General features: G+C 35.3%; 5 protein-coding genes and 1 pseudogene across 6 annotated transcripts; 1 reads left to right on the plus strand and 5 right to left on the minus strand.

Annotated features, from left to right (window-relative positions):
• Positions 1–13,609: 13,609 nt before the first annotated feature.
• LOC143581965 (pumilio homolog 9-like) lies at positions 13,610–15,059 on the minus strand. The gene is made up of 2 exons (XM_077064639.1): positions 13,911–15,059; positions 13,610–13,840 (listed from the first exon to the last, which is right to left on the minus strand). Exons 1-2 carry the CDS (start codon positions 14,747–14,749, stop codon positions 13,663–13,665), a joined length of 1,017 nt encoding a protein of 338 aa, XP_076920754.1. The 5' UTR covers positions 14,750–15,059; the 3' UTR covers positions 13,610–13,662.
• A 3,448-nt stretch (positions 15,060–18,507) lies between these two features.
• LOC143581952 (uncharacterized) lies at positions 18,508–31,731 on the minus strand. The gene is made up of 4 exons (XM_077064628.1): positions 31,728–31,731; positions 20,928–21,105; positions 19,372–19,528; positions 18,508–18,802 (listed from the first exon to the last, which is right to left on the minus strand). Exons 2-4 carry the CDS (start codon positions 21,093–21,095, stop codon positions 18,684–18,686), a joined length of 444 nt encoding a protein of 147 aa, XP_076920743.1. The 5' UTR covers positions 21,096–21,105; positions 31,728–31,731; the 3' UTR covers positions 18,508–18,683.
• Positions 25,621–26,862, plus strand: LOC143581951 (putative E3 ubiquitin-protein ligase RHC1A). The gene has a single exon (XM_077064627.1). It carries the CDS (start codon positions 25,834–25,836, stop codon positions 26,662–26,664), a length of 831 nt encoding a protein of 276 aa, XP_076920742.1. The 5' UTR covers positions 25,621–25,833; the 3' UTR covers positions 26,665–26,862.
• LOC143581949 (ubiquitin carboxyl-terminal hydrolase 4-like) lies at positions 27,114–30,626 on the minus strand (annotated as a pseudogene). Its single transcript, XR_013143907.1, has 6 exons — positions 30,473–30,626; positions 29,621–29,737; positions 29,413–29,511; positions 29,145–29,333; positions 28,876–29,057; positions 27,114–27,803 (listed from the first exon to the last, which is right to left on the minus strand). The product of XR_013143907.1 is annotated as a ubiquitin carboxyl-terminal hydrolase 4-like (transcript).
• Positions 31,732–32,276: 545 nt separating the features above from the next.
• LOC143581950 (tobamovirus multiplication protein 1-like) lies at positions 32,277–38,734 on the minus strand. The gene is made up of 11 exons (XM_077064626.1): positions 38,483–38,734; positions 36,806–36,896; positions 36,677–36,729; positions 36,492–36,584; positions 36,346–36,417; positions 36,142–36,214; positions 36,017–36,062; positions 33,102–33,165; positions 32,960–33,013; positions 32,787–32,864; positions 32,277–32,688 (listed from the first exon to the last, which is right to left on the minus strand). The coding sequence occupies exons 1-11, from the start codon at positions 38,654–38,656 to the stop codon at positions 32,596–32,598; spliced, it is 891 nt and encodes a 296-aa protein (XP_076920741.1). The 5' UTR covers positions 38,657–38,734; the 3' UTR covers positions 32,277–32,595.
• Positions 38,735–46,429: 7,695 nt separating this feature from the next.
• LOC143581966 (putative protein phosphatase 2C 10) lies at positions 46,430–48,775 on the minus strand. Its single transcript, XM_077064640.1, has 5 exons — positions 48,704–48,775; positions 47,389–47,628; positions 46,952–47,228; positions 46,720–46,874; positions 46,430–46,640 (listed from the first exon to the last, which is right to left on the minus strand). Exons 1-5 carry the CDS (start codon positions 48,734–48,736, stop codon positions 46,506–46,508), a joined length of 840 nt encoding a protein of 279 aa, XP_076920755.1. The 5' UTR covers positions 48,737–48,775; the 3' UTR covers positions 46,430–46,505.
• Between the last annotated feature and the right edge of the window lie 22,561 nt (positions 48,776–71,336).

Here is a 71,336-nt window from a genome sequence, read left to right on the forward strand (position 1 = left end):
AAGATGATTCGCATACCTCGAGAAAATGGTGATCTTCACATCTACGGCGAAAAACCCTCCAGTGGTCTTAAGCTTATGTCTTGCGCTGAAGCCCGAAGGCTCATGCGGAAAAGGTGTATTGCATTCTTAGCCCATGTGGTTAAACCTGCTGAAGAAAAGAAGCTTCGCGATATCCCTGTTGTGCGTGATTTCCTTGAAGTTTTTCCTGATGATCTTCCTGGTATCCCTCCCGCTCGTGAAGTCGAGTTCCGTATTGATCTTGTCCCTGGTGCTTCCCCCGTAGCTAAATCTCCTTACCGTCTTGCGCCCGCTGAGATGCAAGAATTGGCAAGCCAACTTCAAGAGTTGACTGCTAAAGGATTCATCCGCCCTAGCTCTTCGCCCTGGGGTGCTCCGGTGTTGTTCGTTAAAAAGAAAGATGGATCGTTTCGCATGTGTATTGATTACCGCGAGTTGAACAAACTCACCATTAAAAACCGGTATCCCTTACCACGTATTGACGACCTCTTTGATCAACTCCAAGGTGCCTCTTGTTTTTCCAAGATTGATCTCCGCTCTGGCTATCACCAGTTGCGCATCCGCGATGAAGATGTTCCGAAGACTGCTTTTCGAACTCGTTATGGCCATTTTGAATTCTTGGTCATGTCCTTCGGTTTAACCAACGCACCCGCCGTTTTCATGGATCTAATGAATCGGGTGTGTAGGCCTTTCTTGGATAAATTCGTGATTGTGTTTATCGATGATGTTCTGGTGTATTCTAAGACCAAGGCCGAGCATGAGCAACATCTTCGGTTGGTGTTGCAAAAGCTTCGAACCGAGCAGCTCTATGCTAAGCTTTCCAAGTGTGAATTCTGGTCTGATGAAGTACAGTTTCTTGGCCATGTTGTGAACAAGATGGGTATTCATGTCGACCCATCCAAAATTGAAGCAATCAAGAACTGGATTACGCCATCCTCTCCTTCCGAGATCCGTTCCTTTCTGGGCTTAGCTGGTTATTACCGGCGTTTCATTTCGAACTTCTCAAAGATCGCTTTGCCTTTAACAGCTCTAACGCACAAAGGTAAACCGTATATTTGGGGCTCGAAGCAAGAAGAAGCCTTTCTGACGCTCAAGCGTTTGTTGTGTGAAGCTCCTGTTCTTGCGCTACCTGAGGGTAATGATGATTTTGTCGTGTATTGCGATGCATCCAACCAAGGTCTCGGTTGTGTTCTTATGCAACGAGGCAAGGTTATCGCTTACGCATCAAGGCAACTCAAGATTCATGAAAAGAATTATACAACTCACGACCTCGAACTTGGTGCAGTTGTTTTTGCCTTGAAGATCTGGAGACACTACCTTTATGGTACTAAGTGTATCCTCTACACTGACCATAAAAGCCTTCAGCATATCTTTGATCAAAAGGAACTCAACATGAGGCAACGCCGATGGAACGAACTCATCAGCGATTACGATTGTGAGATCCGGTATCATCCTGGAAAGGCTAATGTGGTAGCCGATGCGCTCAGCCGAAAACTCTGCCAGCTTAACTGTATCTTGCCGCGCACCCAGCTTCACTTCGCGCCGATTCAAAGCAACCTTGAATCGCGTATTCGTGGCGCGCAGCGCGCATCCATCAGTAATGGTAACCTTCGCGCCGAGTTAGCGTGTGGCGCGGAAGCGCATTTTGTCCCTAATCTGAGTGGAATTCTTTGCTATCTCAATCGCATCTGGATTCCCTTTGATGAGAATCTTCGCGCTGATATCCTGAGTGAAGCGCACAAATCTCGGTATTCTATTCATCCTGGCGCTGATAAGATGTACAAGGATTTGCGCATTACTTATTGGTGGCCCGGTATGAAAAAGGATATTGCTGTGTTCGTAGCTAAATGTCTGACTTGTTCTAAAGTGAAAGCTGAACACCAACGCCCATCTGGTTTGCTCGAACAACCAGAAATTCCTACGTGGAAATGGGAATGTGTAGCGATGGACTTTATTACCAAGTTACCTTTGACAGCAAGCAAACATGATAGCATTTGGGTAATAGTGGATCGTTTGACTAAGTCTGCTCACTTTCTGCCCATTCGTGAAAACTACCGTGTTGAGCAGCTCACGCAGCTTTATGTCAAGGAAATTGTCTGCCGCCATGGTACTCCTTTGAGCATCATATCCGATCGCGATGGCCGTTTTATATCCCGCTTTTGGAAATCTCTCCAATCTGCGCTAGGAACTCGCTTGGACATGAGTACGGCATATCATCCTCAGACTGACGGTCAGTCTGAGCGAACTATTCAAACTCTTGAGGATATGCTCCGATCTTGTGTTCTTGATTTTGGAGGTAATTGGGATTCACACCTGCCTTTGATTGAGTTCTCTTATAATAACAGCTATCATTCCAGTATCGGTATGGCCCCATTTGAAGCACTTTACGGTCGTAAGTGCCGCTCCCCGATTTGTTGGAACGAAGTGGGAGAAGCTCAAATCACAGGACCCGAACTGGTTCAAGAGACAACCGATAAAATCGCCAAGATCCGTGATCATCTGCTGACTGCCCGAAGCCGACAGAAGAGTTACGCAGATCGTAGGCGGAAGCCTCTCGAATTTCAAGTTGGTGATCTTGTTCTCCTCAAAGTGTCGCCCTGGAAAGGTGTTGTCCGCTTTGGGAAGAAAGGTAAGCTTGCTTCTCGTTATGTTGGTCCATTCAAGATTCTCGCGCGTGTAGGAAAAGTTGCCTACAGACTTGACCTGCCGCCCGCGCTCAGTAATGTGCATCCAACGTTCCATGTATCCAATCTCAAGAAGTGTTTAGCTGACGAGAACCTTCACATTCCACTTGATGAAGTTCAAGTTGATGAAACTATGCATTTCGTTGAGAAGCCTGTTGAGATTATGGATCGCGAGGTAAAGCAAACCAAGCGCAGTCGTATCCCTATCGTGAAAGTTCGTTGGGAGTCCAAGCGCGGAGCCGAGTTTACATGGGAAAGGGAAGATCAAATGAAGATCAAGTACCCGCACCTGTTCTCTGCGCAACCTACTTCGAGATAAATTTCGGGGCGAAATTTCTTAAAGTAGGGGAGACTGTGACATCTGCCCCGATCCGACCCGACCCAGGTACCCGTTTCTCCGATCCGATCTCTTTCTTTTATGATTTAATATTTATACTTATATTTTACTTTTAATAATAATATATATATTTTCCTTCCCGCCTCTTTCTCTCTCTTTCTTTCCGCCGTCCCGTCCCTCTCCTTCTCTCTTTCCGCCTTCTTTTCCCTCTTGTCGCCGTCCCGCCCTTAAGCCTTGTTTCCCTCTTTTTCTTCTAACTCTTTGCTTGTCCTTTGTTCCTTCCCGCCTAAGGTTGTCTGCGCAGCTCCACGCGCCAGACCCCTTACAAGGAATCCTGCGTGAAGACCACCTGTTTCAGCGATACGCGAGACGAACTCTTCTCGCAGCGCGCTAAGAATTGTAATTCTTCTCGCAGCGCGCTAAGAACGGTAGTTCTTCCCGCGACGCGCTAAGGATTTGTAGTTCTTCTCGCAGCGCGCTAAGAATCGTAGTTCATCCCTCGACGCGCGAAGAATTATAGTTCTTCCCGCGGCGCTCTAGGAATTTTAGTTCCTCCCGCGGCGCGCTAAGAAATGCGATTCTTCCCGCGGCGCGCTTAGAAATGTATTTCTTTCCGCGACGCGTTAAGGTTGGTTCTGTCTGCCTTCGCGCTCGCGCTCTCTTGACCTTTTGTGTCTGCCTTCGCGCTCGAGCTTTCTCGCGCTGAACCCTTTGAGTTTTCTTCTGTTTAATCTAGCCGTTTACTTTTGTGTTGTCTTATCTTTTGTGCTGTTGACCTAATCTGCTTTATGTCTGAAGAGTTACTTTCGGCGCAGCATGCGCACCAACCCCATTGGTTGGCAGAAAAAGTGACTGACATTATCTTTTGAGATCTGCTTTTTCCTTGCTTGACCAGTACCTTTTTCTGAACTGCCCATGCCTTTTTACTGTTCCCTGTCAGCTTTTTCTCTTTTTCCCTGCTGCCATATCTTTTGATATCTTTTGCTTTTGGAATCTTTTGCTTTTTGAGATCTTTTCCCCTTTTTCTAGGGAATGTGTTCCCTAGGGTTTCTCTATAAATAATAGTATTATTTTTCCTAACACTACACACACAAAACACTTAATCTCTCATGTTCTCCTTGCTCTCTCTGCCGCCTCCCTCTCTGCCTCCGTCTTCCTCCCTGTTCTGTCCTGCTTTTCCGGTAATATATATATATATATAATAATTTACTTATGCTAACTTATATCAAGACTTAAAACCGATCATTAAAACAATAATCTTATTTATAGGTTAACTTGTGCTTGTTTAAAGTTGGTTCTTGCTTTATCTTACACCGCATCGTTTATCAAGTGAGTAATCTCGTACCTAATCCCTTTTTGCTTTTAATGTTTTGGGATGTTCATGTGTTCATACAAACTTAGAGTCTTAAACTTGTTTATGAACTTTAGTCGCGCAGTATCCCATGTGTTGAGGACGTAGACTTGGCTGTTTATTTGTATGTGTGGATCATTAACCGTCTTGGCGGTCTATTCCGCAGTTCTCATGGTACCATTAGATGAACACGGGAGAACTATCGTTTATGATTTTCTCTTTTGTTTGCACATGCACAGTTTGTCTTGTTTGTGAGCTCAATTGTGAGCACTGGCAGTCTATGAATCTTAGAGTTGGTCCCGATCAGATTACACCCTTGTTGAAAACCAGACATACACATGTTGCGCGCAGATTTATTGTTATCTATGTATTGTATTAAACTTGATTTCTCACCAACACGCAAGTGTTTGACGTTTATTTTAACACATGTTCAGGTTTGCAGTAGCTGTTTTGGAGCTTGTGGACACATAGGAAGTTTTCTTTATTTTGGACCTAGATTAAAATGTATCAAGACAAGTTTTTGCTGTTCGAATATTATGATTTATAATATATTGATTTATGATGATTTATGTTATCTTATGTCTACTTTGCGCGTGCGCGAATGAATGTATTTATTTAAATTTTGACACCCAATAGTGTCACGAGTAATGAAACAATATGTGGCGCCCCGATGTATAATCCGCCTTTGGTCGGGGTGTTACAATTTGGTCTTGGCTAGTTTGGGTGGAGGTTTGGTTTATACATGTATTTTGTAAAGAGCGTTTAGGTTGCTATTTGATATCAAATTCCATGTTGGATGGGAACAGTGTGGCGATATGGTTTGTGAATCGACGTAGCGTGGGTCGAAGGGTTTTGAGTCATAGTTGGGTAAACTTTGGTTTGTATATGTTCAAGGCATTTGTGAGTGTGTTTGTCGGTGTCTTTAAAGTATTAGAACAGTGAGTTTGATAGGTTTTCGTGGCGTGGGAGTGTCGGTATTTAAGGCCTTTTGTTGGGTTAATGTTGTACATCTTGGATTTTGCATGGGGCTTGGGTAGGTGAGGATATAACGTTGATGTGTTAGGTTTCGTTCATATTGAGGAAATGTTTGAGTGCTCGGGAAATTTTTGAAGTGGGATGGTGGTTTTAGGCGGTAGTTTGAGGTGAGATACGGGTGTTTGAGAACTTGTGGTTGTGTATAGGGAGATTTTTGACTAGTAATAAATATTAATTTGAAAATATCATAATTTATAACTAATGTTTGAAACATCCATGAAAATTTTGATAATTAAAGTTACAAGTTAATATATGTATAAATATATATTATATAAATAGAATTTTTGAGATACGCTCGTGTGAATCACAATTTTTTTTATAAAGATTAAAATAAATTATTATTTTTTTATTTATTATTTTTTTTTGCTTATGAGGAAATTTAAAATACGTAAATTAAATGTTAAAATTTGTTATAAGGTCTCAATATTAAATGATGAATGTCGTTTTTGGGAATACAAAGTTGTCAATTTTTTTTAATTTTTTTTTACCAAGTTCATTATTTAATATCGTGTAACGAATATATCTTGGTAAGTTAGAATGACCGGCATTGTAAATCGAGAAATCACAAGTAAACGATTTTTGTTTTTTTTAGTAGAATTTCTATGAAGTTTTGCATTAGGGTTTCAAGAAGATTACAAGCTATAAGTTTGTGACATCCTTGAAACATCATGGCAAAACTATCATAAGAATTTTAGAACGCGTAAAATCGTATGATGTAAATTTTTATTTGCGAAAATTTATAATGAATCAAAGATTGCAAGATGAAAGTTGTTATGAAAATAAATTTGGGTAGCGAAAATTTTTACCACGTGTATTATATAATGTAGTATAATTAAAAATGTCGTGAGAAGTTTAAATAATTAAAATTTTGAAGTGATCGTCCAAAATGAACGGAATAGTTATAAAAATAAAATATTTAATTTTTTTTGTATAAGGACTTTAAAGACAATTTAAAGTTTGTATAATAGAAAATTTACTTGAAAAGTTGATGTGAAATTTATCGTAGAACCTTCTAAATATAATGAAATTTATATAATAATGTTTTTTGTTTGTAAATAGTCTTAATGAAAATAAATGGCATATTTTTAAATCATTATGAATAGATCAAACTCTATATACACATATATTTATTTATATATTTTTTTAACTTATATCGAAGAGGTTATAATGAACGAAACTTGTAATAAAATCATTGTGAAATCAAAATGAGTAAATTGGTGTAAAACTTTACCATATAAAATCGAGATATAAAAGAATTATTAACAATAAGAAAAATATAACATTTATAAATAAAGACTTGTGATAAAGATTTATAACAAAATGAAGGAAAAATGGTTTAAATTCTTGAAATGTAATAATAATGTTTTAAGATTTTAAGGCGGAAAAATCGTGCATGAACCACCATGACTTGATATTCCGACACTAAAAACATTTATAAAAAAAATTACCATATTGGGGTCTAAACATGTGCACGTACCACTGCGTCTTTCTCATGTCTTCAACTCAAATAACGAATGTAACAAAAACAATAAATCAGAATACAACGTCATGTCAAAACACTAGTCCACGAAATCACCGTGGTTCTATTGTTTTAACACCGAAAGTTAGGATGGCGGGCGGAACGCTCGCATTCGACAACTTAAAGTGGTCATCTCATATGAGACAATCTTTAAGGAGATTTGAAACAACGGGATCCAAGTTAAGCTCGTGATCCATAAAACACAATAAAAACTAAAGTTTTTGCTTTTTAGGGTAAAGATACATTGGAGTACTATGAAAGTGTGTGTATGTGTATATATAAAATTAAACAAAAGTAAGGTAAGGATACCGTAGTATGTTTCGAGTATTTGTGTATATATGCGATTTGATGAAACAAATAAGTATATAAATAAACAAGTGTATTGAACAATCAAGTAGGGTAAACACGTATAGGCAACACGTATAAGGACCCTAAAGTAAAGACTATAGTAGGTCATTACGTCTAACCACCTATCCTATAGTCTTGTGGCTCTGATACCAATCTGTCACACCCCGACCAAAGGCGGCGGAAAATGCCGGGGTGCAACGTGATTGGACAAATACACAAGACATTATTTAAAGTGACAATATTTAAACAACTCATTTATTTCATAAATCAATAAACAAACACATCTCGTTCATATAAACAAATTTGGAAACAAGTAGTAATCATATTGTTCGTTTTACTAATACCCTAATAGTCTTGGTAACGTTTTTCATCAAGTCCTCGAGTCAACAAAAGTCAAACCTGTAACATGCATAAAATAATATTTTGTCAACACGTATGTTGGTGAGCAATTTCACAGTTTGAGTATATATATAATATGAGCGAAACCACAAACGTATATGAGACTATAAATAAAAGCATCAATCGTGGCATATAAAACATATGTAAATGAGGATCCTTTCTACTCGGTAACAACCGACATACTCGGATAATGAGACCCTATTCTACTAGCACAAGGCTAAGTAGTTAGGGGAGCGCATGATCATACTTAATGAGACTCAACAACAACATAAAAATAAACACTCGCGCACGTAAAGCATATGAGGCATATAACACACAAAAGAGCAAGTATTCCAAGTATTATATACCCTAAAGTTTGTGGTTTGAGAAAAGTGTATAATAAATCATTCTTGTTTTGAATAAGTATGCATGTTACCCCCAAAACATAAAAGGAAAAACGGGGGATGAAATGTACTCACCTCGATTGACGAATCGAGAAATAAATAGATAAATAAATGAAGCTCGAACGGTAAACGAACAGATCCGACTTGAAACGATAAACACCTTAGCTAAAATAAATAATGTAATATATATTAATGAACTTGAAACCATAATGAAACTATATTGGAAACATTGTATGAGAAGGTTCGGTTGTTAGTCGGGTTACCGGTTAATTTGTTAACGACTAGAGACTCGTACTTAATTGATAATTTAAAATAAAATAATATTATTTTATTTGGGCTTTAAATAACTAGACCAATATTAAATAGAAACAAGACGGGTTTTAAATCAAGGGTTCGGTTTTTATAAAAATGAATTGATAATCATCATCATCATCATCATCGTACTCAGTATATCCCACCAATGGCAATGCTATGGTAGGGTCTGAGGAGGGTAAGATAATAAAGTTTATAATAATATTATTAATAATAAAGATAGAAATGATAATAATGACTTTAAATATATATATATATATATATATATATATATATATATATATATAAAAGATAATAATAATAACAATAACTATTTCTAGTAATACTAATATAGTATAATAATTATAACAATGATTATTAGTAATAATACTAATAATAATAGTTAAAGATAGAAATGATATTAATGATTTTAAAATATGTTTTATATATATATAAATAGATATATAAGATAATGTCGATGGATATATAAACATACTACAACTCAAGGATTGTTGTTAAAACTAATAATAGTAATAATAATAACAAATACCCTAGTAATTACTTTTGTTGTTGATTACATTATTAATATATTTGAATTTTACTAATAATAATAATAATTATTATTATTGTAATTATATATGCCATATTAATGATAATAACTTACTTATAACCTTTAATAATAATAGTATTAGTGATAAGAATATAACTCGAGTAACGACGACGTTAAATGGTAACTAGGCCCGACATGGGTTTCGGTTTAACAAAAACAAGTAGATAATGTTAACAACACTAGATTTTAATAATAGTCTTTAATAATCGTAATAATAAAAATAATAATATTCATAATAATAAATATTATCTTGTTAATAATAATAAATGTTATCTTGTTAACAATAATAATAATAATCTTTATGTATTTATGTTAATTCAAATAGTTATAATAAATTTATTAAGTATAAAAAAAGAAACAATACCAAAAACGATATAGGATATAGGATGAGACCCGAACCCGAGACCTCTAGTTTAATAACTAATGTTCCAACCAACCGAACCAAGATAACAATTTGTTAAACAAGCTCAAAACTAGACCCACAATTGTTAATTTACCTATTAGTCGTTCACGGGTCGTTGGAGAAAGGTTGCCGGAGACGTGCCGGAAAGACGAACCGGAAAGAAAGAGAGTGAGAGAGAGAGATACGAAGAGAGAGAGAGAGCCGAGAGGGAGAGAGAGATTTTGGGACTGTGTAGGCGGACACCGGCGGTCGGCTCTCCGGTCGCCGGAAAATCGACCCGGAGAGGAAAAGGATTGCCGGAGCAGGGAGGGAAGGAGGAGAGTGCGGCTGGAGGTGGGTGGTGGTCGGAGGAAAGGGAAAGGGTAGCCGGAATCGTCTCGCCGGAATCCGCCGTCGCCGGAAAACGGCCAAAGGGTGGTGTCGGGTGTGTTGTGTGTATGTGTGTTGGAGGTGGTGGCCGGAACTGGTGGTCGGAGGTGGTGGCGGCGGCGGCCGGAATTCGAGAGGAAGAAGATGGAGGTTTGGTGAGATAATATGAAGATAGGGTTAGGGTTTGGTGATATATGTGTGTATTACATATTTACAAAACAGCCCCCTCAAGTTACAATGAATTTTTAAAACGAGTTAAATGTTTCTAATGCTTATAACAACTTTACAAAACTCAGTTTGAACTCTTTATTTTTTCTTAACGACACTAAAATATGACAAACATCGATATTTATGGTCGAGGTATATAATAATATTATATAAATAAATAAAGAAATAAAAAGATGTTGAGTCAGGTTTATATAATACAGGTTTACAACACGAATATAAATCGGGATCCGAATTTTGACGAATGTCACATTTACAAATTGAAAGTATAAAATAATAATTGGTTAAAAGGACAACTACATTGTTCAAAAACTAAGCTGAAGTTCGGGGTATCGTTACGTTCGATTCATATATATTCTTTGTCTCCAATCACAACTTCAATTTTTTTGTTGGAGTTGTATGATTATATGTCTTTTAGATCATCTCCAATATTTTAGAGATTCTTAAAAGAAGGAGCATATGAGTTGGAAGAGATGATGATTTGAAAGGAAAAGGATGAATTAAATTTTTAGTGAAAAATCTACTAAAACATACGTATATTATGTGAGAAGAATGGTGGGCCATGTGAGAAGAGGTGAGAGACAAGAGAGAGAGGGAAATTGTGGGCCATGTGTCATACTGGACACATTCTTTACCTTAAAAATCATCTCTATTGATGATGATGGTTTTATAAATCATATAAAAATACAGGTTATCATATTCCCACATGATACGATCCCAAATGAAAACTTATTCTTTTTCACAAAAAAAAAAAAAAAATATCTTGATTTTAAACTACGCTTTATGCCCTAAAAACTGTTAAGTTGGCCATGTTCATAAGAAGATGGTTTCCAACATGCTTTAGAGTTTTGAAAAATAAACACACACCTTGATATAACACGTTAGCATTGGGTTTTAGCACAAGTTCTCACCTACAAAATATTTTCCAAAAAGGTTGTCTGTCAACTTTAGATAGTTTTGCTGTGTAAATCCGTGGTCAAATGGCTGGTAAAGGTATAACACATATAGACCGACCATATTATGTATAATCATTTGTTACATAATGATACTACAAAATAGTTCCAAATACTATCTTGGCAATAATGGGTCATATCTTCTGTTGTGCCCGTAGTCAAAACCGGAGGTTCTTGGATGTTAAGACTGGCTCAAATATCTTCAAAAAGTATACGCGGGAGTCCTTGGTAAAGATTTGATAGCATCGTGGAACATGAAGAACTCAGAGTGACCACGAGCTACCTTCTCCCCAAAGAAGTGTACACCCATCTCAATATGTTTAGTGCGTTGATGTTGCACCGGGTTACCAACCAAAAAGATATAACTAACGTTGTCACGGAAAATAATAGATTCACTATTTAATGGGCCATAGCTTCTACTAGTTTATTAGTTAGAAAACTAAGAAAAACGTCACAATGTGAAGAGTTTGTATGTTTTCAAGGTCCGTATCAGATTGCATAATGATCGTTAAGGCCCCACATTCAACCAAATATTCATCCGACATGATCCACATAAAAGCCAGACAAGTCAAAAGTTATCTAGAATTTAATTTCTAATACTTTTGAACGTCGAATCACATTATCCAAAAGCTACAGAGACAACATAAGAGGAATTACATCAACAATATCACAAGTTTTCAAGCAACCTGAACCCAAAAATTTCTTTACTTGTATCTATGATCCCCAGAACGCCATTTGTAAAAACAAAATACTGCTAAAAGAGTACACGAGCGGTTGCTAGGATGACCTGGCCCGTTATAGACATAAGAAACAACAACATTACCATTACCATTAGCATCATACAGTCAGTTACCTCCTCAAAAGCTTGTTTGAGAAAATCCTCTTGGAATACGGGCTGTTTCGTGAGATTGCCTTGTGGGATTCTATCACATTCACCAACGCGTTATGCAGCGGGCCCTGCAATTAAATTTAGATTTCAATAGATTAGCCGGCCTGTTTCAGTTCAACTCATTCACTTATGAGTGGGTCAACATAATTTTCAAAAACGGGTCAAATGGGTCAAACAAGTTAAACGGGCTAAAAGTCAACAAACTTGAGTTTTCAATTTATTCAAATAATTTAACTTATTATTATCTTAAAACTTTATGATCATATATAATTAGAGTTGTTTGAAAAGCTCACGGTTAGCTCAAAACTCGCTCGAAATCAGCTCGTTTATAAACAAGCCGAGCCCGAGCCAAGGTAAATCGGCTCGTTGACTTGCTCGTTAGACTTGTTTCGCTTATTGAGCTTGTTTAAATTAAGCCTCAAATTTTATATATAAGTTATAAAGTATACCCAAATTTTAATATGTATAAATTACAAATTTTGTAGTTTTTTAATTTTTCATTATGCTTATGTTAAATGTGTAAAAATATAAAAATTAATTTTTAAAAAAAGTAAACGAGCTGGCTCAACGAGCCACAAGCCTGCTCAACATTTTTATGAGCCAAGCTCGAGCTCAACATTTCAGCTCGTAAATATAAACAAGCTGAATCGTCTCGTTTACAGCCTATATATAACGCCTCACATAAAAAGTTGGCATAAAGGTGTTTTGGGTCCAGAAGTTTGTACCCTTCTACAGAACAACCCGTTTTGACATGTAACCTAACGAGCCTATTTTGCCACTTCTACAATAACCAACAACTTAAATGAAAGATTACATACCTCAGAAACACGAAGAGCGGTTTGAACAACATAGTTAGCATGTGGATCTTGAAGCAATTGTTCAAACTGAGTAGCCGAGATCAGTTCCCGAATAATAGTTGACCTGATTTTAGCATCTAACACAGCTAAACATTTCTCGACCACATGGCTGCTAAACTTTTGGGTAGCAAGTTGCACATAATTTCCCTTAAACTGAGAGGTCAACTTTGACACGGCTGATGGAATCTGCAACTCGAGAATATATTGTACAGCATAATTTCTGCATTGTATGATTATAAAAATTAGCCAAAAAGTTATAAAAAATATACAAGAATAATGTGAGCGGGCTTCTGTTAGTACCCATATGCATCTTGTGCAAGAAGGATCCCATTTTTAGAAATTTCCGAGACTAATTTTTCACGGTACATGCCAGCCGAATGATTGATGCATTTTTGTAGCACACAGCAACCATGTTGATGGGTTGCAATTTCAACACAGTATTTTGTAGCAGCTTCAAAGATGAACTGTGACAATGAAATAATGGGTCAAAATGGCCAAAGTCAAGGTCAAACTTTTTTACCTTTAATTTCAATTTAAAAACTTGTGATCAAACCTTTTAGCTTCCAAACTGAAAACCTGAAAAAAAATTGTACCAAAATAAAAAATGGTTCCTTTTGACATTATAAAGCTAATGTTTGACCTCTAAAGACAATATCAGGGCTACCAATTGGATGTAAACAATCTCGACTCATTTAATTTACGAGCGTTTGACCTCTAAATTCAAAACAAAGGGTGCCAGTTGGGATTCAAACGAGCTGATCTTGAGCTTGTCTAGGCTCGAGCTCGGCTTGTTTCAAGCTTTATTTCTAAAGCTCGAGCTTGGCTCATGAGTACTTTTTCAAGCTTGAGCTTAGCTCAGGCTTGGACCTGTTTATTAAACAAGCTTATTTTTATGCTCAAGCACAGGCACGAGCTCAGGCTCGTTTGTGTTCAATAATTGCACCATTATAGACAGATAACATGGAAATTAAACCTATAATTCTGTTAAGCATTAGCAAGTCCAAACCTTATTATCTTCATTGCTAAAACACTGCAAGCACCGTTGAATAACATGATTACCGTTCAGATCCTTAATCAAATCAAGAAAGCCCCGTTCAATAGCAGAGATAACAAGCTTAATTTGCTGCCTAGTCTTCAAAGTCTCTATAACCTTCTGTACCACCCTAGTTCTATATAAACATTTTAAATGTCACAAAACATAAATAACACAGTATTAAACGAAACATAAACATAAGTTACCCATGAGTATTCATTGAAATCTGAACAAGCCCCCTCGGTTCTCGAGTAATCGCGATCAAAACACGCGTCCTCTGTTCTTCATTACACACTTCTAGAAGCTTCTGGATAAAGTAATTCCCAAAAGGATTGATCATAAGCTCAACAACATGCCCTATGATCTCATTAAAAACGGTTTGCACATGCTGCGGGTTCCCTTCATCGAAAATCTTTTGTAGAAGCCGGCACCCGTGTTGATCTTTAGCCATTGCGAAAATACGTTGACCATTCGTTTGACCATTTTCGCAATGTCGAGTCAACTTCTTCCTTACTCGACTTACATCTTCACCTTGAATAATCAAACTATCCTCACCCTCAAGCCCGAGCTCGGGCCCCACACGAGTGATTCTTGAGCTGCCAGCTGGCATGTGGAACCAATGAGGGTCATGGGCCTGAGCCTGAGCCCGAGCCCCCCACGAGTGATTCTTTAACCCGAAACTCGGCTGAGACGACACATAATCAGGATTTATGGGGATTCTTGAAAGATAATCAGAATCCCTAAATGGGGTTTGGTTATGAGAATGTAAACCTTGATTTTCATCATGATTTATAAGCATTCTACTAATTACATCAATCAAATTCTGATCAACTTCTTTCCTAGAAGATGATTCTGAAGAGGGGTTTCTTGAAATTAAGTAAGGGTTATGTGATGATGAAGTATGGCCATTAGAGAACATGTTTTGACTGTAACCACCATCATTATGCATACCATACATCATCATCATCCTGTGTTTCATTGTTGGATTACCAGTTACATAAGGGATCTCACCCAGCAACATTTCAAGTTCTTCATCATCCATCATCAACAACACAACAAGCAAGAAATCTTGAAAAAACACAATAAAAATAAAAATCAAGAAAATGATCAAGAAACACTAGAAATGAAAACCCATTTAGATTAGCCCCTTTTTGATGTGGGTTTTGAATAATATGGGTTTTTATCAAGTTATGATGCAAGAATCATGATAATATGATTTGGGGTTTTGGGGAATTTAGAGTTTGGTGAAGCATGCAAAGATGAAGGATTAATTTCATATGTTATATGTTGGTGGTGTATACATTACACTAGTAAGGTTTCATGCCATAAAAGGTGGAGAGAGGAACAGACTATCACTCTCTTAATTAATTTCTCTCTCTCTCTATAATATATAGCTGGTGAAACATTTGCTAGTAGAGAATGTTTTTTGATCTTTCATATCAAAACTTTGCAACTCAAAGTTTTGTTATAACATTAACAATTACCATTTTGATAGTCCAAACACTAACATATGTGCCAAATCTAATTGAAAAGTAACATGAATATATTATTATTGTGGAATAATAAATTATAGTTTGAATTATTAACTACTATTCAATTTAACTTTTTTTTTAATTCAAGAGTGTAATCGTTATTTACAAACAAGCCCCAAGCGAGCCAACGAGTTTATTTCTTGGACACTGACTCATGAGCATGCCCCCAAACAGGTGGTGCTAACACAATGATTCGAATATTTGCTGCGATTTGGTTTCTCATGCACGATCTTATGAATATGCCCCAGTAACTTGGTTTCTTGAAAATTTATTCATTTTAACAATATTTTTATTACATTTTTGTAATTTTCTTGCGTATTGTGTTTATTATGACGACAATTGCATATATTTAGTACACGAAACTTAATCAAAAGGGTACACTACGTAATTTGATAGTGACTAAAATGTCCTTTCTGCTAATTTTTTTTTATAAAAAGCGACGTTACCACAATATTTAATGAAAATTAAAATAGACGTTTAGCAAATTAAAGATTGAGGAATCAGTTATAATTAATATTTTATTTAATTTTAAACCGTTAGCTTCGAATCACATTGAAAATCCTTCCATTTAAATAAAACAAACCCGAGATTTATTTGAAGTAAAACTCAATTAATTTAAAGAAAGAATATCTCAATTAGTTCATCATTTTAACGCGTGTTGACTTAATGAATGACCGAAAGAAAAGGACATTACAGTTGTTAGTGTGTTGTTGTGTAACATACCAAAACATGTAAATTTAAGTTTAATTTGAAGACAACATAAATCGTGTTCTTTTTAAAGTTATCTTAAAAGGAGTTTGAAACTCTCGGCAAGACGTTTAACCATCATCAATCTTTTCTATATAAGTTGAGGACACTAAAAGCTATACGCGTCTACATTAATCGTTCATTGAAGTAATTTGTCATGTTTTCTACTCAAACGAATCATTTTGAACAAACGATTTTGAAAGATGTTAATATAGCTTATATAATATACCTTGCTGTTTGTTTCATACTATAAACTACTTGCCATTTAAGTAATTGCAAAACGAACATTAATTTATACTTGTTTTTTTTTTAAATACCTCACTTAACAGTGAACTACTTGAAAAAAGTTATGTACTACAAGTAATATATGGATGATTATTTTTTGCACTTTATTTATTTATTTTTATTTTGTCGTTTAAGGTACTTGAATGGTTGAACCTAAGACCTCTCAAACTCTCTCAATTCAACGTGTTTAAAGGTTGGAAAAATTCCCAAAATAAGCGTTTATGAAAACATTTTTCAGGTTTTAGGTGTCATTTGCAAGAAATTCTCAAATAGGTATTATAAACTAGTCATGACGAGTAGTTTATGATTACAGACGAGTAGTTTGTAGAATAAGTTAAAACTTGCCACATGCCCTTAAACTAACCGTAACGAGCAGGTTCACTAATAATTTGCTCATCACGACTAAATAAGTTTCATGCTTCGTAATCAACGCCCACGAGTAATTTATAAGTCCTTTAGTCGCGACGACTAGTTTAACCTTAAAATCTATTCGTCGCGACTAAATAACTTATGAATTACTCGTGGGAGTTGATTACGAGGCATAAAACTTATTTAGTCGTGACGAGTAAATGGTTAGTAAATATGCTCGTTATGGTTAGTTTAAAGACATGTGTCAAGTTTTAATTGGTTATATAAACTACTCGTCACGACTATACATATTTTGGAAATTTCTTGCAAATGACACATAAAACCTGAAAAACGTTTTCATAAATGCTTATTTTGAGAATTTTCCCTTAAAGATTTTGTCTTTACCAATGAACCACCAACCTAAAAGAGTAAAGTATTTTTTTTTTACTTGTAATTATTATTATTATTCTCATCTTCTTTATTTAGATGTGTCAAAAATTGGGTTCCAATATGTAGAAAAATTGTTGTGGAAGTTTAATCCTAAACTTAAGAAAACATCCTTGTCAAATGAAGATTATAAACTTCGTACGATTGGGTTGGGTCAACTAACGGTGACCTTTTGTTATTGGGTCACCCTATACGGAATACCTAGACTATCTATGTTTGTTGACCATTCAATAAAAATAAAATTAAGTTTTTAAAAAATAAAACAACACGTTAAATAACATAATAATAATAATAATAAAAAAAAAAACTTTCAATGGTATTTACACTCAACAGTAAAGAAGGTTAATGAGGGATGTTTTGCGTTACCATTAAGAGAGTGTACCCCTTTTTTGGCCCACACAACCCCTTTCCGGACTCCTGTGACTCATGGTCATGACAATATGCCATTGTATTACATCCAATAATGTGAACAAACGTGTACATCTTCCAACAAACCTATAGTATAGTCTCATAAAGTGTGTAAATTACTAAATTGTATATTTATGTGTTAACTAATAATATTAGCCTTTTATGAAAATGTATATATTATTTTTGAGATATAATAATTATTAATATAGCTCTATCATCGCATCTCTCTTTTTATTTAATGAAATTAATTAACATACTTAGTCAATACCATATTAATTATCAAAAACCAATTGTTGCACTTAATATTAGTATATACTTGATTTACAATGTTTCTTGCATACAACCCATTCCAACATACTTGATTTAGTGTAACCGGTTGTCGGAAGAGTGTGAAAGGCTTACCACCCGCATACAACCCACCTTACTTGAGTTTAAAACCTAAAACAATGACGTTCTCCTTTGTTTCAATTGAATCAGGCCCCCCCAAGAGATATTGCCGTATAACTTTTGACACATGTGTGGTTAGAATCCAATACATCTCTATTACCTCACACTTATAAACCTAGCTAGCGTTTACCAGCTTTGCCAGATTTCATTGGCCATTATCTCTATTTATAATAATAGAGAATAATGATATTATTATTGGTATTGATTAAGTCATAAAAATTTTACGAAGGACCATTTATATATCTGGAACAGATTCTGGACAGTAATAAATAGCACCACAATCATTGAATAAACTCTCCAAAGATGGAATTATTCTTTGCCAGTTTATTAAAGAAAAATGTATTAAAGGCAAACGGTCACATGCTGCTACCATAAAAATTATTCTATTTAAGAAACTGCATCATTGTGTGTAAATTGTAATAATATAGCTTATTAACCATACTCCATAGTTATAAATTAAACATCAACAAAACTCATATATTTAGATTATTGTAACTAAAATGTTTTTTCTAATCATAGTTAACATGTTAACTATTAATAAATATAGAGAAAAAAAACAAGTCTTTGTTGATCAACCCGCCCAACTCAGCTTGTTTCACCAATAATGAAAAACCGACCTGACCCGTTAACCAACATGGTGTGCGGGTCGTTTGGTTTTCTTCAGCAAGATAGGAAAACATTCTCTGTATATTCTAGGATGCAAATTTAACAGTGAGTTGGTTTTACAAGAAATGATTTTGCAACAAAGAGAGAATTATGATTGAGTTAAGAATCTTTTCCTCCAAGTGTCTGAATTATAGCTTCTAGAAGTTTAATCTCGTTATCCCGTTTCGAAATCTCGTCTTGCTTAGCTCGCAATTCTTCCATGTGCAGTTCAAACACTTCTGCAATCAAGACCCGTAACAGAAATATTAATTACGTCATTAAAAGAGGTGTCAAACGGGCCAAATTAAAGAACCTATCTAAACTGAAACAGGTCAAATGGGTTAAAAGTCATCAAAAGTCAAAACTTCAATACATGCAATCTCTCAAATTATTTTATGCAGTGATTTATAAAATAAAAATCGTTACTGTAACTATAAAATAAAAATTATTATAAGTAAAAAAATAAAAAATAAAAGGGAAAAAAGAGTTTGCAAGCCAGCCCAACCCCACCCGAACAAAATGTAGGTCAATATGGGTTTTGTTTATCTCAAACAAGTCAAACGGGCCAAACTAAAGAAACTAACTAAATGGGAAACGGGTCAAACGAATTAAAAGTCATCAAAAGTAAAACTTCAATGCATAACTACTGAAATATTGTCATTATAACTATCAAATATAACATTTAAAATAAGTAAAATAGCTAAAACATGCAAAAGAGTGTTTGCAGTTAAGCTTGACCAGTTTCAGCCCAAATATGTTTTGACCCGTCCCCCAACCTGACCCAACACATACATGTATGTACACATACTTGTGGTGTTTTCCAGCTCCTTTGTAATTTCCTGAGCCCGTAACTCAGCAGCCTTTTGTCCTGCTTCGGCCTGTCTTTTTTCAGTACGAGCTCGGGCTGCAGCTGAAATGGCAGCATCCAACTCCCGTTCTAAAGTCCCTACCCTCTGTTCGAGAACCTGCACACAATAATACTAGTTAAAAAACGGTCATTCTTGTTATCACTTAACAAGTATCAACCTAACGCTATATTAACATAACAGAAAAAATCGTATTACCCTTTTTGCCTAGTAGTGTAATATACTAAGTATATTGATACAAATCATACAATGGCCAAATAAATTTCAAAGCTTTATATTGCTTGATTGAACTTATACTGAATGTGAAGAATCCTTTTCAATAGATGCAATAGACGTCTAATAAGGATTTTATTTTTTTATTTGTAATTTACTACATTTTAATATTCAAACTATTGGAAGGGTGTATAGAGGAATGGTTAACTGGAAACTATAAAACTCTATCAACTGTCTGCAACTGCAACTAGCTTTGGTTCACCGAACCACTAGTTACGAATTTTGTTACATTTTTAAACATAGTTAGTTTTCCTAGTCATGAGACAAACGAAATGACGTAAGAGTATATACAACAATCCTTCTATTCCACTAACAAAAACACGTTTCGACTTCAAATAAGTTCAAAACAATCATATCATCATCATTGTACTCTAAATATATCCCACCAATAGCAAAGCTATGGTAGGGTCTGAGGAGGGTAACATGTAGACAGCCTTACCTCTACCCTTTAGGAATAGAGAGGCTGCTTCCGGTGAGACCCCCGACTCGATAGTAGTTTTGCATCAAGCCTTGGACATAAGGCACATAACACTCAACCATTGGGACACCGCACTGGTGCATGTACCCTTGTCTTTCGGCTATCAACGCCACCACATGATGCCGGATTAACCTTCCGCCACTTTTAACGTTATTTTGACGAGATTAGTAAAATAACGTCTAAATTAGTGCAATTTCACTTTTTCCCACCCGAGGGTTCACACATATATACATTATATGCGCGCACCGTAAGGGTTCAAAACAATCATAATAGGCAATAATTCAAAACATTTAAAAAGCACAACTTAACATATAACCAATTTGCACTTCCATTAAAGTTCAATCAATCTATATCTATTTTAAACCCGGTTATATGATAATTAGGGCTCAAATACAAATAGTTCAAATTGATCAAAATTATATCAAACCCACCAAAATCAAAGCCCAAAAAGCTCAATTCCAATCACAACCCACGTAATCACATCAAACCCACAACCCAATTTCGTTCAATTCCACAAAAATAAGCTGAATTTCATTAAAAAAAACCCAAAGAATTTATACATATCGGAACTCAATTTCACATCAAACCCACAAAAATAAAAGCTTAAAAAGCTCAATTTCAATCACAACCCACAAAATCACATCAAACCCACAACACAATTGCGGTGAATTCCAACAATCTATACAAATCGGAGCTCAATTTGATAACATACGGACACAGAAGAAGCAGTTTAGTTGGAAACTAGACCTTGATAGTACGGGCTTGATCGGAGGTTAATGAGGCTTTGTTGAATGAATCTTGATCGACGTATACAGCTTTCTTGTTGAGTAGATTCTGGAGGGAATCGAGATCGTTGGATATCTCCGAGAGATTGGCGATCGCAGCGCTCCATCTCTCGTTTCCTTTCTCCTCCATTAATATTATTATTATTATTATTATTATTCTTATTGTGTTCAATCATCTTTGTTTCTTCATACGTCCATAGTTAAATAATAATAACAATAGTATTTTTCTAATAATGATATTTGCCATTAAAAATATGAAATTATTAAGGGCGGCTAAATAAACAATTTTAGTTTACTAATCAACAGTGACGGAGCCTGAAACTTTTTTTTATGGGTTCGGAATTTTCGATGTTTGATTTTCTTTTTTCCGGTGTCAAAGTTTTTACGCCCAAATAGGTCGGGTCGGGGTTGAACATTCGGTTAGATAATTATCACTATCATAACAAAAATCTATCGTTAACATTAAATAAAATACAAAGTCATTAATATAAAGATATTGCATATTCCTTACATGTTTTTCATGATTTAAAAAATATCTTCAATTGCTACTTTGAAAAATAACTCATTCCCAATACAACAAATACAAACATCCTTTATATAATCGTCACTTAAATGATTATGCAAATCCGACTTCACATGCTTCATTGAAGAAAAACATTTCTCAAACAATAGACCAACATGCATTGGTTGTTGCCTTGTTGGCGATGGTTGAAACCTTGAGGCGAATGGCGAAGAAAAAAGTTGATCGGTTGTTGAGTCGATGACCGATGTTTTTATTTGTTTATTAACTAAACTTTTTATAATCAATGGGTTCAAATACATTTTTTTAAAACGATAATGGGTTCGCTCGATGAAAAAGAATTTGTTCGCTCATTAATCAACACTATAGGTTATATATAAAACCGAAAAAAGATCAGGTTCGACTGAACCCGGTGATGATAGTGTGGCGCCGCCACTGCTAATCAATTTATTATGATGTAATGGTGTATATGCTATATAGGGTATGAAATAAGATGGTATACGATTGTATAATAGATTAAATAGAGTTCACGTTAGTATATCGAAATAGTATTCAAGAGTGTTTTATATCGGGTTTTATACTCACACGTGTCAGATTTATGAGTTTGTTTATCAGATAAATTGACCATTGTGATGAAGGATATTCACTAAATAAAGAAGAAAAATAACTATCTTATTGATTTTTATAGGATTAAATCTGGTTTCATAAGCTTTTTAAAAGTTAAATAATTTTATATATTTAGGGTTATTGATTTTTAATACTTTCAATTATCACCTATTGGTTGAAAACACTCTCAACTTTCACTTTGGTATGTACTACTCCCAACTTTAACTTTATTTGTTTTCGCCACTCCCTCCGGACGATTAACGACGTTAGTTTTTTTGGCTGATGTGGCGTTTTTTGAATGTTGTGTCACCCCACCCACCCCACCACCACCACACTCACATAGATCCCGTCAACGTTTGGGGCAAGATCATCTCTTTGTTCGTTTGTGATTATTAGCTCATATGGTACCCTCCCCGGAGAACATCTAATCGCCGCTGACGGCGACATTTGTTGCCACCAAAATTCCGGTAACCACCACTCATATGTTCTGCCAAACGCCTTAAGAACCCTAACTGCGCCGCAAATTTGGTTGAAATAACTTCCGTTTATAGACAATTGAACTCACTATCCCTAATTTGTCGAATTAAAATATCAAAACTACGGCAAAACAAAACCCCAAATAGAGGCCAATTATGACTTAAAAATCCTATTCGTCCTATACGCCAGATCACCACCTCCGATCTCAAACTTCTCAAAATTCAGATGACAAATTTGACGTTGTTTATCACTGTTATCTAAACAATGCACCTTCATCTCGACTAATGAACTCTCCATGCGATGGATGAATCGAGACACACTGAGTAGATTCGCTGCTGATACGCATAATCCGGAGTTGATGTTGCCGTCTGTGGTGGCAGCCTGGCAGGTTAACTGCTGAACGCATGAGTAGGACGGGGCGATGAATTTAACGGTCGCGGTTAGGACGACGATGAGGTCTGATATTCGGTAGAAGGTGGTTACGACGGCGGCGAGGTTTGGACGTTTGGTGAGCCAATAATGGAGGTAGTTAGGTTATGTGTTGAAGAAAGGGGGATGTGATGGTGTGGGACCACAATATGTTTTTATATTAATAAAAAATGCCACATCGGCAAGAACACTACCGGAGTTAGTTAGGGAGTGATAGAAACAAATAATGAGAAAGTTGGGAGTGGTGGGTATCAAAGTGAAACTTGGAAATGTTATGAACCAATAGATGAAAGTTAAGAGTATTAAAAACCAATATCCCTATATTTTATTACTTTTAACAAAAAAATATTTGAGATAGTATGCAATCATGTAGCATAGTATGGGATAACATAACTTCGTACGCAATTATATAATATAGCACGTGATACGAAATTAACTAAAAGTAACACGTAAATATGTATCATGCCACGTGATTATATAACATAACATGCGCCTGACTAAATTTGGACGTTTATACCCCTCGTCTTAAATACACGTGTCGTGCATTTATTATTTCCTACCTTTAAAAAAACAAGTCATTTTACAGTTTTTACGATTTAAATAACTTACCAAAAGCCAATTGATCCAATTATAGTCCAATGACTTTTCTTATGAGAGGTCATGAATTTTACTATTTAAGTCTCGTCCTTAACAAATACATCATGCCTGAGTCAAAGGATTTATCAATAGGCCTTCAGACAACGAGTTTTCTATAAAATCGTTAGAGGGTTGGAGTCACGACATATAATGGTTTATAGTTAGTGGGTTGGAGAGTCGACCCGGTCAAAGCCGATCCTTATCCACCACTAGTCAAACAGAACTGAGTCGACTCACTCATTTCATTCATTCTATCTGTAATTCCACCGCCATGCGCATTATTATTATTATCATCATCATCTAGGTAAGGTAACCAACATAGGCTAATTCAATTCTATATATTAATTAATTAATTGCTTCCATTGAGCCTCCGTTTGTCCGATTGATTATCTTATCTTGATATTAATTATCGTATCTGTTAGAAATTAATCAACTTGTGTATACGGATCTGAATACTCTCTTAGCTTTTATTGTGATTTATGGATGAATTGCCTATTTTAATTCGTTACTGATCCAATGATTTTGCAAATCATTTTGGTAATTCGATACTTATGATTGTGATAGTAATTTTGAAAGTAAATTTCAGTTAGCATATCTTATTATGTGGTTTCACGGGTCGGTTTTGACATTCAAAGGGGGGTGGCGGCACAGCTTGTTGTCAGCTTACCTTTACCTGCCTTTTTATTGTAACCGGATCCTTCGTCGGCTAATTATTAATTATTTTAAGAAGTCAAAAAAAAAAAGTTTTGTGGATTGAATTGTTTGTGTTTTTCAGGGAGGCGCGAGTGTGTATGTTAATGATAAGTGGTACGTGATTAGGTGCTGTGTTTAGTGTGTATTTTTATCTCAAATTAAGATTACTTGTTGTGCTTGTTAACTGTTGCCGGAGATTATTATCTTAGTTAAGGTATTATTATTATTATTTTTTTTTAAGGTCGCGTGCTGTTTACGATGCTCTTTGTTTATCTGTACGAAGGAAATGTTCTTCTGTATTATTTGTCGAAGAATCCGAATTGTTATATGAATTTTTTAGTGAACAAGGGTTTTTAAGCATTTATCTTTCTTGTACAAGGGTTCACAACAGAAAGCTAAATTCCTTGCTTTTATCTTGTGGTAACTGGTAAGTAGCGAAGAAACGAAAAGAGTATCAAGTTATTGTTACTTTATGAAAGAAAAGGTTACTGGACACGAATGGTTTGTGGTTATAAGTTATAACTATCTTGTGTTCAATTCTTGTATAGTTTCTATTTTTCTTGAAGTAAATTCGCTAGGAAGTTGCTCAAAGGTTCTTTATACTTAAAAACGTAAAGAAGGGAATTTGAGAGCTTTTTTCTGTCATATTGGACCGCTCTTGTCTTTTTCAAGAACAAAGATACATGAATCATGAATCATACTTGGTTGCTATTATATTGGACCCCTCTTGAGTCTTGTCTTAATCAAGAACAAAGATGCATGAATCATGGATCATTCTCAATCGCTGTCATCTTTCTGTTAGCTTTTATATGTCTACCTTAGATGATTATCGTCATTTTTTATTCTTTCTTTCGGATATTTTTTAAATCTTCTATAAAGTTTCTCTCCCGTGGTTTTCATATTCACTCTGCTAAGCATTTTCCCTTTTCTGGTTTACTTAATTTGACGACGGGCTAAGTGAACAGAGTATGCGCTATATCTTTCTCTAGATAGTGTTGCACTCTTTAGTCTTTTCATTTTCTTGAACCATAGATGCGTTAAATCTTGCCAGGTTGTCTTTTTCTCCTTCTGTTGAGGATTTCCTGATTTGAAATTTGTCCCAGTGAATAATAATGTGTTTTTATTCTACTTCTAGTTATGTGCAATTGCTGTATTAGTTTTAGTATGTTAATCATTAATTTATAGGAGATGCGTTTTTATTCTACTTCTTGTTATGTGTGATTGCTGTATTAGTTATAGTATGTTACTCTCTATCACTTATTTATAGGAGACGCGTTTTTATTCTACTACTTGTTATGTGTGATTGCTGTATTAGTTATAGTATGTTACTCTCTATCATTAATTTCTAGGAGACGCGTTGAACGTTAGTTAACTAGTAAATTGCTTCTAGACATAATTGCCCAGTTATTTATCGTGTGTCCAATATAATTGATATCCTCCTTCTGTGAATGCAGAATACAACCGATTTTACATCTAAGATTCTGTTAAATACCTGTCACCAAGAGCAATGTCGAGTGGCGGGAACACACATTGGTGCTATCAATGCCAGCAACCAATCCGTCTTCGCGGTCACAACCCCGTGTGTCCATACTGTTCAGGTGGATTTGTGCAAGAACTAAGTGAGGTCGTCGAGTCAGGCCCACAAGACACCAGGCCAACTCACGCGCACGGGCCTTATGATTATGATGATTACATGGACCCATTCCCAGTCCCAAGAAACCGAGTGATGGACGTTTTTTCCGAGTTAGTGAGGCAAAGAATGTCCGGAAGAAACCCAAACTTTGAAATCAGAAGAAGATCCGGGCTTGTTCCTGAACACGGTGTGGTTCCATGGTTCATATTTGACGGTCAAGCCCCGGCTCGGATGTCTTCCAATGATGGGTTCGAGTTTTTCTTCAACACTGGTGCACCTGGTCCGAGACGGTCTAATAATGTCAGTAATATTTTTATGGGTCCCGGGTTACAGGAACTAATTGAACAACTGACAGTGAATGATGGTAGACATGGCCCACCACCAGCTTCCAGGTCAGCGATTGATTCTATGCCGACTATTAAGATCACAAACCGACACCTGAACTCTGATTCTCATTGCCCGGTTTGTCAAGATAAGTTTGAGTTGGGAATCGAGGCTCGACAAATGCCGTGCAACCATATTTACCATTCGGGTTGCATCGAGCCATGGTTGGTGCAGCATAACTCATGCCCCGTGTGTCGGGTGGAGTTGCCGGCTCATGGTACAAGCAGGGGAAGTAGTAGCAGTGGTGGCGGTGGTGAAGAGGGTGGTGGAAGTGGTCGGGGAAGGCGGAACCCGTTGTCGTTTTTGTGGCCGTTTAACTAGTGAAGTGAAACAATGCAAAGTGAGTATTGTTTCTGTTGGAAAGTTTTATAATCATTGAAAATTGAAACTTGGAAGTTGGTTTGAGTTTGGATATGTGTATGTTGCTATATATAATATATGTTGATCACATGTAAATGGGTATAAACATCATCTGCTTTTTAAAAGCTGGGATCTTGAAATAGATAGTGTTTTGCTATAGTTGCTTGTACTTTATGTTCTTTTTTGTCCAAAATCGTCAAAACCGAACCGTTAAAACTGTGAAACAGGTCACTATGGTTTTGTCCTTTTCCAAAACCGTAGTAAATAGTTCCGCGGTAACATACACTTCTAGGATATACCCTTCATATCACACCAAAATCTCAGTTTTGGTTGCTTTGTTTGTTCGTACATATGAATAAAACACAACTCGGTAATAGCTTCATTATCCCAAATACAGCCACAAGAAACAGTTAGCTAATATAAAACAAGAAACAAGACGATGAATTAACATTTCTCAACCCATCAAGGGACTTATCATCGCTATCTTTGATGACCGTATTAGTGTTTTAAAACAATGCTTTCGCTATCATCCACATATGCATCTTTATTCTTACAACTAAAAAGAGAGAGAGAACCAAATAGTTATAGCAGCATCAACTGTACATCAAATCCATCTCAACTTCCTTCTCGTCTAATAACCCTATATGATGGATGATACACAAAAACCAAAAAAACACAAATCACCATTTAATGGTCGCTGTTGGTAGCAATGCTCTCATAGAACAAGATGTACCCATGATCCGTGTTGCTTGCATACTCTTGGGCTGACCCGAACGAGGTTTGAACAGCAGATTCATCAATCATTTCCACATTTTCATTTTTCATCATCAAAGAACAGCCAGTGGTTGTGGCTTTTGACCAGACTTACATAATGCCCGTGGTTGGGCCCACTGCCCACATGAACCACCACTCCGAATAACGAGTACTCACAGTCAGCATCTTCCATGGTGTTGGTCAGTTTTAGCTCTAGAGGGAAAACAACACGATACGATAACTTTTTGTACCTGCCTAGCTGTTCCATGTATTTGAACCGCTTTAAATGTATAACCAAAATATGTGGCGGTTTCTTTATTTTCATCCTCTTTTGTGCTTCCTGCAAACTGGCCCATGAAAAAGATGCAATTAGAGTAACTATATAGATCAGGTGGATCAAAAGTCAGCCAAAGTGTAGGTAGAGAACCTCCTAAATTGTTTTACACTTTTACTTCTAAATTAGACTAATCGTAACAATGTCTTATTTTAAATCATATTTAAAATCTTAACTATCTATAAACCTCAAAATATGAAATTATAATATAAAAGTTATTGTGGATTGGGCAGACCATACTTCCTTTGACCCATATTATTAGACCTGTAAACGAACACTAACGTAGCATGTTAATGTTTCCTGCTTAACTTTATTACTTTAACTGAACAAACAATCGAATGCGAAAAAATAAACGGATGAAGTTTTCTTGTTCGTGTTCGTTCGTTAAGAAAATGAATGTGCCCGTGTTCGTTTATGTTTGTTCACTAACAGAATAAAAACGAACGGTTCACGCACGTAAAAGAACAAACATAATTTAGCATGAATGAAAGAATATAAACAAATAGAACTGAGCAAACAACAATTATAAGTCAATGTGGACATCAATCTGCTGGGCCTAAAAATTAATAAAACTAGACTAAATTGTAATTTGTGATACTTTTATTTCATAAAACTAGACAAAATTGTAACAGGCCCATAAACTTTTAATAAATATATAAACAAACAAACTTAAAACAAACGCAAGCTAATGAACATAAAGAAACAAACGTAAATAAACGAACATAAACAGACTTAAATAAACAATCATAAATGATTAAATGAACAAACGAGGTATGTGTTCATGTTCGTTCATTAAGTAAATGAACAAAAAATGTTGTTCAAGTCCATTCGTTTATTCAATAAGCAAACATCCTGCCAAATGCTTCATGGACAGTTCGCTGAACGTTTGTCTCATTTACAGGCATACATATTACCCATTTCAACCCATTACCCCACCCAAGTAGGGTTTCATTCTTCTAAGTTGTTTCAACATATTTCATTAACTCAACATATCCCAATAAAACAAAACTTTTCAATCTTGAAAATGAATTTCAGATAAATAGAAAACTTAAAAAAATAAATACTGAATATGTGAAGTAGCAAACCTGCAGCATTTATCACAGAAAAATTTATCCTCAGCATTTAAGGTTTCAGTGGAGCTAAAATTCTTTAAACAACTTGTAATTGAACTGTTTTGTTCAATATCAAGGCTCAAATCCAAAAACGTCTCGTCCCGTGCAGTCACGGTTTCATATCTTAAACACTTTGTTTCATTTGTAAGTATACCCTGCATTTCAAAACATAACAACCAGTGAACAAAAGCTGAAAATAATATAACAAAATATTATCTATAATTATGAGTTTCCAAACTAACCTGAAAATTTTTGTGAACCCAGGTAACCAAGGGCTCCTTTTGCACACCGTTAGCCTGAGAAACGTGTATACCATTGGGAATCTTTTCAGAAGGTGATGAATGATCTTTTGAACCTTTTGCGGAGTTCGCTTCTTTCTCTAGTATGTCCACTAGTTCGTTTAACAAGAAATTCAAAAATTCATGTGCATCCTATACAATATCAATAAAATGACCTGTGTTAGACAATATTTTTGCAGAAATAAAGTGGATTTCAAATAATCAATTAAACCTGATGCATGTAACCACGAAAAAGCTCGTTTTCTTTCTTCACTCTTTGTACAAAGCGTTTTGGAGCAATAACACCTGTTTTCTTCTTTTGTGTACTAATCTAATACAGGTGATATAAATCACATTAGTTATACAGTACTGCACTACTAACAATGCCTCACAATGGTTTTAAGTTCATTAGAATCTTAATAATTCTAGCAATTGTTTACCTGCATAAACAGTTCTGCCAAACATGTAAAAAGGTTTTCTTCTGTGTCTCCAGGATTTTTAATATTTCCATAATATTCAAGTAGCTGTTCACGAAATGGAGCACAAAAATACAAAGCCTGTAAAAATAAAGATAAATCATACATAGTTAGATAAAAACAACCCCCAAGTTATTTGGTAATAAACCAAACTGCAATCGAAATGAGTAACAAGGATCAACATCTTAAAAAGATAAAAACCAATAAAAAAACTTACACTATGCAAGAATGTGATGTTTTTTCAAATGAATACCCATTTGGTAAGCTAATTTAAAAGCATTGCTTGTACATGCTAATTTAAAAGCATTGCTTGTACATCCAAAATAATACAAATAAAGTACATTGCAGGACATAATGCCCTCCGTAATGGGGCGATAACATGCCCATTTTGGGGCGATAAATCCTTGCCCCCCCCCCTAGACGACAAAGGGGCAAAATGTGTGTGTGTGTTGGGGTGGGGGTGAATTCTTATCGCCCTGCTTCACTTTTGTTTTATTATTATTATAATTGTTTGTGTGTGGTGTATATATATATATATATATATTGGGCTACAACACCTAAAATAAAAACCGACTCTTTGCTGACAGGGCGTCACATGACGCAAAACGCCCCGTTTTGTAGCCGTTCCACTCCACATAGCCTAATAATAGCTATAAAAGAAGGAAAAAAATGAACATTTTTCTATGTTATAACAATAATAATATGAATCAGAAACAAAAGGCTGAATATGATCCAAAAGACAGTGGTAATCAGAACATAATGGCAAGTCATATTATTAAAAAATGAAGGTAATCAATGAGTTGAAGGTGAAGGTACCTGCAAGACGCTGTTACAATAGCAAGTGTTGCCGAAGTTTTCAAGTCCGAAGTAACGTTCGCCTTCAGGAAACTGCTCTCCTAAAGCTTTCTCCAGCTTTGAACCCGCTGCACCCATTCACCCCACTACAATTCCTCTATTATTATATAATATAATTCCTCTATTGATTGATTGATTGATTGATAATTCAACAATCTCTCTCTATCTGATCGATGGATGATATAATTTCTTTTCTTTACTTTTCTTGAGGAAAAGGAAACGGAAGATTATTATTATTATTATTATTATTGTTATAATTAGGGTTTATATTTTTTTGGGAACAACGGATGGTTTGATTCTCTCTAGTTGACTCCTCTTTTATTATTATTATTATTATTATTATTATTATTATTATTATTATTATTATAATAATAATAATGTGTGAAAATAAAAGGTGTGGTGTATATACACATCTTTTAACATTCATAATCTATAACGAACATCAACCGATAGCAATTGCGATCTAATACACTTGTATAGTGATTCTGTCATTCACGAGAACATATAGACTAGATCCAAATTAGAGATTCACAAGTGGTATCAGAGTTCTCGGAATATAATTTAGGTCGTTTTAGATAGGTTCGAACATAGAAGATGCTTCAATTTGATATTATATGGAAAATTAGGTGTGTTAGAGTGGTTTTTGATGAAACAATGAAACGAACTGGTTAAGAGATCAACTGAGGTTGTATTATATCGATTTAAGTCTGACTTGTGTTAAGGATTGATTATAGTTGATAGAACTCAATAATACTTGATCAATTAGTTAATTTCAAGATGAGTTCAATGAATTCGATCGAATTTAAGCTCTGAAGTGCCGAGTGCTTAGTTGGACTTAATTGACACGTGTTAGTCAAAATTAAGTGTAATTGGGACTTTCGGATTGCTCGTTATGGTGCATTAGAGATTAAGAACGATGAATTTGAAGTTTGAAGGTGTTTTGGTACAAGTAAATAAATTGAATACATGTGAATACGCATCAAAATGTATAAATGGAAAGCCAAAGTGCATAAATGGAAAGCCAAAATTCAAAAATAAATGTCAAAAGGTATAAATGGAAGCCATTCGTTTTGGGCTTCCATTTATACATTTGGCTTCTATTTATGCATTTTGGCTTTCATTAATGTATTTTTCCTTACATTTTTCTGTTTTAACTTCCATTTGTGCATTTTGGTTTCCGTTTGGGCACTATGGCTTCCATTTATACATTTTGACACCCCTTTGTGCATTTTGGTTTCCGTTTGGGTGCTTAACTTCGATATGTGAATTTTGACTTTCATTTATGCGTTTTACTTTCAATTCTTCGTTTGGTATTTATTTATGCATTTTGGCTTTAATATATGCATTTTCAATTCTTCGTTTGGTATCTATTTATGCATTTTGGCTCTAATATATGCATTCTGGATTCCTGTTTATGTATTTTAGTTTCCATTTCTTCGCTTGACATTCATTTATTTTTATTTTTTTCTATTTCTTCATTTTGACTTCTATTTCTTCATTTATCTTCCATTTATTATCTATAAAATTTTGATGGTATTTTAATTGTTAGTTTTCAATCTTAGCATTATTAAAATTATGTGCCAAGTGCGATATTTTAATAGACTTCTTCGATGTTCTTTTTATTAAGTTAAATAGAACAAATATATGCAAATAGATATTATTGGATAAACAGTAAGCCTGCCAAAAGGGCATGTAGGATACCGGGTATACAAGTTTTGACCAAGCTGAATTTAGTCAAACTCACTCTACAGAACATCAATTAAATAGGTTCCAATTGAAAGGGAGCACTTTTAAGAAAACGGGCCGATCTTTACTGCTTTCATTTACCCTTCCAACCAGTTTGTTGCACTCACTCTTGGGCAAGAACAAAGAACAAAACATACACCAACTGCGCTACCCTATTACAAACTATTATTACCCGCACCATTGACAAAACATCTGATTCGATGTGCACATTTTATTCTCAAGAGAATAAACAAAGAACTACATTTACACCACATGCTAAGAGAAGGATATACAAGGAGTATGTGCATGCGTGTCACATTGCCTTTGACCCGACAAAGTCAAACCAACTTTTGTTGAGATCAATTGATTGGATGGTATTGATCCGATAATCGTCTTGGAGGCAGCTTCCTCAAAATGAAAAGCACAAGCGCAGACGGCAAAATCTCCACAATCTACATCAAAACAGAAAATCGCGCTTATCCGACAAAATAAACAGAGCATGTTACATTGTAGACCTTGTGATCTTATAAGAGTGTGCTGAAAAACTCACCATGTAGTATGCAAAGTCGAGAATAGGGTGATTCAAAACATGCATATCGGCGCTATTGTTAAAAGCAGCAATTGCAACCTATTTTAAGGACTGATCCATTAATGGCATACAGATAAAATGCAAAATTAGAGCAGATGTTGAAGGTGTATGGTTTTGTGTTAAGTTGAACTTACCATCACACATCTTATTAGAAAACAAGTGCAGCAAATCGCAGTCACAAATCCCACCTGTCAAAATTATTCAATTTTAACACATGCATTACAAATATGAAAAAAAAAAACACTTTGAAATTAGGTTATGAATTAGAGATATAACCTCATGCAGCTTCTTTTGACGGCCTCTAGATTCAATTGGAAAGCGCCTAAGCATGACAAACAATCTATGGAAAGAAAAAAGAAATCACATTATAAAGTTCGAACAGCCAGTATGGAGTGAGTTCACTACAGAACCACCTTTTAAGTAGAAAACCGCATATACACTTCTACGTTATGCATATTAGATTAAGAGGGGAGGGGGGGAGTCAGTTATGCGGTTACATAAACAACTTATGTACCACATCTAAGGAAATAGTAGGAGTATATAGGCTCGAGCTCGGTTTGTTAAAACTTACTAGAGCTTGAGCTCAAACTTGGCTCGTTTGAAGCTCTATTTCGAAAGCTTAAGCTTAGCTCGTGAGTAGCTTTTCAAGCTCAAGCTCGGCTGGGGCAGACCTGTTTATTATTTTTCAACTAATGTATATACATTATAACTATTATTTATTAGTTTTTTAATTGTAACTTTTATTTATTCATCTATTATATAAATATATATTTACCATATGAAATAAAAACCACATTAAAATATAGGCTCGCGCGCCAGCTCGAACTTGATAAATGAAGCCTGGGCCTGAGCTCGTTTATCAAAAACAAGCTTAATTTTAGACTCGAGCTCATATGTAACATCCTAAAATATTATAATATTAAATAAAGAAAGTTACGTTTAGTGATTTCGCGTTATTAATTTATTTAATATCGAGTAAAGAACGGATCATGGACTTAGATTAATTAAGGTGGATTAAGTGGTAATGGGCTTTAGGTCCACGGGCTTCAAGAGGTATAAATATCCTATTAAACCACCATAAAACCCTAAACCTCATTTATTCCATCTTAATCTCTACACACTCAAAAACACACACATCCTTCACCTCACACGGCCGCGAGAGAGAGAGAACGGGACTCGAGTCCAAAATCAAGCCAACCATTATTAGATCTTCGATATACGAGCTAGACACGAGATAACCACACAAACCGAACACATAAAGGTAAGATTTCAATCTTAAAGTTCATGTTTTTATAGACGGTTTGCCATGAAACTTGAAACGATAATAGATCGGATCTAAACGAAGCGTAAAGTAGCGAACTTGATGCTAGAACGAACCTAATAAACCCATAAACATGTACGGTTCGTTTAAGATAAACCGTAGATATTGTATTGAACGTTTCTGAAATTAAAGGTCCAAACTTTACGTCTTTTCGGGTCCAATCTTAACCAAAAACGACCATAGGAATGATCGCGGGTTAGTCAAATACCATACCCATGGATTTCTCAGTAAAACGATGATGATTTTGGGGGATTAAGATTGAACAGAGGAGCAGCTGGGCAACTTCGCCTGCAAGCTTAACTTCGCCTGCAAGCTAAGTTCGCCAAGCCATAACTTCGCCTGCAAGCTTAACTTCGCTTGCAAGCAAGTTCACCTAACTGATTAACTTCGCTTGATGTTAAGTTCGCTGAGGTACAAGTTCGCCAAACTGTAACTTCGACTGGCGATAAGTTCGCCCATGATAACTTCGCCCAAAGCTAAGTTCGCTTAAGTTTAACTTCGCCAAGTTAACTTCGCCTAAAGTTAAGTTCGCTTAGAAAATAAATTAAAAACAATGTGTTAAGACAGTTAATGTAAATAAAATTTTTCCAAGCTGACCTGGCAGCTCGACCCCAGCCAGGGGCTCTGCCCCTTGGACCCTGCTAGGGGCTGCCGCCCCTAGACCCCGCTGCCAGGGGCGCTGCCCCCGGACCTCCGTTCGTTGTGGGTTATATAAAGATAAAAATACAACATGAGTAGTAGTAGTTAATTGATACATGTAAATATTATACAGTTAGCCGTGCACAACTCAAGAAGGGAATAACGATTAACGGAGAGCGTAACAGGATTCAAGTGAGTTTCTAGCCCCATTTATGTGTTATGTTTTCGGGGCTGTGTGCATACTCAATATGTTTGTTAATACACTTATCCTAAGAGATAAGTGTATGCCTTATGTGAATGATGTGATATGTATGAATGATGGCTTGATGGTACGTGAACGATCTTCGGATATTGCACGTACTGTCAGGTTGTAACGCTATGTATAAGGTAAGTATGATATGTATGTTTATGTGTATGAACGTGATAAAGTTAATAAGAGAAGGAAAGGATGGTTGTATGGTTACGAAAAGGGTACCGAGCCCTAATAATACTCGAGGTATGATGTATGGTTGTATGGTAACGAAGAGGGAATCGAACCCTACTAATATTCGAGAACTAGGGAACCGAACCCTAATAATACTCGAGGAAGGAGGGTACCGAGCCCTAATAATACTCGAGGAATGTAGGGCGTAATGCTCTTTATAACGTAAGATATGAAAGCAAGTTAGTACAAAAGAAAGTATGAAAGTATAAAAGTATGAATGAAAGAGTATAAGTTTATGTGTATTGTATAATGTATGATTAACTAGAACTCATTCAGCGTAGCTGACTTTTAGTATGTACGCAGGTGAGTAGGATGAGGCAGCTCGCTTGAGGAGACACGTGGCACTGAATAAGAGCCTGGCATCGGAAGATTCAAGACGTTTAAGTTTAATGTTTTGTTTATTTTGAAAGACAAGATGTTTTAAGACAAGATGTGTTTTGCTATGAAATGCGAATGTTTTAATTAACTCTGATATTTAGAACTGCGTTTATGAGTAAATCCAACACGAAAGTAGGGCTACCGGTAACGGGGCCTTACATCATATAAGCTCGGCTCGATTCAAGCTTGTTTATGCGGCTTGGCTCGTTTACACCCTAAGAAATAGGTACAAGTGCTCATCGGTTCTCTACTTAAAATGGATCTGTATCAGGCGGTCTCCACCCAATATAAGTAAATGATGCAACAATAAAGAAAGATATATTATATGCTGAAAAGAGAGATATATCGTATGTCGCAATAAGTCGTTACCTCCCACCATATACCATGAATCCTACAGCAGCACCAAGTGAGATAACTGCACCATGAAAAATGATAATAAAAAATAGAGCGATAACGATAATGATCCTTTATATACTAGTTTTAAGTATTCTTACATGCAAGGAAGAGTTCTGCAAGTTCCACAGCAGCCGCAGTTTTGTTGACTCTCACATAAATCCAGATGCAAATCTAGAAAACATTGTGCAAGTCGCAAACAATTAGAACACAGTTAAATTTGCATGCCAAAATAGATTGATTAATCTATGTGTCAAGCACGAGGGACAGAATAAAATATAAAGAATTGTTAATTTTGGCACTACCTGAACGAAGTATACAATTCCATTTATAATAAAGTATGTAGGTCTGAGTTTATCAGTTGGAAGACTTCTTGCCTGAAATATGAAAAATAGAATTGCATAACATCAATGATAAAAGACACATTTGTTTATAACATATATTTGAATACCTGATGATATATCTCAGCCCAGAATAACACAAGTAATGTGTAAGTTGAGAAAAACAAAAGACCAGGAAGATCCAACAGTATTATGTCTAAGAGCTGTCGGTGTCGCGAAGATAAATCTTTAATAAATATTCATAAGAAGAATCATGTCTAAATGCTTAATGTGAAACGGTAAAACACGAGCTTACTCTCGCTTTAATGTGGAAAACACTCCAGTAAAATCCAAATTGAATAGCCCTTACTGTGAATATACAATCATCAAACAAACTGATGAGGCAAAGTGATTCAGAAATGTCGAAAATTAGTAGCAACCTTACATCCATTGACCAGAAAGTTGAGCAAGTGGAAGACTTTTTGTGTTGTCCAGCCGTATTCTGGTACTCTCATTTGAATACGAACAAGTTGTACCTGCATATTCATTCAGTAATAATAAACAGCTGGTGTAAATCTTGTTTGCATAGACTTTGAGCTAAAAATCATTAATTTAAACTGACAATTAGTGGTTCTTGGGGGTAGTTGTCACTCTTTTATAATTTATCTTTTATATCTAAAATATAAAAACGATAGGGAACATATGCTAGCTTTATAGCTGATGGGAATGAGCTATGATGGAAAAATAAAGTATACGTATTCGTAAGGGTGTTAATGGGAAATTAATACCAAGGGCTAAAGCGTAATATAAGGGTAGTATAAATAATAGATGATAAGGCTGGTTAGGGAGAGGCGTGAATTTGTTAGATATGTTAGGAATTCAGATATGTTAGGCTCCTACGGGATGTAGGGAGAGAGGGCGTAGCCCTGGTTTATCTTTTGAAATCGTTCCTACCATTTATCAATATTAAGTTTTCTGATTGTTCTTCATTTATTCTTCTTGTATTTGATCAACAACACATTAGACCTTAACAAATTCCTATCAATAGCCCACCTAAGATTTGGTTTTCCCACCACTCCCTCGAATTAAATATTGAATGTCAAGTGTGTGTCGACTTCTTACGAAGTCAAGATTTTGATTTCCCGCTTCTCAGTCCTATTAAATTATGATGGTTTTCTTTAATTTAATAAAGAAAATGATTACACCATAAATCATATTCACGTTTTTGAGAAACATACGATATGCTATTTAAAATAGACATTTTTTAAAAACATGTATCCTAACCTAGTGGTTGTTTTAAGCTGTTAAAATGATAATTGGAGAGCCCTGATGTCTCCTCACTCTGGCCAGACTATGTTGTCTTAATTGGGCCCACGCTGGCTTCAGAGTTTGGCTTGAGCGTTCCCCCGGGAAACCATACCGCCAACTGCCACATGACAGCCGTTGTGCCACCACATGAGCAGAACTCTCTGGCGTAACACATGGTGGGACGAAAACCCGAGTGGGCTCAGGGTTCAAACTGATAACCCTTCGTACAAGGCCTAGTTCAAATCTCCTTCATTGCCAATATCCACCCAAATATGACACAAGTGAGATTCGAACTTGAATCTCCATTTGAGAACCCAAGCCTCCTACCACTAGACCACAAGTAGAGATACTTCTTAAATTATCTACATATAAATATTCTATTTTCAAAATAATTTATTTTTATAAATATAGAACACCGAACATCAACAATATTATTACAAATAGTACACAACTAAGGGGGTGTTTGGGATTCCTTATTTTGCCTCTCTACGACTTTTCATTAAGTTAATAAGTTACAAAAGTTACAACTTTTCCTCTCACAATATAAGCAATCCCAAACACCTTATAAGTTGGTAAAAATAAGCAATCCCAAACACCCCCTAAAAGTCTAACACATGTTAGTAAACAAACAGCCTTAAACCTAACTGTGTCTTACAAGTTCAATTTTTCTGAATCAATCCCTATAGTGTTTTTTATTTGGTAATACAAACAATTAAGCTGCATTCACAATAATATTTATTAATCAGCAGAGTGAGGTTGAAGGGTAAGAAAGAAAGCCCTAAATAAATAATAATGTTTAAAATGAAGAGCATACGAGAGCAATGAAAGAAACGAGTGCATAAGAAGCACAGAGAGCGTAGAAGACGCCGTCCTGCCATTTCTGAGACTCTTGGATCCCACCATTCCATAGTTCATTCAACAAGGTTAGGGTTTGAGTAGTATATGTATCTGTCATGTATATGTTGTTGGTACTCGTTGATGTTGCCATTAACGAACCAAGGATTTGAATTGAATCTGGATTTGAGTGAGAGAAGAAGAAGAAGAAGAAGAAGATTAGCGAAGGAAGGACAGTTGCGGTAGGGAGGATATGACACGTTCAATGTTCATGTATTCTCACTCACACGTGTCTCTCACCTTATTATTATTATTATTATTATTATTATTATCTTAATTGGAGAACCACCTAGACCAGATATCCTAATAACGGTCAACGAACCTTAGGTGCTAACGAACATACTAAACTGGGTTCTAAAGATAAACTAACTATGATAGCTAAGGGCAACTAGATCATATGATCAGTCTCACTAACAACTCCTGTCAATATTTCAAAAATAAAGATTAAAAAAATATATATGTCGTTCAATTAGATCATTCGATAGGAGAATCCAACATTGATAGAAAAGTTAAAGTGTGGTGGAAGAAATGGTCGACGATGTGAAGTCGAGATTCAATTACAGGTAAAAAAAGAATTAGATATTGTATCAAACTAGTTTAAGTAACATGGTAAGGATCAAAAATAAAACTAACCATTGTTGGTCGGGTGAAAATGGATGGTTAGATAAATTTGAACATTTTCGGGCTGGTGGTGTTAGATATTTGGTTATTGGATAACAAGACATGATGATGCCAATCAAGTGTTTGTATACTCCAACTGGGATAAGGTGATCCATTTTTGAAGCGGGCTTGTGTCTTGTTGACTTGGGCTTTGGTTCACTGGGTTATGAATCGGTGCTTCCCCATCAAAAGGTATCTCAAAGACAATGTTAAAAGATTGAACAACGATTTTGAAATTTTGCAACGATGGAATACAAATTCGTCTACGTATCCAACTCTCTTAAAGATGGAAGAAGGTAATAACTATTAATTTTTAGATGCCTTGGTCATTCCGGTTTCACCCGTAGCCTTGGAGTCGACTTTCATCATGAGCGGGTGGATAATGATCTCCTATTTAATTCATTGTATTTTTATATTATTGAGGCCTTAATATGTACACATGACTAGATCCGAACTACAAAAAGATCAATAAAAACTGTGGATTAAGAATAACGAGCTTGCAAAAAGTAATATTCAATCAATTATTCTTAGTTTGTTACTCACATTCGGTGGTCCTTTTCAATTACTAATCGTCACTCGTTGTTTCATTTTAGATTGTTTTGAGAAGATCATATTGGTAACAATTGATTGAAGTTGTTTATCAAACTATTTGAAGAAAATAAAAATAGTGGGGATAAGTTAGTTTAAAAAAATATATAGTTTCTGATATTCTCGATTTGAAAAGTTTGTGCTATATATAGTTTGGTCTTTATAAAAGAAAAAAGATACCCAGGGCCGAATTTGCACAAGCCCGGTTTGCAAAGGCCCATTTTGCCGCAGCACAGGCCCAGTTCACAAAGGCCGAACTTGCAGACTTGCAGTCCAACTTACAACACGGACCGACCATAAGTCATATGGTCCGATTCTCGGTTATAAGTTTAACCGTTTATTCAGTTCCGATTCTAATCAATTCAGTCTGGGTTGTCCCCTTCCAACCCGTCACTCACCCATACAAACAAAAACGAAAGAAAAAAAATTAAAATACATTTATTATTCTTATCAGAGCATCCACGATAAGAAGCTTTAAAACACCAAAAAAAGATGCATAATTAGATGGTGCATTAGAAAATTCCACCGAATGGTGTAGCCGCACGATGACGAATACATAAAATTGTGTAGGGTGGGAGTTGGCACAATATGGTCAGGTAAGAAGAATCGATTGAAAAAACAATATTTGTTTAACATAAATAAAGCATTAAATAAACTATAATAAAATAGCATTAAATCGTGAATATAACTAAAATAAAGTATAGTTGATTAAACATATGGTTAAGTTATTTTATAAAAGAGAACAAAAATGAAAAGTATGAGAAACATTTGTACACATAAAAAAACCTTCAAAAAAAATATAAAAAATATTGATAAAAAATCATAACACAAAAGTTAATAAAAAACGAAAAAAATAAAAACAAAAAATGTTTCTACCGTCTTTCTCGTCCTCAAAAAGAAAAGAAAAAACAATGGAGAGTGAAAAAATATCATTGTATTTTTTTGTTTATCATTATGTTTTGTGTTTATGTTCGTCATTGATTTTGTCTTTTTTTCTTAATATTGTGTTCTTTTTTCTTTATATTGTGTTATATAACTCAACACAGTGTGATATTTTATTTTGTTCGGCATTGTGTTATATTTTGCGATAATTGTGTCTTTTTCTAGTTATAATTGTGTCTTTTGTTTATTTTCGTCATTGTGTCTATGATCTCGGCATTGTATGTTTTTGTTACCTTTTTTATTTTTTTCTAATAGGAATGATAGCGAAAACATTTTAGTTTTTAAGATATTTTCGTTTTTTTTATATATTTTGTGTTATGATTTTTTTATTTTTTATTTTTTGAATTTATTTTTAAGGTTTTTTTTTATCACATATCTTTTTCACACTTCTCATTTTGTCCCCCTTTGTATTTTAAATTTACCCTTAAACATAATAAGAAAGCTACTTCTACTGCAAAAAAATAAATAAATAAATAACAAGTTACTTTATAAATATTTCTCCCGTAATGATTAAATAAATTTTTTTTTTTGTAAAAAACATTTAAATAAATTGATACTAGGATTTGAGACCCCGTGCTTCGCGACGGGACCATTGAACCGAACCAAAAAAACATGTAAAAACCTTAAACCATGAACGCGATGTGAATCGAGGTGAAATTATCATGTATCATGTTACGACATCGGATCTTAACAAAAGAAATTAACACATCAATGGCAAAATATAACAAACTATCATATGAAAAATCAAAAAACCGGCAGGTTATAACTGCCAACCGATGCAAAATCTTTTAATATAAGCGACACCAACACAAATTCTTAAACATTAATTTGTAAGCCAAAAAACATATTTTAAAGACGCGGCATCAAATGTAGAAACGCGAATATAAAAACATGTGATGACGTGATATTTTAAATTATGAAAAAACTTTGGGTCGTTGTAAAGACCAACTATAAGAAAATACGAAAGCAAAGTTAAGAAAAAACAGTTCAACCGACAAATAAAACATGTAGAGCTGACACTTACCCAAGTTTAAAGTTTAAAATTTTAGGTCATTAAATATTATTATTATTATTATATGAGACCAAAAATAAAGGAAATAAAACCTGTATTTTTAAAGTATATATATAGGATCAGAATCATGAGAGAACTTTTTTGAAATTGAAAACTTTGAAAACCATTTTGGACCACAAAAAACCCAAAAATAAAAAAAATCATAAAATATAAAAAAACACAAAAATGAAAAAAAGTAAAAAAAACCAAAATTCTTATTTTAACATTCCGGTTTCAAAAAAAACTCGGTTTAGCAAATTATATACAGATATGTATAATATATACATATATGTACATTTACATGATTTTTTTATACACATGTGTATAATTTAAGATAAATGATACTGAATATATGTGTATATTACGTAACTAAAGGTTAAATAAAATTATACATATGTGTATAATACAACGTTTTTTTTTGTTTTTTTAATGAAACCAGACAGAAATATAAGAATTTTGGTTTTTTTACTTTTTTAAATTTTTTGTTATTTTTTGTTTTATGATTTTTTTAATTATTTTTTTAAAGGTGTTTTTAGTGGTCCAAAATGGTTCTCAAAGTTCTCAATTTGCAAAGGGTTTTCTCTCTTAGGATCCTTACCCTATATATATATATATATAGGGGAGGAATATTTTGAGAACCTTGATGAGTTGTAAGAATTTTAAGAACTCAATATGGACCACACATTTATTTAAATGAGTATGGAATATGTGGCTGAGAATAAATCTGATTAAAAAATTAATCAGGAGAGATAATAAGTATTTTTGATAATTACACAAGTTTAAATGTTAGTTACACATGTGTAATAAGTCGATTCGGTGTGTAAAAAAATACTGTAATTTTTTGTACATTACTTACACTTACGTATTACACATGTGTAAAAAAAATTTCAAAAAACAAATTTGTTACGTTGAGTTCTTTCGAGTTCTTAAAAACTTAAAGTAGTTCTCTAAATAAATCAATCATATATATATATATATATATATATAACATAGTAATATAGTAATAAAGTAAAGTGTAAGTAATAAAATAAAATGAAATACAATAAAATATTATAAATTTAAATAGTAAATTGAATAGTGTTTTTGTGAGTGGGAAAATATATTTTTATAATATATAAAGGGGAGAGTTATCCTAAAAATAAATAATTCATAGGAAGAATATGAATAAATCATAACCATTGGATCATGTTAATCAATGGTTGAGATTTAAAATTACTAATAACCGACATAGTTTCCTAGAATTACTCTTTTATCATTATAACCAATATAGTTTCCTAAAATTGTTCTTTCACCATAATTTGTAATGCCAAATGTAAAAAATTTGTTTGTTCTTATCATTCTTATGAAACTCCTTATTCTTATTTGAACCATTTTCTATCTATAATATATATAAACGGAAACATAAAAATCATATGTGTCGCGATGCGGTCGCTTCCCCTTTTTTTGGAGTTACCAGATTTGTTTAATTTTTAAATGGATGTTTCTCATGCATTTGACCCGAATTCACGGGTATGGGTCATATCAAACCCATATATTTTTTAAACGGGTTATAACATCTCATCTAATTAAAAACTAATCTCAACAAATATTTGATATAAAAATCCTATGAAGTAGTGATATACTAAAAATTAATATATGATTTATTTAAAAAAAAGATATATATAATTTATATTTAAAAAACCGATTTTATAGTAAAAAATAAATAAACGGGTCTTGGGTCTCATCAAACTCATGTAGTTTTTTAACTGGGTTATAACATCTCATTTATTTGTGAAACAATTTATCATCAAACCATAAGTATATTATTAACTTTCAAACAATAAAAAAAATAAAAATTCAAAAAATAAATAAATATTAACAACAAATAATATAAAACACCCCCCGTAATACGGGGGATAAAAACTAGTATATATATATATATATATATATATATAATATTAGTTATCTATGAAATTCCATTAGTGAAGGGAAAGTCTTTAAAAACTTAGTTTTAGGGTAGGAAGTTTTTGGGTTCAAATTTCATAGGTAACCTGGATTAAAAAAATTCATTGATAAGAAAACGAAGTAAAACATAATATATATATATATACGTATTTTGAACTGCTAATTTGGATTATTGATGGACCACTGGCTCACCTGGTCATCTTAACTCCACCCTTAGGAGAAAACCCTCCTATATGTGAAAAATCGCTATGACCCAACTTGAGAGCCCTATTTATTTATTATTATTATTGTTATTGTCTTAAATAAAACTTGAACCCAAAACTTTTATGCTTTAAATTAAAGTTTTTATGTGTCTTCCTCTTATCAATTGGATTAGAGATTATCAAAAAAATTAAAAATAAAATGAATAATAAAACTGATTGACGGTTTAAATATTTTAATAAAGTGTAAAATGACAAAATCCAAAACTTAAAAACAAACTTTTTGTTTCTTTTGTTTGACTTCCTGAAGTGGTCCCCTGTTGAAGACAAAAGTACCAATCAAAGAGAGAAGCAATCTCTCAACATAAGACTGACTTATATTTAAAATGTTTGGATTAATTTTTTTTCATTTAAGACTACAGTGGGCTTTCTCTCTTCATACCAATACCATGGTATTGTTTTCATAATTGGATCGGACAACGAACTAAATGGCTAACTGTTAAATCGATTGGACCGGTCGGAATAAAAATGACACTTAAGGTTAAAAGAATGTTAAAAAATAATAATTTTTTTTCAATAGTTAATGGGTTCATCGGTCCGACCGAGCGAACTACATAAAACCAGACCTGTCAGATGAATGAATCTCGTGCGGACCGGCCGCATCGGTCCGGTCTCAAAAACACTGCTTCATACCAGCTTCATCCATCGATATGTTTAATATAATTAAAAAAATAAATGGCTCCCGAAATATTTCCATATTTTCGCATTCTTGGCCTCGAACGGCGTGGCCAAAACCATCGGCTTCAAAAGCTACCCGATGACAGATATCATTTTTGTATTAATTGGAGGATTAAAATAAGAAGTTGGATTTGCATATAAATTTTCATGTGAAGTGTAAAAGTTAATAACTCAAATGCAACACCGAAAACTTATGCATAACCAAATCAAAGTTATACGTAAAAATCGTAAACATTAATTCTGGTTGGTATAAACCTAAAACGACCATACTCGTGTATCCCACTTTAATGTTTTTAACCATACCACTTGAGGTACCACTGATAATGGTCTTCATATTTCACATTCTCTTGATGATATGTTAAATGTATACATTGTGGTATTCCGTTTTCCTTATTGATAGCCTTTTCTTTGGTTTCAAGTGTTGAGGCTGATTAGTTGAATACAAGGGTATTGTCAATTTAGTTGTTGATTTTAACCTCACTCGAAAGGTCGTGTCATATGTCTTTGCTTTAACATGACAAAGTCACTATCATTTATCTGTCTACTAACACGATACAGCACCAGCATACCGAAGCCGATTTACATTTTGTTCGAGGAAGGGTTGTGTTTGGACATGTTTAGGTATTAGGCCAATAGTAATTTTAGTAACAGTTTAGGAACTATTTATGTAACATGACGGCTATATAACTAGCATATGTTGTAACCTTAAATCATACAACAATACCATACAAAACAATATTCTTTTATTTAACTTGGTATCAAGAGCTAGATTACAACCCGTCGGCACTTGTCATTGACGAGGTGGTCAGCAGCCGCAACCACCCCACCCACAACCTTTTATAGCTTTATTTAGATGCTTTTAATACAACTAGATCTAGATTTAAATGCATAGCCAAAACTGCCATCAATAAACAACCGCCACAAAATGCGTCACCATTGTCGCCACTAGTCACAAACACAATTATTATATCCACAAACAACCACAATTGTGATCATCGATTGCTACTCTAAATCCAACAGCCGTCATCACGTGCAACTTGCTAGGATTCGCAGAAACAACCTAAAGAACTGAACCCTAGCCGTCGCCGCCACAATTCAACACTATCTTCATACACAGTTATGTGACGTTGCACACAACCCGTCACTTTTGTCACCGCTAACCACAAACACCAATGCTATCATCCACAAACAACCACAATTGTGATCTCCGACTGCTACCCTAAACCTGACAGTCGTCATCACGTGCAAATTGCTAGGATTCGCAGAGACAACCAGCAAAACTGAACCCTAGCTGTCACACAACGCAACACTATTTTCATACACCGCTTAACAACGCTGCACATATGCAACTCTTAATTTACTTACATTTCTACTAATAGTTTACCCATCGGATTCAATCATCGCATTAGAAAACCTTCCACTTAAACGCCCGCCCTATCTTAGACACAAATCCTAAGTCATAAGAGTTATGCCATATATGTTTCTCTATGTGTGTTTTATATAAACATAATCATGTAGGGACACAAATTAAAAACATAGTCTAGGATTGATAAAAAGAAACTTTATTTACACAACTTAAAAGAAAAGATAGTCTAACTTCTCTATAATCATAAACCCGATGGCCAATTAACACTATTTATTATTTATTCATTCCTCTAAATATCGCCATCATAATAACCAAAGCAAAAGCTATAACCAGTTCAAGAAATAAAAAAAATTAACCAACACTTAAAACATCCTCAACAGAAACAAACCATGCTTACACCTTCCAACATACTCATCCTAGAACACTTCTTCATGCTGTCTTGGTCTCGTTTAACTCACTTGAAGCGCACAACGATGCACGATATGTCATCTTTACTGTCCTTTATGGCCGCTGTTGCTAGCTCCTTTGCCGCCTGCCTCGGGTCCTTGATGTTTATCGCGATGTCCACCGCTTGTTGGTTATTCAGAACCTGGATCAACGCCACAAAAATCAAAATAAAAAAATATAAAAATTGTTGATTTCAAATGGTCAAAGTTTTGTGTTTTCACCTTCCAGATACCGTCACTTGCGAGAATGAGAATCTCGTTGCTTTCATCGATGTCCACGGATATTATATCCGGATCGCTTCCAACATGATTCTTGAGATTCTTGTCACCAAAGGCACGTGAAACGGCTAGCTGCCCGTTCACTCGAGCCACATCTCCTATAAAACAAAAACGGGTCAAATAAGTCAAACAGGTCAATTAAAAGGAAACAAGGCAAATAGGTCAAGCGGGTCACCTGGCAAGTGTGTCACGAAACCGCCCCTCGCTTCAATCCTGGCCTTCTCAGCTTCGGGCTCATGATCAACACTCAGCTGAATTGCTTCCCCCAATTTCGAAAGCACCGCTCGCGAGTCTCCAACATTTGCAATCCATAACTTACGCCCGTCGATGAGAACAGCATTGACTGCAGTCGAACCCCCTTGTCCTAGTTCGGGATCGTGATCCAGAATAGCATCGTCAGTGCTTTCATAGGCCCTATAAAGTGATCTTTCTGGATCCTTCAAAAAATCATCCTGCCATAACATAATTTAAACATCTTTTACAAAAGAAAAAAATATATAATTCCATAAAAGACTTCAATGTGTTTAATAAATGTAAACTTTTTTGAATTCTTGATATTTGGGTCAAGATTTGTTGTCAAAATTAGGTTGTTTTGAGTACTATAAGTTCTACCTCCTTAATGATATTGCGGAACAAATGCTTTTGAAGATACACAGCCACTTCACCCCCAAGATGCCCGTCATATATAGCGAACAGGCCGAGCTCGTGTCCGTGAAGAGATGTGAATTTGGTCACATGGTAGTCTTCCATTGGATGATTAGCTTTCCCCTTAACAAGGCTAAAACCGTAATTCACTGGCCCACGTTGACTGCGTCCCTTGCCTGCGCATCCCGTTATTTGACCGGCATAGAGCTGATAAACGAAAAAAACCCTTATTTTTCTGTCCATAAAATGTTTTCAAACGTGCATAAACATGCAAGAGAAGCGTTAAAGATCATTACTTTATTAGTTTATTACATACTAAATATAAAAATCACAACTTTATGTTTCCAAATGGATAAAGATATGCAGTTAAATGATGAAAATGAAGATTGCATTAAAAGATGAACTTTAAATTTCAAATCAAGATTCAAGAAAAGGTTTTTATTGACCATGATGGTTGAACAGCATTAATCATGGTCTCAAAAAAGGAAAATTCAGCTAACAGATTTGATAAATATTATTAAGTTAATAATAGATCAATTCACATCAAAAGCCATGCTGACTATATATAATAATCTTGGCGGTCAACTGTTGACTTTTATCTTAAACAACAATTTCAGCAACCAAAATAGCAATAACAATCAATACACTCATGAAATAATAAGTTTTGAGATGAAAAATGATGAATTTGAGTCCTAAATGGACAAGAATACTTGTTTAAACACGAAAAGACAATAATTTCTTTGAAAAGTAGTCAACTTTGACCATGTTTGACCATGACCATGACCGACCGACCACGACCGCAAAACGACAATACACACGTTCTCATTAACCCGCCGGAATTGCGGCTAATGATCAGGAACACTAACCAGAGAATCTATAACGATTAACGGTTAACGAAATTTAACGTTCGAATAAACCGAATTTTGAACAACTTTACAAAGAGGAGTTCAAAATCCCACAATGTCATAATACATTATACATTCATGATCCAAGAGCTTCACTTTGAAATTTTAATCTCAACAAATTAATCAAAAGTTCAAAACTGAAATCTTTATTTCATATTCATATGTAAACAAAACAAAAAAAATAAAAAAAATAAAAAATAATAATAGTAATACATATAAAGTTAAATTTAAGATTGTGAAAAACCCCTTTACAAAAAGATATTAAATTTCAATTCCATCAGTCAATTTACTTATTTATGTTTAAAAAATTCAATCAAATTATGAAACTAAATGCATATATAGAATAATAATAGAAAAAAGGGTTGAATAATATTCACCTTGGTAAGAGAATTGGAGAATAAGTTGCCCATTTCAGCAGCCTTCAATTTCACAGAATGCAAAAAAGTCACAAGAAAAAAAAACACCAATTAGCTTATAAAAATTTAAAAACAAAAAAAACAAAAAAAAACATCAAATTTCATGATGATCAACCAAACCCATCACCCAAATCAACAAACCCACCAAACCCATGAACAAATTTACAATCTTTAAAACATTTCTTTAAAAATGATCAAATGGGTATTAATATTATGGTGAATATGAACTCACCGATAAGTAAAGAAAAGAAAACTTGTGCTGATGAAATATTCATAAGTGAATAGTGGGTCTATTTATAGCCGATAAAAGGCTTCAATTTTGCAGTTTTAGTCCTTTAGAAGGGTGTTGCAAATTGCAAATTGCAAATGCAAAGAGCTTCAGTCTGGCTGACGTTCCCCCCTTATTTTGACTTTTTTCCTGAATTCATGACTTTGTAGTTTCTAATTTGAGAGGGTGGAGAGAGAGAAACAGACCAGCTGTATTTTCATAATTTCATCATTACTTTAACTCAATTTTGTTTAACTTTAAGAGGGTTTATGTGCTTTTGTAAGACTCACAAAAGTAAAATGATTGTAAACATGATTTAGTCATGTAGGTCAACTTAAGTCCTAGGAATCTTTTAAAAATATTTTATTTGGTGATGGGTCCGTGGTTTTTCGGTAACAGGTTCTCATAGTTGTGAATTTTTTTTGGGATAACCCTTGATTTTAATCTGTTATTATGAAAATTATATTTGTGTACTAATGTGTGTTTGTAAAAGCGTTATGTTTCTCGTCTTTTTAATTCGTTTAGATTAGTTTAAGAATGTAGAAACCTAGATACGGATTTTTAAGGCAAAAATATGTGAATATTAGGGTTATTCGTATCGATGTATCTGACTGGATATTTATATCAGTTGCAGTTTAAGTAATGGTTAGATTCAAATACTAATACAATATGTGAATCCTATTAACGATACGTTTCTCGATATTCATATCTCATGTTGTCGATCCAGGTTCGGTAACTGCAAATTGCTCAACCTTTGATTTCAATAGTTAAGAATATAAAAATGTTAATGTATGAATGAAGAAATTTTCTCATTTTGAAAAATTGCATCGTTTAGGTGTCACTGATACTTGCTAATACTACAACTGGATTTTGTGTCAAGTTGAACACGCTGAAGACTTAGAGTATTCAAACTTCAAATTCAAACATCCAAACACTAAACTTTGAGCTCTAAACTCAGAACTACAAATTTTTAATGCATGGTTTGATCGGTAACTGAAGATTATATTCTCTCTTCATAAGAATAGACGTTCTCTTTATCCGAACAATCACATCGATGAAACATAAAGGGAGCATGCATATCATCGGTTTTACTGTCTGCTTTTGTGTGTATAAAAATTAGGGTTATAGAAAAACTTTGAGACGTTGAGATGATTAGGTTAATTAAATGTAGACACAATACTATATGAAACCCTAACCGTCAAAATATGTCAATGCTCCAGAAAGTTGGGCTATTCCTGCGCCCAGAGGGGAGAACGTTCAATGGAATAATATCTTAAATGTATTACTACATCCTCAAGGATTAGGCCCACTTTTTAAAGGTAAGTGAATCTTTATGCTTAAAATCTAGATTCAGTAGTCATTTATTTGGTACCTCCCAAGGAGCAGGAACTGTCATTTTAACCCTTCCAACTATCCTGCGTTATTGGAGACATAACTTGTAACTATCAATAACTTGTGTTGAATCAAACATATACTTATATATACTAGTAATGACATTCACACCTGGATCATACTCCGATCGCGCATATGCTAGATTCTACTTTAAAAGCTCATGAAAACAATGTTTAAAGAAGATCACGTGTATAAAACACCTACATCTCATGATTGATCTGTAATTTTCGGTAACCTAACTAACACATACGAGATAACCTATATGCATAAATTTCTTGTTAATATAATGACATAGTCTTTCCTCGTTAATGCATTCTTTCCTAAGCGCTTATGCCTTACTCTATGTAGCATACCCATGCCACATGAGAATGTCGAAACCACGAAGATCATGTCTTGTACTGCAAAGAAACCCTAACCGTCAAAATATGTCAACGCTCCAGAAAGTTGGGCTATTCCTGCATCCAAAGGAGAGAACGTTCGATGGAATAATATCTTAAGTGTATTACCACATACCCAAGGGTTAGGCTCACTTTTTACAGGTCAGCGAAATCTTTATGCTCAAAATCTCGATTCAAGTAGTCATTATTTGGTACCTCCCAAGGAACATGAAATGTCATTTTAACCCTCCCAACTATCCTCCATTATTGAAGACATAACTTATAACTATCAATAACTTCAAAATATATTAAATAGTTGTGTTGAATCAAACATATACCTATATATACTAGTAATGACATACACACGTGGATCATACTCTGATCGTGTGTATGCTAGATTCTACTTTAAAAGCCCATGAAAACAATGTTTAAAGAAGATCACGTGTATAAAACACCTACATCTCATGGTTATCTGTAATGTTTGGTAACATTACTAACAGATACGAGATAACCTATATGCATAAAAATTTTCTTGTTAATATAATGATATCGTCTTTCCTCGTTAATGCATTCTTTCCTAAGCGCTTATGCCTTACTCTAGGTAGCATACCCATGCCACATGAGAATGTCGAAACCACGAAGATCATGTCTTGTACTGCAAATAGCAAAACACAAGGCTATAAAATTTCATGGACTAATGGAGCAATTTTCTCTTATTGAAAAACTTATAATCAATTAGGTTAGGTTGATATTCGTCGTAGATTACAATTAAAGTTTTCCCGCATCAAGTTGATCGCATTGTAGACCTCCAAACTTCAACCTTTAAACACTGGACTTGTTGTTCGATCAACACAAGATATTACACTTTCTCATCAATAATAGTTTCTCTCTAGCCGACCAATCACACTGATAAAAGAAGGAAACAACGTTCCATGTTAGAGGTGTTACTATCCATTTAGTAAGAGAATGCAAAAAGAATATGTATATTCGGAAAGCATTGGTTGATAAGAAAACCCCGAGACGTCGAGATGAACAACATACATGATAACATAATAATCTCAACAAAGACCTTCTATATTTAACCTGAACTTAAAAAATAGGACACCGCTCGTTTCTTCACACATGGATGATAGTATGCACACTCATTTATAGTTGAGAAGCATAAAAATAAAGGTCTAAATAAGACCATGGGTACAAAACACCCCCAACATCCGGGGACCATTTATAGAGGTGTTACTATCTGGTTAAGTGGTACTATATAAAACGAACGTGTGTATATAATGGAAACAATTAGGGTAAGATAACCTTGGGACGTTGACACAAATCCTAACCAAGACCCTATATATGGAGCCCAACCATCAAAATATTAAAGATGTCAAACGCTCCTAAATGTGGGGAGGGTTATCCTCCCCTCTACGTAACTTTACTTATAATTATCCGATTAACGCTCCTAAAAAGATGTCAACGCTAACACGTGCTAGATAACCTATGCGCATCAAGAAATCCTTGTTACTATATAAATGGATCTTTCCTCCTTAATTCATTTTTTCTAAGTGTTTATATGTTCTTACTTTACTTAGCATGCTCATGTTATATGAGATTGTCCGAACCTCAAAGATCATGCACTGTACTTCAAATAACAAAGCATAAGGCAATAAAAAGTCTCCGAACTAATGAAGCAATTTTCTCTTTTTGGAACATTTTTAATCAATTAGGTTTGGTTGATATTCGGAATAAGATACAATACCCCCTCCTTCCCGAAATCAAGTTGATCGCGATGTAGAAATCCCAGTTTCGACCTTCAAAATCTTAACTTATTGTTCGGCCAGTACATGATACTATACTTTCTCTTCAATAAAAATAGTCTTTCTCTTTAGCCAATCAATCGTCGGATAAAATAAGAAAATAATGTGTCATATTAGAGCTGTTACTATCCGTGTAAAAGAATGCAAAACAATGTGTATATTTAAGATGCAATGGTACGCTAAGAAAACCACGAGATGTTGAGACAATCAACACCAAGACCTTCTGTATTTGACCCAAATCATAAAATACGCGCCAACAATGTGTATATTCAGGAAGCAACTCTATATTTTTGTTACATTTAAGTTTGTCTATTGCGATATACATCATTTCCAAATTATGTTAAAACCCGTTTCATACCATAATGGATTTATTAGACTTAGGAGTGTGGGGCTCGCTTAACTAATGAGAGCTCGAGCTCGAAACATTTCGAGCTTCGTTTCTAAAGCTCGCGTTTGGCTCATGGGTAGCCTTTTCAAGCTCAAGCATGGTTGTCGCTTTGCTCGTTTATACTTTTTTATTTAATTAACATACATATTTGATTATTCATATCTTATATATATATATATATATATATAAACGAAACATTTAAAAGTTCTCTGGTTGCTTCCTACATTCTCTCAAGCCACCATATTATTTTATTTGTAAATAGAGTTTTCTCATGCATTTGACCCGAATTCACGGGTATAAGTCTCACCAAACCTAGATAACTCTTAAACAGGTTATAACATATCACTAAATTAAAAATTATATCTCACCAGATATTTTATATGAAAATCCTATAAAATTATGATACACTAAAAAATAATAGCCGAGTTTTTTTTTAAAGTATTGTTTTATAATTTAAAAACAATTTTATAGTAAAAAATTAAGCGGGTCACGGGTCTCACCAAACCCAATAGCTTAAACCGGGTTATAACATCTAACTTATTTGTGAAACCATTTCATCATCAAATCATAATTATATTATTAAGTTTTTTATAATAAATAAAATTAAAACCCAAAAAATATATAAATATTAGAAATAAATAAAGTAAATAACCCCCGTAATACAACACATAAAAGCTAGTTATATAAAAAATATATATTTAAAATTATATATAACATATCATATACTATGTCATATGGGGTGCCGTGGCCGTCAAAAACTCCAAGTAATTTCATGCAAATGACGCACCTCCACCTGTAAATGGTATACCTTTTAATGCTTATTGTCATGTTATTTAAGAAAATGTTTTTTTTAAAGGCTCACGCCTTTCTGACGAATAAATAATAATCAACTAAAGTTCACAAAACATAATAATAACATAGATAAAAACAAGTTTAACTTTGTAAATAAAGTGTTTTTTATATGAAAAATAGATAAAGACAAGTTTAACTTTGTAAACAAAGTGTTTTTTATATGAAAAAGTGCATTAACCATATAAACATTTTTAATCTATTAGCGATAACGGAGGCGACTCAACCTATTTTGTTGCATAAATTGAGTAAAAAGTTTAAGCCTAGCTAGTTTAATAAGAAACTAGGTAACAAAACACGTCGCGTTGCGGTGCTACAATGACGAGAATTTGGCCAGTATTGATTAAGTTTGTCACGATACCAACACTAAATCGAAAAAATAAATGTCTAAACGTCCAAAACAGTATTGATACACGTACAACTTATGATTAAAATAACACGAATTTGGTTGGTATTGGTTAGATTTTGTAACACCCCGACCAAAGGCGGATTATACATCGGGGCGCCACATATTGCTTCATTACTCGCGACACTATTGGTGTCAATATTTATTAATACACATTTTATCGCGCACGCGCGGCGGGGAAAATAAAGAACATAAATCAAACATAAATCAATATATTTTAAATTATAACATTCAAACAACATTAACTTGTCTTGATACATTTTAATTCTAGGTCCAAAAGTAAAAACGTCCTACGTGTCCACAAGCTCCAAAACAGCTACTGCAAACCTGAACATGTGTTAAAATAAACGTCAAACACTTGCGTGTTGGTGAGAAATCAAGTTTAATAGATAATCATAGATAATCACAGTAAATCTGCGCGCAACACGTGTATGTCTAGAGTTTAACAAGGGTGTAATCAGATTGTGATCAAGCCTAAGATAGTTCATAGATCATAGTTCAATCCATGCTCCCAATTGAGCATAAAAACGAGAAAACATCTGTGCAAGTGTAAACAAAGAAAACCGTAAACGATAGGTCTCCCGTGTTCAACTAATGGTACCAACGGAACTGCGGAATAGGCCGAACAAAGCGGTTAATGATACACACATACAAATAAACAGCCAAGTAAACGTCCTCAACACATGGGATACTGCGCGACTAAAGTTCATAAACAAGTTTAAGACTCAAGTTTTGTATGAACACATGAACATCCCAAAATATTTAAAAGCAAAAAGGGATTAGGTACGAGATTACTCACTTGATAAAGATGCGATGATAGATAAAGCAAGAACCAACTTTAAACAAGCACAAGTTAACCTATAAACAAGATTATTGTTTTAATGATTGGTTTTAAGTCTTGATTATAAGTTAGCATAATTAATAAGTAAACTATTATATATAATATATATTACCGGAAAAGCAGGAAGAACAAGGAGGAAGACGGAGGCAGAGAGGAAGACGGCAGAGAGAGCAAGGAGCAAGAGAACAGGAGAGATTAAGTGTTTTGTGTGTGATGTGTTATGAAATATTATTATTATTTATAGAAAAACCCTAGGAGACATAATCCCTAGAAAAGGGAAAAAGATCTTAAAAAGCAAAAGATATCAAAAAGCATAAGAATCCAAAAGCAAAAGATATCAAAAGATATGGTAGCAGGGAAAAAGAGGAAAAGGCTGACAGGATTCAGAAAAAGGCATGGGAGAGGACAGATAAAGTTACTGGTCAAGCATGGAAAAAGCAGATCTCAAAAGATAATGTCAGTCACTTTATCTGTCAACCAATGGGGTTGGTGCGCATGCTGCGCCGAAAGTAACTTTTCAGACATAAAGCAGATTAGGTCAACAGCTCAAAAGATAAGACAACACAAAAGCAAACGGCTAGATTTAAACAGAAGATACAAGGGTTAAGCGCGGGAAGGCTGAGTGCGCGAGCGCGAAGGCTGGCACAACAATCCTTAGCGCACTGCGGGAAGAATCACATCCTTAGCGTGCTGCGTGAAGAACAAGAATTCTAAGCGCATCGCGGGAAGAACATACATTCTTAGCGCATTGCGGGAAGAACATGCATTCTTAGCGCGCTGCGAGAAGAGTTCTCTTCACGCATCGCAGGAACAAGATGTCTTCACGCAGGCTTCCATGTAAGGAGTCTGGCGCGTGGAGCTGCAGACATCCTTAGGCGGAAAGAACCAAAGGACAAGAGGGAAGAGAAGGCGGAAAGAGAGAGGGAGAAAGAGGCGGGCAGGAAATATATATTATTATTAAAAATAAAATACAAGTATAAATATTAAATAATAAAAGAGAGATCGGGTCAGAGAAACGGGTACCTGGGTCGGGTCGGATCGGGGCAGATGTCACAGTCTCCCCTACTTTAAGAAATTTCGTCCCGAAATTTATCTCGAAGTAGGTTGCGCAGAGAACAGGTGCGGGTACTTGATCTTCATTTGATCTTCCCTTTCCCATGTAAACTCGGCTCCGCGCTTGGACTCCCAGCGAATTTTCACGATAGGGATACGACTGCGCTTGGTTTGCTTAACCTCGCGATCCATAATCTCAACAGGCTTCTCAATGAAATGCATGGATTCATCAACTTGAACTTCATCAAGTGCAATGTGAAGGTTCTCGTCAGCTAAACACTTCTTGAGATTGGAAACATGGAACGTTGGATGCACATTACCGAGCGCGAGCGGCAGGTCAAGTCTGTAGGCAACTTTTCCCACACGCGCGAGGATCTTGAATGGACCAACATAACGAGGAGCAAGCTTACCCTTCTTCCCAAAGCGGACAACACCTTTCCAAGGCGACACTTTGAGGAGAACAAGATCACCAACTTGAAATTCGAGAGGCTTTCGCCTACGATCTGCGTAACTCTTCTGTCGGCTTCTGGCAGTCAGCAAATGATCACGGATCTTGGCGATTTTATCGGTTGTCTCTTGAACAAGTTCGGGTCCTGTGATTTGAGTTTCACCCACTTCGCTCCAACAAATCGGGGAGCGGCATTTACGACCGTAAAGTGCTTCAAATGGGGCCATACCGATACTGGAATGATAGCTGTTGTTATAAGAAAACTCGATCAAAGGCAGGTGTGAATCCCAATTACCTCCAAAATCAAGAACACAAGATCGGAGCATATCCTCAAGAGTTTGAATAGTTCGCTCAGACTGACCGTCAGTCTGAGGATGATATGCCGTACTCATGTCCAAGCGAGTTCCTAGCGCAGATTGGAGAGATTTCCAAAAGCGAGATATAAAACGGCCATCGCGATCGGATATGATGCTCAAAGGAGTACCATGGCGGCAGACGATTTCCTTGACATAAAGCTGCGCGAGTTGCTCAACACGGTAGTTTTCACGAATGGGCAGAAAGTGAGCAGACTTAGTCAATCGATCCACTATTACCCAAATGCTATCATGTTTGCTTGCTGTCAAAGGTAACTTGGTAATAAAGTCCATTGCTATACCTTCCCATTTCCACGTAGGAATTTCTGGTTGTTCGAGCAAACCAGATGGGCGTTGGTGTTCAGCTTTCACTTTAGAACAAGTCAGACATTTAGCTACGAACACAGCAATATCCTTTTTCATACCGGGCCACCAATAAGTAATGCGCAAATCCTTGTACATCTTATCAGTGCCAGGATGAATAGAATACCGAGATTTGTGCGCTTCACTCAGGATATCAGCGCGAAGATTCTCATCACAAGGGATCCAGATGCGATTGAGATAGCAGAGAATTCCACTCAGATTAGGGACAAAGAGTGCTTCCGCGCCACACGCTAACTCGGCGCGAAGGTTACCATTACTGATGGATGCGCGCTGCGCGTCACGAATACGCGATTCAAGGTTGCTTTGAATCGGCGCGAAGTGAAGCTGGGTGCGCGGCAAGATACAGTTAAGTTGGCAGGGTTTTCGGCTGAGCGCATCGGCTACCACATTAGCCTTACCAGGATGATACCGGATCTCACAATCGTAATCGCTGATGAGTTCGTTCCATCGGCGTTGCCTCATGTTAAGTTCCTTTTGATCAAAGATATGCTGAAGGCTTTTATGGTCAGTGTAGAGGATACACTTAGTACCATAAAGGTAGTGTCTCCAGATCTTCAAGGCAAAAACAACTGCACCAAGCTCGAGGTCGTGAGTTGTATAATTCCTTTCATGAACCTTGAGTTGCCTTGATGCGTAAGCGATAACCTTGCCTCGTTGCATAAGAACACAACCGAGACCTTGGTTGGATGCATCGCAATACACGACAAAATCATCATTACCCTCAGGTAGTGCAAGAACAGGAGCTTCACACAACAAACGCTTGAGCGTTAGAAAGGCTTCTTCTTGCTTCGAGCCCCAAATATACGGTTTACCTTTGTGCGTCAGAGCTGTTAAAGGCAAAGCGATCTTCGAGAAGTTCGAAATGAAGCGCCGGTAATAACCAGCTAAGCCCAGAAAAGAACGGATCTCGGAAGGAGAGGATGGCGTAATCCAGTTCTTGATTGCTTCAATCTTGGATGGGTCGACATGAATACCCATCTTGTTTACAACATGACCAAGAAACTGTACTTCATCAGACCAAAATTCACACTTGGAAAGCTTAGCATAGAGTTGCTCGGCTCTAAGCTTTTGCAATACCAACCGAAGATGTTGCTCGTGCTCGGCCTTGGTCTTAGAATACACCAGAACATCATCGATAAACACGATCACGAATTTATCCAAGAAAGGCCTACACACCCGATTCATAAGATCCATGAAAACGGCGGGTGCGTTGGTTAGACCGAAGGACATGACCAAGAATTCAAAATGGCCATAACGAGTTCGAAAAGCAGTCTTCGGAACATCTTCATCGCGGATGCGCAACTGGTGATAACCAGAACGGAGATCGATCTTCGAGAAACAGGAGGCACCTTGGAGTTGATCAAAGAGGTCGTCAATACGCGGTAAGGGATACCGGTTCTTAATGGTGAGTTTGTTCAACTCGCGGTAATCAATACACATGCGAAACGATCCATCTTTCTTTTTAACGAACAACACCGGAGCACCCCAGGGCGAAGAGCTAGGGCGAATGAATCCTTTAGCAGTCAACTCTTGAAGTTGGCTGGCCAATTCTTGCATCTCAGCGGGTGCAAGACGATAAGGAGATTTAGCCACGGGGGAAGCACCAGGGACAAGATCAATACGGAACTCGACTTCACGAGCGGGAGGGATACCAGGAAGATCATCAGGAAAAACTTCAGGAAAATCACGCACAACAGGGATATCGCGAAGCTTCTTTCCTTCATCGGGTTTAACCACATGGGCTAGAAATGCAATACACTTCTTCCGCATGAGTCTTTGGGCTTCGGCGCAAGACATAAGTTTAAGACCACTGGAGGGTTTTTCGCCGTAGATATGAAGATCACCATTTTCCCGAGGTATGCGAATCAACTTCTTGGCGCAAATAACTTCGGCGCGATTCTTCGAGAGCCAGTCCATACCAATAATAACATCAAAGCTTCCAAGAGGCATGGGGATGAGGTCGATTAGAAAATCGTTTTCGTTAAGGTTAAGCGTGCAATCTTTAATTATCGAGTTTATTAAAACAGTTTCGCCATTAGCCAATTCAACTGAAAAATCTTCTTTTAAGTCATCGCGCGGTCGCGCAAGCTTCTGCTCAAAGGCGCGAGAGATAAAACTTCGATCGGCGCCAGTATCAAAAAGCATAGATGCATAAAATCCGTTAAGCAAAAATGTACCATTAACTACGTCGTTATTCGCTTGCGCTTGGTGCGCGGTTATGTTAAAAGCTCGTCCACGCGTCACTTGGTTTGAAATCTGGTTCACCGGATTCGCTTGTGTAATCTGAACTTGTAGCCTTGGGCACGCGTTCCGGAAATGACTTGGATCACCGCAGTTAAAGCACGATCTGGGTCGTGGGTTTTGGTAAGTTGGCTGTGGGTTCTGCGGGTAGGCTGGTGGTGTTGGCGCAATCGGATTGGAGGGAGGGGTTCTACAGTACTCAACGGAGTGACCTACGCGGCCACATCGGTTACATTGTCGACACGGGACTTGAGGTGGGTGATGAAGTCTACAGGTTGGGCAAAAGGGTTGGTTTCCTGTGTAAGGTTTCTTAGTTGGCGGGGCAGGAAGTGCTGGATTGGTTAAGGCATAGTTGTGGACTACAGGAGGTGCTGGGTAGGTTGACAGTGGGTTAGGCGCGTAAACTGGTTGATAAATTGGTTGCTGGACAATGGGCGGGTTGGTAAGCGCATAGGCTTGTCTGCGCCTACGTTTCTGGTTATGGTTTGAGGGTTCTGGTTTGGTTTCTGTTGGTTCAGGGACAGTCTTGGTGGGTTTGGTCTTCTCAGTTCCCCGCAGGAACAAGGTTCCTGTTCTGACATGGTTGTCGCTGAGCACAGCGGCCAATTCGATGGCGTCAGAGAGGGTTACTGGGTTTCTGGCCCATACAGAATCTTGAATTTCCATGGGGAGACCCCCAAGGAATTTCTCGATTGCTCGGCGGGAAGGGGTAACAAGGTGAGGGACCAGTAAGCTTAGCTCGTGGAAGCGCGTCGCGTACTCGCGCGCTTCACCGCTGTATTGCTTAAGATTCCAAAATTCCTCCTCCAGGCGCTTAACTTCGTTGGGAGGGCAGAATTCTCGCGTAAGAATTTCCTTGAATTCCTCCCATGTCATGCTAGAAGCAGCCTCTGCGCCACGCGCATGAGCTACTCCATTCCACCATGTAAGCGCTCTGGATTCCAGGACACTGGAAGCATATAGGGTTCGTCTGTCTGAGGGGCATTGGGTATGGAGGAAAGTGTTTTCAATCTTCTCAAGCCATTGGAGCATCACGGTGGCTCCTTCAAGACCTGTGAACTTCGGAGGGTTACCCGCATTAAAGGACTTAATGTTATAACTGGAGGTATTAGCATTGTTTTGGCTCAAAGCTTGGGCTATTGCGGCGGCCATTTCCTGGGAACGTTGCTGTCTACGCACGCGCGAGGCTTCTCTTCTCTGAAATCGGCGAGATAGCGGAGGCATTCTATAAAAGTTTTAATTTTAGTTAATATCTTGGTTTTTATCGCAAAGTTTAACTTTATAAAGCTTGGTTTCGCAGAGTTAGATACTATCAAAAGTTAAAGTAAAATAAATGATCCTAAATGCAGACTTTAATAAAGGTAACAAATTCGAATCAAGAATCGACAATTCACGTATCACCGTGACTTTCCGAGTTCTCAATTTAAAATAGCTAGTAAACGGGTATTGGAGATTGACGATTCATGTATCACCATGACTTTCCAATCTTCAATATAAAATATACAAGAAAATGAGTATTGGAGGTTGACAATTCATGTATCACCATGACTTTTCAAGTCTCCAACCTCAGAACATAATCGTCAATGGAAATTGAAAATCAACTATTCATGTATCACCATGACTTTTCGGATTTTCAACCCCAACAAACGAATATGTAAGTAAAATCAATAAAATCGAAATTCAACAAAAATCGAAATATCGCGAAATAAAACATAAAATCATATACTGCGCAAGCGCGAGCATATTCATAAATAACGAGTAATTAACAATAAGCGCGCAAACATGAGATTTCTCTCATGCGCGAGAAGGGACTCTTAGGTATTCTAGGCCGTTACGTCTAACCACCTATCCTAAAGTCAACGAGCTCTGATACCAATCTGTAACACCCCGACCAAAGGCGGATTATACATCGGGGCGCCACATATTGCTTCATTACTCGCGACACTATTGGTGTCAATATTTATTAATACACATTTTATCGCGCACGCGCGGCGGGGAAAATAAAGAACATAAATCAAACATAAATCAATATATTTTAAATTATAACATTCAAACAACATTAACTTGTCTTGATACATTTTAATTCTAGGTCCAAAAGTAAAAACGTCCTACGTGTCCACAAGCTCCAAAACAGCTACTGCAAACCTGAACATGTGTTAAAATAAACGTCAAACACTTGCGTGTTGGTGAGAAATCAAGTTTAATAGATAATCATAGATAATCACAGTAAATCTGCGCGCAACACGTGTATGTCTAGAGTTTAACAAGGGTGTAATCAGATTGTGATCAAGCCTAAGATAGTTCATAGATCATAGTTCAATCCATGCTCCCAATTGAGCATAAAAACGAGAAAACATCTGTGCAAGTGTAAACAAAGAAAACCGTAAACGATAGGTCTCCCGTGTTCAACTAATGGTACCAACGGAACTGCGGAATAGGCCGAACAAAGCGGTTAATGATACACACATACAAATAAACAGCCAAGTAAACGTCCTCAACACATGGGATACTGCGCGACTAAAGTTCATAAACAAGTTTAAGACTCAAGTTTTGTATGAACACATGAACATCCCAAAATATTTAAAAGCAAAAAGGGATTAGGTACGAGATTACTCACTTGATAAAGATGCGATGATAGATAAAGCAAGAACCAACTTTAAACAAGCACAAGTTAACCTATAAACAAGATTATTGTTTTAATGATTGGTTTTAAGTCTTGATTATAAGTTAGCATAATTAATAAGTAAACTATTATATATAATATATATTACCGGAAAAGCAGGAAGAACAAGGAGGAAGACGGAGGCAGAGAGGAAGACGGCAGAGAGAGCAAGGAGCAAGAGAACAGGAGAGATTAAGTGTTTTGTGTGTGATGTGTTATGAAATATTATTATTATTTATAGAAAAACCCTAGGAGACATAATCCCTAGAAAAGGGAAAAAGATCTTAAAAAGCAAAAGATATCAAAAAGCATAAGAATCCAAAAGCAAAAGATATCAAAAGATATGGTAGCAGGGAAAAAGAGGAAAAGGCTGACAGGATTCAGAAAAAGGCATGGGAGAGGACAGATAAAGTTACTGGTCAAGCATGGAAAAAGCAGATCTCAAAAGATAATGTCAGTCACTTTATCTGTCAACCAATGGGGTTGGTGCGCATGCTGCGCCGAAAGTAACTTTTCAGACATAAAGCAGATTAGGTCAACAGCTCAAAAGATAAGACAACACAAAAGCAAACGGCTAGATTTAAACAGAAGATACAAGGGTTAAGCGCGGGAAGGCTGAGTGCGCGAGCGCGAAGGCTGGCACAACAATCCTTAGCGCACTGCGGGAAGAATCACATCCTTAGCGTGCTGCGTGAAGAACAAGAATTCTAAGCGCATCGCGGGAAGAACATACATTCTTAGCGCATTGCGGGAAGAACATGCATTCTTAGCGCGCTGCGAGAAGAGTTCTCTTCACGCATCGCAGGAACAAGATGTCTTCACGCAGGCTTCCATGTAAGGAGTCTGGCGCGTGGAGCTGCAGACATCCTTAGGCGGAAAGAACCAAAGGACAAGAGGGAAGAGAAGGCGGAAAGAGAGAGGGAGAAAGAGGCGGGCAGGAAATATATATTATTATTAAAAATAAAATACAAGTATAAATATTAAATAATAAAAGAGAGATCGGGTCAGAGAAACGGGTACCTGGGTCGGGTCGGATCGGGGCAGATGTCACAGATTTGTTAAGGTACCAACACCAAGCCCAAAAAAATAAATTAGTAAATGCACATAATAGCATTGGCAGACGTATAGCTTATGTTACAAAAAATAACATATTTAAAATGATGTTTATTTGGTCGATAAAACCCAGGCGTTGATAAAACATAGACGTTACAGTGGCGAGTCGACACGAATTCGGTCAGTATCAGATATGTTAGTTATGGTATCGAAAATAAAGCCTAATAACAAATTCTTCATGAACGTATTTAAAAAAAATTAATAAAAATTATAAAACAAATAAAATTAAAAAAAAATTGAAGCTCCACCTAAACCACCAAAGAAGAAAAAAGTATGAAAAAAAAAGGTTTCATATGGGTTTTGAAGCTATGCCCATAATTAACCAAAGCCTTAAGAAACTCTACAACATGTTTAATATCAACCATAAATATTTATTAAAATAGAGATATGATTTAGAAGGTAAACTTCTTTAAACAATTTTAGAGCATTCATAGCAAGACCTTAATATTTATGTGAATGAGTCCTTAATATTTATGTGAATGAGTTCTCAACATTATATAGAGTATTTGTAATTAAAAAAGAGATAAAAATATTATTGTTCATCAATAAATTTGGAGAAATATCCTTCAAACTCTAATCTTTTAATGTTTTTTGAAAATGGTTGTGAGTGAAGAAAAGATAAAAGATAATAATAAAAGTATAAAAAATATTATTTAATTGAAAAAAAGATAAAAACTTTATTGTTTTCTAAATAATTATAGAGATCAAGATAAAGAAATTACTGGGAATAATCTTAGAAACCCAAAGTCAAATCTCTATAAATTATTACGAGTGTAAAAAAAATAACTTTTCCTTGAATGACTATTTAGACTGTGATCCACCTGATCACATCCATTCCCCGAGTAACCCAGGGATCACAATAAAAAGAAAACTCATCGCAAGTGAATGCTCGTAATAACCATATAATAATTAATATGTTTGTTAAATGTACTTCGCTTTATTAAATGCAATTTTTTTGGAACGACGAACTAAGTAACGTCGGGTACTTCGTACGCGACCCTTATTGGCTAAAGGTAGCCCGAGCCGGCCACGAGTTCGGACGGACGAAGCCCCTAGCGGTCCACCTATTGAGGGATTCCCCGGATAAAACCCGACCCCCACGCCCACCAAATGGCACGACAGCCAGGGCCGGCTCCGAGAAAGCAAAAAAAAAATTTGGGTCGAAGGCGAAATTTTTTTTGGGCCTTAAGTAAAAGAAGTATTTTGTTAGGTTTAAACAATTTAAATTTTTTATGGGTTTACTTTGTTATAATTTGGGTTGTGTAAAAAACTTTTGTATAAAAAAAGAATTGAACATGTGTCAAATGAGACTTGAACCCATAACCTTTTGGTTAAGAGTAATACCCTTTGCCACTAGACCAAACTATTGTTTATGTAATTATGTTTAAACATTAAATATACATATTGTATTTCATAAAAATACAATATAATTAAAAATAAAAAAAAAATTCAGGCCTAGCGAGTGTCGGGCCTATGGCCGTCGACCACCTTGCCTCACCCCAAGGCCGGCCCTGACGACAGCGAGGAGCCGGTAAAACTGGGTGAGATCAGGACTCGAACCTCATCCCTTATATCTCTCATATAACTTGGTGATAGTGAGTTTTGAACCCCCTACCTCTTACTAGTAAAGTGAGTGATCTACCATTAAGTCATATCCAATTTATTAAATGCAAATTATTTGATAATTTTTTCTAATATCAATCATTTTAGTTTTTCCTTTTAATGATATTATTTATTTTAAGTAACTAGTATTAATTCCAGCTTTGGAAAAACATTTTTCTCTAACAGCGTATGTATGTTTGCATATGGTATTAAGAATAGTGTCACCTAAAATTTCAATTTCAATCTCTCCTAAAGTATTTAATATCCTAGGTAGATAAATAAAAATAATCATTTAAAGATCTTCTTTGAGTTTTTTTATTAAAAACAAAACAAAACAAAAATAAGTGACACATCACCTGACACGTGACTGTAACATTCTAAATTTGTAATTGACAATCATCAAGGCTGATGTGTTCGAGACCAGAATTGGAGAATTCAAGACGAAAATGTGGATTGTTTTGGTTTGTTGGTAGGAGAAGCATTAAATCTTATTCCTTTTTTTTTTTCAATGGCAAACATACATAACATTATAATATTATATTATTTTATATGAAGACACGTGTATAAACAAACTCAAGTAAACTGTATAGGCTTGAACTTTAGAATGTGCGAGACTTCGTTTGGTAATTGGTAACTTGTTCAAGACTTGGGCGTTGCGGCAATGAGTGGATTCGAATTCGATAGATTTCAGTTACATCTGTTACGATACGAAAATTAAAAAAGACATAAATTTGACTTGGGCAATACTAAAATGCACATTTAATCTATAAAAATAATTGATTATTTGGTTGGTTTTAGTTACACTACTAAAACTAAAAAATATATAATAGTTGACTTGGGTAAAAGGGTCCCGCCACTAGGTCCAATAGAATATACTGGGACACCAAAATTTACATTTAATTGATATTAAATAATTGATAATAAGTTGAGATTGGTCATATCATTTTCATGTAAGCTTATAAATTAATTGTTCACTTTGAAACTTTTTTTTATCACTTTAAAGTTTAATAAAATAAAAAAATATTGCATTATTTAATTTTTAAGTAACTTCAAAGGTAAATATTTTACCAACTTTTTTTAAAATAAATAAAAAAAAGTCTTATAGATCATTTACTTATTTAATCATTTTAAAAATCGCATTTGTTATTAACATTTATTACAACACTTAACTTAATATATATTAACATGTATTGGCTTGCAACATTTAAGCCACTATTATCGTTGTTTTACATAATTAATTAGCAAAATTTTAAAACATATAAAAAGTTGAACGCATAGAAGATAGTTAAAAATGAATAATTATATCATATAAAAGTTTTTTTACATTCAACCCGCTTTTTTTAGTGTTATCGATTAGCATTTATACAACCACTGTTGTATAAATCGTTAGCGTTAGTCGGACGGTGGAATAGGAGGTAATGATTAACCGGTTTAAAATTTATATGTAATTTTACAAATATACAAATTTATACCAAATTTTATATATACAATTTTCAATTTTGATCGATTCGGCCAAATAGCGATTGACCAGCGAATGGTCGACGGGGGTACCAAGAAGTGATTAATCGGGGAATAATTAATGTCTAGGCGGGATTTTTACAACCCTAAAATTAACTATTAAAATTAAGTTAACAAATGTGTAAGTATCCGCAACAAATGACCAATAATTAAGGTTGTTTATTTATAATTATAATTGATGAGCTTCATAATTTTTTTTATTGATTTTATAAGAAATTAGATTTTGCATTCCTGATAAACATGTCCTTATCTTTGAAAAGCATTGTAAAATACATGTAATAGTGAACGTCACTTGCTCCTTTAGGATTAGGACGACTTAACTCACACAACTACACAAGTGTCACATGTTAACTATGAATAGTATGCATGTTTCTTTGCATTCGAAACTTTGCCACCTGTTTAAGGTTGTTACGACGTAATGATGTTTATTTAATGGACTTTGATGAGGGGATGCATTTTAACATGCAAGACATCACATGAGTTGAATGGGTGACGAACAAACAATAGTTATCCTCACAACTAATATATCACAACATTCATTTCTTTGCCTTATCTATATGAATTATTACAATAAGAATGCAATTTACATGCTTAATATAATTATTAACCAAATCAACAAACTTTTACAACATTTTTTGTCTAATCATGCTTGACATAAACCTTATAATGTATTAGCCACCTCTTTAAGGTGTTATGATGATTATTAAATGTACTTTGTTGAGGGAATGCAATTTAGCATGCAAGACATCACATGAGTTTGAATGGGTGAAGAACCCAAGCACAATAACTTTCGCACATCTAACTAAATATCACAACATTCATTATTTGCAATAACTCAATAAGAATGCAACTTACATACTTAGTATAATTTTAAACCAAATCAACAAATCTTTACAACATATTATGTCTAATCATGCACGGCATAAACCTTAGAATGTATTAGCTTAAACCACAGTTTTATTACGAACATACACAAGAGATGTTGATTTTAATTCTTTGAACTAACAATAGAGGTGCAAAATCGCGGATTTTGGTTGAAACCGGTTTAGTAGCTGGAAACGCCCAACCCTGTTGGAACCAGCCCACAAGGGCGCAAGGCTCCTACTAGGTTGAGTTGGAACCAGTTTTTGATTTTTTTTTTATATTTTGTAATTATAATTTAAATATTATAAAATACAATATAAACGATATAAGTTTAGCATTTTTTTCATTATTAGTTTAGAAATTATAGAAAAATAAACGACAATACATTATAAATAACATAGAAATTTCAATACATTACAATATATATTTTAGAAATTATAGAAAAATAAACGAAAATATATTATAACTTGCAATACATTAAAAAAAAGGTAAAAAAAATATAGAAAGTTTGTCATTTACTCCTTAAGGATTAGGACTACTTAATTCACACCGTCACATGTTAACTATGAATAGCGTGCATGTTTTCTTTCATTTGAAAGTTTGCCACCTCTTTAAAGTTGTTACATACTTACATTGTAATGATAGTTATTTAATGGACTTAGTTGTGGAAATGCATTTTTAACATGCAAGACATCACATGAGTTGAATGGGCGCCGAACACGAGAACAATCTTTCTCACACCTCAAAACTAAATATCATAACATTTTTTTTATAAGGATGATAATAGGTCGGGTTTAGATATTTTCAAACTCATACCTAGTTAGCAAAGCTCATCACAAACCCGACGGGTATTTACCAAATAATTACCCTTTCGGTATCAGGTTTCACAATGGGTTAGACTAAACATACCACACTCGTGTACTTGTCATACCCTCTCCCTTAGACTTTTAATACCTTTAACAATTTTATTTTATATATTATTACTCTCTAATATTTTCTGTAAAATTTATCATAATAGTAATATTGATTACTTTTTGTAAAGTTTTTTATTATTTTCTCTCTTTTAGTGTTTATTATTATTTTTTATCATGATAATAATATTTATTATCATTATAAAATATATTTAAAGAAATAATGATATAATGTCTTTATAAAAACGATAAAACGATTTGTATATTTTTATCTTATTATGTGTCCTCCGTTCGAGAAAAAAATTTCTTTGAATATATGTTGTTAGGTTCGGACACATAAGAAAAGAACTAACATGTTAATGATCAAGTTGATGTTGTTTAATCTCTTTTATTGATTAATTACAAAGCAATTTTTTTTAAAAAAGTAAGCTATCACTAAAAATTATTTAAAAAAACATACTTCAAAGTATTGAAACACAAAAAAAAAAGGTTTTATCATCTATACTATATATAAAGCATGAGTGAGGGACCTCTTAATTTTTAAGAGGTACCAAACTTGTTGCTTTTAGTATAAACTATAATGCATAAGATTAAGATATTTAGGGACAATTTGTATTTTGACAATTTTGTCTTTAGCATAACCAAAATCATGTTACCGTTTATTTTCAATTTATTAAAAAATAATTACAAGTTTCGTCCCTTAACTTCAATCACATTTTGTTAATTTATATAATAGTTACGTATATACCCCTTGTTTTAAACCAACTACCACGACGACGTTTAAACGTTTATAACTTTTTCACACGCTAATATTTTTTTAAAAACATTATACCATAAAAAGAGTATTTTATTCTCTTTAATTTGAGTATGGTATTGCTATACGTTTTTCATTTTAAAAACTTAACGTGTTACGTGATTACCATTAAAGACCGATAAACGAATCGGGCGGTTTCGGTCGTTTAGGGCATGGGTCTAAAAGGTTAAGGTTGGAATGAGTCGATACAAAAAGGTTAATTTGGTTTGGGTCGGGACATGTTTGGGTTGAAAGGGGTCAAGTCATAACGAATTTCGTTTAGAACATTGTCAAGCAGAACGGGTTGTGGGTTAAGACGAGTTCAATGTAGGGTTACGTATGCACCAACACCTGACTGAGCGTGCACAGTCGTTGTGACATACTTACTAACACCGGTTAAGATTACAATGCCGCAATACAAGCATACTATCGTCGGGTTATGCGCATACTATTGTTAAGTCACGCACATACAGAAACAGTAACACCGGTTACGCATCCGATTTCATGTTTGCGTGCAGCCCCGCCACATCGCGCGGGCACACAACTAGTATTAAAAAAAAGAAAAGAAAAACTGTTTAAAGAATAAAAAAGCCTTCTTAAAATAATAATAATAATAATAATAATAATAATAACAAAAGATAACAAAATGGTAAAGGAAAAACAAAAAAGTTTAAATCGTATTAATTCAAAACTTCAGGGGGGTGGTACGCTTAGTAATTTGATGGGGATGGGTGTACGTTTAGCAGCACCCTTTGACAATTTATAACTAGTAACTACACGTAAGTAACTAAGACCATGAGTAGTCATAACTCTCCACCCCAGGCATTATGCGCCACGTGGCGCCCAGTCAGAGTTATGGTTTTTAAGTTTTTTACAAAAACAGGCTGTAGTCATAGCTCTCCACCCCCAGGCATTATGCGTCACGTGGTGCCCAGTCACTTTTACACTTTTTTTTTATTTTTAATTAGAATAATCAAATAACAATAATATTTTATAAAATAAATATTACATGAAAATAAAAAAAACTATTCGTCGTCGTTGTCGTCCTCGTCGTCTTTGCCCTCTTCGTCGTCGTCGTCTTCGTCCTCATCGTCATCGTCCTCTTCGTCTTCATCGTCTTCGCCATCGTCGTCGTCGTCTTCATCATCGTCGTCATTGTTGCCCTCGTTTTGATCATCGTTTTCACCAGGCAAAGGCCGATACGTCCAAAGATGTTGGACCAAATCCTTCTTTAGTGCGTTATGTATCTCTCTTGACCGCACAGAATCCGAGTTTTCGAGTCTTTGCTCCATACTTGCCGGAGTCCGTGGTGGATCCGGGTCCGGTATGAAAGTTGGACATATTGCTCTTCCCTCGTCCTCGATGATCATGTTATGCATTATGAAACACGCATACATAGCACATTTCATTCTTTTTAAAGACCATAGACGACAAGGATTTCTAACAAAATGACATCGTTGTTGAAGAACACCAAAACACCTCTCGATATCCTTTCTCGCAGACTCTTGCACTTTCTTAAAATACTGTCTTTTTTTATCCATCGGGTCTCTGAATGTTCTAATGATTATCGCATACTCTGGATATATTCCATCACCCAGATAGTACCCATGATGGTAGAAGTTATCGTTAGCCCAAAACGAAGCGACGGGAACGGTCCCAGATATGTAACTCTCCATCACAGGAGACTGCTCTAAGACGGTTATGTCATTGTTGGAACTAGGAACACAAAAAAATGCCGACCAAATCCAAAGGTCGTATGAAGAAATCGCTTAAAGGCTGACCGTTGGTCCCTTTTGGTCACCTCGTGTGAATTGACCTCGCCATGCAGTTGGACAATTAGCCCATTCCCAATGTATGCAATCTACACTCCCTATCATGTTGGGGAAACCATGCACCCTTGTATGTGCCTCGTAAAGATGTTGTAGATCGTTACAATTGGGCTCTCTTGTGGTCCATATAGTTTCAAAATTCCTATATTTTACAAAACTTTTATAAAATAAATGATTAAAGTAAACAAGTGATAAAACTATTAAAAAAAACGTACCGTAACAAAAATACTCCAAGGTGTCCCGAGTTGTTTTGTCGGCCATCTTTAAATACTCGTCGTTGATGTCGGCCGTGTTTCCGTAGGCGAGCAAGCGTACGGCTAATGATGTACATAAAAATATACATCTTTTAGGCATCAAATAATCTCTAAAAACTGCAATTTCTATCTAATAACATAGCATAAGAGGCTACTTATCATAATAAAACATAATTTCAGGTAAAACCAAGCCCCAAACGAAGAAACAAGCGAAAAGACGAAGAAAAACAGCAGAAAACACAA

Source organism: Bidens hawaiensis, unplaced genomic scaffold, assembly GCF_021521415.1.
Source record: "Bidens hawaiensis isolate Kalapana, Puna unplaced genomic scaffold, B.hawaiensis_p1.1 tig00031314_1, whole genome shotgun sequence".
NCBI lineage: Eukaryota > Viridiplantae > Streptophyta > Magnoliopsida > Asterales > Asteraceae > Bidens > Bidens hawaiensis.

Coding starts and splice junctions, on each gene's coding strand:
- LOC143581965 (XM_077064639.1), bottom strand. CDS start 14,749: ATGATGGATGATGAAGAACTTGAAATGTTGCTGGGTGAGATCCCTTAT. Junction 13,841..13,910: donor ATTTCAATGAATACTCATGG/GTAACTTATGTT, acceptor ATGTTTATATAG/AACTAGGGTGGTACAGAAGG.
- LOC143581950 (XM_077064626.1), bottom strand. CDS start 38,656: ATGGCAACATCAACGAGTACCAACAACATATACATGACAGATACATAT. Junction 36,730..36,805: donor CAACTTTCTGGTCAATGGAT/GTAAGGTTGCTA, acceptor GTATATTCACAG/TAAGGGCTATTCAATTTGGA. Junction 36,418..36,491: donor GGGCTGAGATATATCATCAG/GTATTCAAATAT, acceptor TTCATATTTCAG/GCAAGAAGTCTTCCAACTGA.
- LOC143581951 (XM_077064627.1), top strand. CDS start 25,834: ATGTCGAGTGGCGGGAACACACATTGGTGCTATCAATGCCAGCAACCA.
- LOC143581952 (XM_077064628.1), bottom strand. CDS start 21,095: ATGGAGGAGAAAGGAAACGAGAGATGGAGCGCTGCGATCGCCAATCTC. Junction 19,529..20,927: donor ATCAAGCCCGTACTATCAAG/GTCTAGTTTCCA, acceptor TATTGTGTGCAG/GTTCTCGAACAGAGGGTAGG. Junction 18,803..19,371: donor GGAGCTGGAAAACACCACAA/GTATGTGTACAT, acceptor TCTTGATTGCAG/AAGTGTTTGAACTGCACATG.
- LOC143581966 (XM_077064640.1), bottom strand. CDS start 48,736: ATGGGCAACTTATTCTCCAATTCTCTTACCAAG. Junction 47,229..47,388: donor TCCGCAATATCATTAAGGAG/GTAGAACTTATA, acceptor ATGTTATGGCAG/GATGATTTTTTGAAGGATCC. Junction 46,641..46,719: donor CAAGTGACGGTATCTGGAAG/GTGAAAACACAA, acceptor GCGTTGATCCAG/GTTCTGAATAACCAACAAGC.